Raw genomic sequence first — 72,089 nt, 5'->3', positions numbered from 1 at the left:
GGACAACATCGTTGATGCACTTCCGGATGAAGCACGTGACTCCATCGGTGAACTTGGAGATGTCTTCATCATGGAAGACGTTCCAGTCAACGTCATCGAAGCAGTCCTGCAGCATGGAGGTCAATTGGTCGGACCATCAGTGGATGGTTTTAACTATGGCCGCCTCTTGTTCCAGCTTCTGCCTGTATGTCGGCAAAAGCAGGATCGAAGAGTGATCTGATTTTCCAAAAGCTGGGCGAAGGAGAGCTTTGTAAGCATTGTGGAATGGAGTGTAACAGTGGTCAAGTGTGTTATCTCCACAGGTGCTCACCTGAATGTGCTGACAAAACTTCAGAGAGACTTTCGTCAGCGACGCTCGATTAAAGTCACCGGCAATGATGAAGCCAGCCTCTGGGTGTGCAGTCTCCAACCTGTAGATGGTCTCGTACAGTTCAGTATCAGCCTGCGGTGGAATGGGAGGAGTGTGTTGGTGATGGGCAGGTGTGAACGGTGGGAGGGGGGACCCAGTGGGAGGAGTGTGTTAGTGTGTTGGTGATGGGCAGGTGTGAACAGTGAGGGGAGGGGAGGTTCCCAGTGGGAGGAGTGTGTTGGTTGTGGGCAGGTGTGAACAGTGGGAGGAGTGTGTTGGTGATGGGCAGGTGTGAACGGTGGGAGGGGGGACCCAGTGGGAGGAGTGTGTTAGTGTGTTGGTGATGGGCAGGTGTGAACAGTGAGGGGAGGGGGGACCCAGTGGGAGGAGTGTGTTGGCTATGGGCAGGTGTGAACAGTGGGAGGGGGGACCCAGTGGGAGGAGTGTGTTGGTGATGGGCAGGTGTGAACAGTGGGGGGGGGGGACCCAGTGGGAGGAGTGTGTTGGCTGTGGGCAGGTGTGAACAGTGGGGGGGGGGACCCAGTGGGGGGAGTGCATTGGTGTGTTGATGATGGGCTGGTGTGAACAGTGAGGGGAGGGGGGACCCAGTGGGAGTAGTGTGTTGGTGTGTTGATGATGGGCAGGTGTGAACAGTGAGGGGAGGGGGGACCCAGTGGGAGGAGTGTGTTGGTGTGTTGGCTATGGGCAGGTGTGAACAGTGGGAGGGGGGACCCAGTGGGAGGGGTGTGTTGGTGATGGGCAGGTGTGAACAGTGGGGGGCAGTGGGAGGAGTGTGTTGGCGATGGGCAGGTGTGAACAGTGAGGGGAGGGGGGACCCAGTGGGAGGAGTGTGTTGGTGTGTTGATGATGGGCTGGTGTGAACAGTGAGGGGAGGGGGGACCCAGTGGGAGTAGTGTGTTGGTGTGTTGATGATGGGCAGGTGTGAACAGTGAGGGGAGGGGGGACCCAGTGGGAGGAGTGTGTTGGTGTGTTGGCTATGGGCAGGTGTGAACAATGGGAGGGGGGACCCAGTGGGAGGAGTGTGTTGGTGTGTTGGCTATGGGCAGGTGTGAACAGTGGGAGGGGGGACCCAGTGGGAGGGGTGTGTTGGTGATGGGCAGGTGTGAACAGTGGGGGGCAGTGGGAGGAGTGTGTTGGTGATGGGCAGGTGTGAACAGTGAGGGGAGGGGGGACCCAGTGGGAGGAGTGTGTTGGTGTGTTGGTGATGGGCAGGTGTGAACAGTGAGGGGAGGGGGGACCCCAGTGGGAGGAGTGTGTTGGCTGTGGGCAGGTGTGAACAGTGGGAGGGGGGACCCAGTGGGAGGAGTGTGTTGGCTGTGGGCAGGTGTGAACAGTGGGAGGGGGGACCCAGTGGGAGAAGTGTGTTGGTGTGTTGGTGATGGGCAGGTGTGAACAGTGAGGGGAGGGGGGACCCAGTGGGAGGAGTGTGTTGGCTGTGGGCAGGTGAAGTGGTTGGAGCAGAGGCTAAAAAGGACAATGGAGTGTTTTGGTTGACAGGGTATGAAGAAGGAAGTCAGTAGATGAGCAGGGCAGAGAAAAGGCAAAGAGGAGAAGCAGTCTACCTGAATTTAAAGAAATTATTGTGTCACAATTACACTGACCTCTCCCCCATGAACCTCCCTCCCCTTGCACCGGCCTCTCCCTCTCCTGTTCAGTGCTCATCCCTCGTGTTCCTTGCCCTCTGTCAGCCCACCCAGGATACAAGGGGCAAACCCCCAGAGTGGGGGTTGTGGGCTGAAGAGTGAGGCCAAAGGGGGTAAATCAGAATTTTGCTGACCAGAGGCAATTCACAGGCACCAGACCAGGGTTGAATGTAAGAGTCTATTAGCTTGTAACATCCCTGAACTTTGTACTCTGAATCTCCCTTCATTCATCACAGCTGTAGTCTGTGAACATGGTGTTAATGTCAGTTGAAATTCACATGAAAATTATTCCCATAAAGACTATAATAAACTATTGCAAAGTCACCACAACAGACTGATCTTGTCACTCTGAACTCGACAGGGTATAATAAGAGAATTATTTTGTGCTGGAGAACAAAATCATAATGATAGAGTGCTGAATTAATGCTCTTGTTTAATTATTGTCTGTGCACAATCTGTAAAAAAAACAGATCGAGTAATCAACTAGATGTTACCATAATGTAAAAAGAGTTAGACAGGGAGAAAAAAAGAGATTAAAATTGTTGTGGCAGGCATTAGCCTTGGGTTGCTAATGTCATCACAAGAAAGCAACATCCATCAGCAAGGACCCTTGCCATCCAGCCTATGCTCTTTTCTCACTGCTGCTGTCAGGAAGGAGGTAGAGGAGCCTCAGGTCCTATGCCGCCAGGTTCAGGCACAGTTATCACCCCTCAGCCCCAGGCTCCTGAACCAGTGGGGATAACATCACTCGTCTTAATGCTGAATAACTGACAGACTCACTTTCAAGGACTCTACATCTCATTGTCCTGCTGATGGGCCTCGGCCCGAAATGTCGACTGTACTCTTTTTCCATAGACACTGCTTGGCCTGCTGAGTTCCTCCGGCATTCTGTGTGTGCTGTTCCAGCATCTGCAGATTTTCTCTGTTTCTCAATATTGTTTGTTTGTTCATTTATTTATCTATCTATATATTTATTCATTAGTTTTTTAAAAATTTGCTGTTTGTCTTCTTGTGTACATTGTCCATCTTATGTGCAATTTTTCATTGATCCTGTTGTATTTCTTTGTATTCACAGTGAATGCCTGCAAGAAAATGAATTTCAGTGTGTATATGGTGACATATATGTACTTTGATAATAAATTTACTTTGGACTTTTAACAGTAAGTGTAAAACACAGGGAGGGTGCTGTACTTGGAATGAAGGGGTGAGAGACCCTAAAGACAGTCAGGTGAACCAAGTTTTACTTACAGTCAGCAACTGGCCACATCGAGGATTTAGCAGGTGAGAAGGGTGTTGGCAGGAGACATGCGGACCGGGGGACGGAGGAGGTCCATGCTCAAGTGAGGGTCGGGGGAGTTTCGCTCCAAACTCCGTTTCCAGGAGCAAAGAATAAAGATTAGTTTTATTTGTCACATGAGCATCGGAAGATCGAAACAGAGTGAAAGGCGTCGTCTAAGGCGCAAGCAGCACATTCCAGACATGCTGGTGGCAGCTCACGAGGGTTCAGAGCTGGGCTGATGGTATTCAACAGGGACTAGTGTGAAGGGATTCACTTTGGAAGGTCAAATTTCAAGACAGAAAACAGGGTTAATGCAGGATTCTTAGCAGTGTGGAGGAAAAGAAAGGCTGAAAGAGAAAAGATAGAGAGATGGAAGAAATGAAAGAAAGACAGAAGGAAGTTTTGATTTGACGTCCATTCTCGGAATAACTAGAAATTAGCTTTATTTGTCACATGTATATAGAAACATTGAAGCATGCTGTGAAATGTGTCATTTGCATCAGTAATTAACACAGTCCGAGCATGTGCTGGGGCCGCCTGTAAGGATTGCTTTGCGTCAGTGGACTGGGGTGTGTCCGGGCACTCATCTAGAGATCTGAATGAATACACCAGGGTGGTAATGGACTTTATTAAAACAGCTGTAAATGAATGTGTCCCCACAAAATCATTCAGCATCTTCTCCAATCAGAAGTCCTGGATGATCCATCAGATCTGAAATCTGCTGAGGGCCAGGTCAGAGGCGTTCAAGTCTGGAGGCCAAGAAGGTTACAAGAGGTCCATGTCCAATATCCGGAAAGTCATCTCACAGGTGAGGTGGAGATTCCTGACCAAACTTGAGTCAACGAAGGATGCTCGACAGCTGTGGCAGGGCGTGAATGCTCTCACCTCTTGTGAAGTTAAATCAAGTGTCATGGGAGACAGCAGGACTTCACCTGCAGATGAGCTCAATGCTTTCTGTGCTCACTTTGATCATCAGGACATGGAGGAATGATCATAAGCTCCCACAGCCCCTGATGTTCCTATGAAGGTCAGCAGCCTTCAGGAGGGTCAACTCACGAAAAGCATATCGAACGGACGGGATACCTGACTACGTGCCAAAGACCTGTGCTGATCAATGACAACTTTAACCTCTCGATTTGACCTTGTGTGGTACGCACCTGCTTCAAGAAGTCTTCAGTCACACCAGTGTCAAGAAGAGTGTGGTATATGGTAACCAGCCTCAGTGACTATCATGCAGTTGCACTTATACCTACAGTGAGGATGTGTGCTTAGAAATTGGTGATGAAACATATCGGCTCCTGCCTACAAGGTGACTTGGATTCACTCCAATTTATCAACCAGAGTAACAGGTCCACAGCAGTTACCATCTCATTGGCTCTTCACACAACCCTGAGACATCTGGACAGCAAAGATGCATACATCAGGATGCTCTTTATTGATTACAGCTCAGCATTCAATACCATAATCCCATCAAAACTAATCAAGAGCCTCCAAAACCTGGACCTCAATACCCCCTCATGCAATTGGAACCTGGATTTCCTCACTTGTAGAACCCAGTCAGTTCAGATTGGCAATAACATCTCCTCCACGATCTCCATCAGCACAGGCGCACGAGAAGGCTGTGTTCTTAGCCCCCTGCTCTACTTGCTTTACACTTACAACTGTGAGGCTAAGCACTGCTCCAATGTCATATTCAAGTTTGCTGATGACACCACTGTCATAGACTGAACCAACGGTGATGATGAATCAGCAGATAGGAGGGAGATTGAAAATCTGGCTGAGTGGCATTATTACAACAGTCTCTCACTCGATGTCAGCAAGACCAACGAGCTGATTGTAGACTTCAGGAGAAGGAAACCCAGGATTCATGAGTCAGTCCTCATAAGGGGATTAGAGATGGAGAGGGTTAGCTACTTTAAACTCCGAGGTGTTACTGTTTCAGAGGACTTGTCCTGGGCCCAGTATACAAATGCAATTGTGAAGAAAGCACAGCAGTTCCTCTATTTCCTTTGGTGTTTGAGAAGATTCAGCATGACATCTAAAACTTTGACAGACTTCTACAGATGTGTGGTGGAGAGTGTATTGATTGGCTGCTTCACAGCCTGGTATGGAAACACCAATACCCTTGAACAGAACATCCCATAAAAAGTAGTGGATATGGCCCAATCTATCACGGGTAAAGACCTCCCAACCACTGAGCACATCTACATGAGACAGTATCGCAGAAAGGCAGCATCCATCATCAGGGACCCCCACCACCTAGATCATGCTCTCATCTTGTTGCTGCCATCAGGAAGAAGGTACAGGAGCCTCAGGACTCGCACCATCAGGTTCAGGAACAGTTACTACCCCTCAACCTTCAGGCTCTTGAACAAAAGGGGATAACTTCACTCAACTTCACTTGCTCCATCATTGAAATGTTCCCACAACCAATGGACTCACTTTCAAGGACTCTTCATCTCTTGTTCTCAATATTTATTGGTTTTTATTTATATTTACATTTGTACAGTTTGTTGTCTTCTGGTTGAACACCCTAGTTGCTTGATATTTCACAGATCCTGATAGTTAGTATTCAAGAGATTTGTTGAGTATGCCCACGAGTAAATGAATTCCAGGGTAGCGTACAGAGACATTTACTTTGAACTTTGAACTTTGAAGTGCTGCCTTGCTTTTGGCGCAATTTATTAACCCTAATCTGTATGTCTGTGGATTGTAGGGGGGAAACTGGAGCACCCGAAAGAAAATTATGAGGTCCAGGGGAAAGCGTATGTACGGGGTCTTTCTTTTGTTACATTTAAAATGGCGATTTTTGTTATGTTAATCTGTGGAATGCGGCTTTGTTGTGTTTTAACGCTGCAGAGAGTTTGCGCTAGCAGTTTATTGTGGTTTAGAGGGTGATAAGAGGGTGCTATTAGCCAATGGGTGGTTATGTATCGTTTTGTTTTCGGATGCCATGCTGTATGATATGACTGTGGACTGAGTTTTGGCGGGGAGTCGGGAGGAGAGACGAGGAGGACGGCGGACGTGCGGAGAGGCTCCGGTCGATCACTTCGGGTGGTCCCGAGCCGTGGGTCGACGGAATTCGGGTGGTCGTCTGACGTCGAACTTGAGCTCCAACGGTAGCGCGCGAAGAACTTGGACTTTGAATAAGTGTTGGCGCCTTTTTTTCATTACTTTCCTCTCTGTATCAAATGTATATTAATGCCCTAGAATTAGTAATATCTATAAAGTGTATGTGTTAAAATTTACTGGGTGTGCTGGCTGATGATTGATGTTTGTGATTGATTCGGGCGACGATTGACCCTGAGGGGACTGCTGAAGCAGGTGCTGGGCGGGATTTCCCCTAGACATACACGAGCCAAAATAACGGAACGTTACACGTATAAGCTCCTTACAGACAGCAGCTGGAATTGAACCTCGATTAGTCGTGCTGTACAGTGTTACACTAACCACCCTAAAACCTAACACCTACCGACAAATAATGTATTATTTCTGGGATAATCAGTGCTAATATGAGATTAAATAGACATTTGGCAATGAATGACAGAGCAGAGGCAGAGGAAAGCAAGACAGCAACTTGTTGCGAAGTAACATTTCTTGTTGAAGGTGGAAGATAAATCACAGGACAGGACATGAAGGTGAAGAGGGGTTTGGATTGGTGAAGGACAATATTAATTACATAAACACTGTCAATAAGCATTCTCCAAAATTCATAAAGATCATATCCTATCCTAATCAGATCACAAGGAAAATGATGTTTAATAGTGGGATTTGAAGACTCCATAGGGATACCATCATCTTATGAGCGAGATAACATTTCTTAGCTGGAGTATGTTGTAGTTTTTTTTAAAAACCTGTCACGCAATGCTGACATTATAGAAGGTGATCTTCACTTCACTGAATTAACATCCTAAATGTCATTGAAATAAATTGGCATATCAAGAGATTTAACATTTGCCACATCGTAATGCTCTGCAAAAATATGACTGAAATTATCATCAAAAGGTCTGGCAATCAAGGTAGGATTGACTTAATGTGGAGTGTGAAGTGGTTGACTAGAGGGCTTCTCAAAGAGGAAATCTTTGCTGGGAGTAATCTGAGCCTGTTTATTGGTTCTTGGTCACCCTGGATCAGCTTTGAGAGGTAGTCAGGATGGGAGTGAATGGGGCTCCATCAATCAGTGACCACGCTGTTTGTCCCTTTAATCTCAACGCAGTGTTGTGCACCTAGACTAGAACAGATTGGGTTATCAAAACAGAATCAGATAAATAATCTGGGTTTAAATAGAATTTCTATGCCCTTATGATACCCAGCCAAAAATAAAAATGATCTTTGACATTTGCAATGTAGTTGTTCAGTTAAGAGTCTTCTAATAGAACACTGAACATTACAATTCAGCAACAACCCTTTGGCCCACAATGCTGTGCTGACCTTTTAACCTACTCCAAGATCAATCTATCCCTTCCCTCCCACATGTCCTTCCATTTTTATACTGTGTATGTGTAATCTGAGAGTCTCTTAGATGTCCCTAATATATCAGCCACCACCACCACCACAAAGTAAAATCCTACAACAGGCAGAAGTGAGGAGCTTAATACTTGCTCATGGTACTAACTTAGATACGGAAAGAAAATCACTAATCCATCTTCACGTAGAGCCTATGGTCCTTCATATCTTCTTGTGAAGTTAGCCTGGACTTGGATGATAATAAGGTTCCTCCAATAGTTTAATCTTCCCATGTTATTGGTACTGGTGTCCATTTTAGACAAGGTGATGAAAACAGTTGTAAGTTTCACAAGTACATCTGAAACTTTCCAAATTCTTTAATAGGAACAAAACATAAGCAGCAGCTGAACTAAATCTTAATCAAAAATATTCAACATGACATTAAGGTATTGAGTTCTTAGAAACTAGAACACCAAATACTTAATCTTAAACCTGACAATCAGATAAATAATTCAGAGAAGCCTTGGGATAAATTTGTAAAGCATTCTGGGATTTTCCATTGCAAGGTAAAAACTTCTGGTTCAATTTTTTTACCCACTGTTAATCAAACGAGTTGGTTGTTTGGCACTTAAATACGCGCAGAAGTGCTTGAGAGAGGTGAGATTAAAGAGATACATAGAAGAACAAAAGACTTCAAGGTTTGTATTGATGAGGATCAAGACCAAGTCTGTCATGATGAAAGTAAAGTCTAGACTTAAGATCAAGTTGGCCATTTGGCCCCTTAAACTTTCTTCTGCCATTGATCCTCATCTATAATCCCCAAATTCCTGATTGTTTCAGGATGCAAAACCATTCAACCTTGATGAAACATCTATACTTTATACTTTATTGTCGCCAAGCAATTGGTACTAAAACGTACAATCATCACAGTGATATTTGATTCTGCGCTTCCCACTCCCTGGATTACAAATATTAAATATTAAAAATAGTAAAAATTAGTAAATATTAAAATTTTAAATTATAAATCATAAATAGAAAATAGAAAAATGGAAAGTAAAAACCGAGAGGCGTGTCCAGATATTTGGAGGGTACGGCCCAGATCCGGGTCAGGATCCGTTCAGCAGTCTTATCACAGTTGGAAAGAAGCTGTTCCCAAATCTGGCCGTACGAGTCTTCAAGCTCCTGAGCCTTCTCCCAGAGGGAAGAGGGACGAAAAGTATATTGGCTGGGTGGGTCGTGTCCTTGATTATCCTGGCAGCACGGCTCCGACAGCGTGCGGTGTAAAGTGAGTCCACGGATGGAAGATTGGTTTGTGTGATGTGCTGCGCCGTGTTCATGATCTTCTGCAGCTTCTTTTGGTCTTGGACAGGACAACTTCCATACCAGGTTGTGATGCATCCTAGAAGAATGCTTTCTGTGGTGCATCTATAAAAATTAGTGAGGATTTTAGGGAACAGGCCAAGTTTCTTTAGTTTTCTCAGGAAGTAAAGGCGCTGGTGGGCCTTCTTGGCAGTGAACTCTGCTTGGTTGGACCAAGTCAGGTCATATGTGATATTGACCCCGAGGAACTTAAAGCTTTTGACCTGTTCCACTTGCGCACCACCGATGTAAATTGGGTCGTGTGGTCCGCTACGCCTTCTGAAGTCAACAACCAATTCCTTCATCTTGCTGACATTGAGGGATAGGTTATTGTCTTCGCACCATGCCACCAGGTTCTTAATTTCCTCTCTGTACTCAAACTCATCATCACCCGAGATACGGCCTACAATTGTTGTGTCATCAGCAAACTTATATATTGAGTTTGATGGAAACTTGGCTACACAATCATGGGTGTACAGTGAGTACAGCAGGGGGCTGAGTACACAGCCTTGTGGGGCACCGGTGCTCAGAGTGATTGTAGAGGAGAACTTGTCCCCTATTTTTACAGCCTGGGTTCTGTCTGTGAGGAAGTTGAAGATCCAGCTGCAGATCTGAGTGATAAGGTCCAGGTTCTGGAGCTTCGGAATCAGTTTATTTGGAATGAAGCTTTTAAAAGAAGTTCTAAGGAGGAATATAGGGCCAGAGAGGTGGCATCTGCCGTTGACCTGTTGCTCCGGTAGGTGAATTGCAAAGCGTCGAGGTTGACTGGTAGGCTGTATTTGATGTGTGCCATAACCAATCTTCAAAGCACTTCATAGCAATTGAAGTCAGAGCCACAGGTCGATAGTCATTCAGGCATGCCACCTTGCTCTTCTTCGGCACTGAGATTATCGTTGCCTTCTTAAAACACGAGGGGATCTTAGACTGAAGCAAGGAGCAGTTGAAGATGTCAGCAAACACCCCAGCTAGCTCGTTTGCACAGGCCCGGAGAACCCGTCCTGGGATGCCATCTGAGCCCATCGCCTTCCTTGGATTTATCTTCAGGAAGACCCTTCTAACGCCCTCCTCGGTGATGATGAGCAATCACCATTTTCTGGGGGAGAGAGCGCCAGGGAACACTAGCCTTGGAGCAAACAACGACAGAGTGAGAGAGTCAAAGAGTCATACAGCATGAAAACAGACCCTTCGGCCCAATTTGTCCATGTTGACCATCTAAGCTGGTCTCATCTGCTCATATTTGGCCGATATCCCTCTAAACCAGGGGTTTATGTCATGGGGCCTTATCAGTAACCGAGAGGTCCGCGGAACCCAGGTTGGGAAGCTCTGCTTTAAATCTTTCCTGTCCATGTACCTGTCCAAGTGTCTTTTAAATGTTGCTTTTGCAGTTGCCTCAACCATTTTGCCTGGCAGCTCAAATGCAACACCATCACCGTGAAGAATTTGCCCCTCAGGTCCATTTTAAACTTCTCCCTTCTCACCTTAAGCTGATGCCCTCTAATTTTACCCCGGAAAGGAGTGTGTACATTCACCCTCTCCATAACCGTCATAATTTTATACACAAGGCAACTGCTCAGGCTTCCATGCACCGAGAAGTAAAGTTCTAGCCTGGCTAAAGACTCCTAATCTCTGGAACCAACGGCTTCATCCTCATTTCAAACCCAAGTGGGCAATACCCTTTTCTTGCAGTTGGTTTCTTTTTAATTTGACAGAAAGAAAATGTAAGTTATCTGAAGGTTTAGAATCACAGAGCCAAAGAGTTATACAGTGCAGAAAAAGGCCCTTCTGCCCAACTGGTCCATGCTGACCAAGATGCTTACCTATGTTAACCCTATATGCTTGTGCTCGACCCATATCCCTCTAAACCAGGAGTTCCCAACCTGGGGTTCACGAACCCCTTGGTTAATGGTAGGGATCTGTGTCATAAAAAAGGTTTGGAACCCCTGCTCTAAACTTTTCCTCTTCATGTTAAAGAATCTTTAGCAGACTCCTGCTAATGGTTCTTTAAGAGAGTTTAAGGTAAAAGAACCCTTAGGGGAAAGTGATCATAATATTAGATTGGATTAGATTATTAGATTATGAGGACACGCAGTCCTCTTTTATTATCATTTAGTAATGCATGCATTAAGAAATGATACAATTTGTTTCTCCAGAATGATATCACAGAAACACAAGACAAACCAAGACTAAAAAAAACTGACAAAAAACACATAATTATAACATATAGTTACAACAGTGCAAAGCAATACTGTAATTTGATGAAGAACAGACCATAGGCACGGTAAAAAAAAGTCTCAAAGTCTCTCGAGAGTCCCATCATCTCACGCAGATGGTTGAGGGGAGAAACTCCCCCTGCCAGTGCCGCAAACTTGCCGATGCAGCATCCTGGAAGCACCCGACCACAGTCCAACTCTCAGTCCGTCCGAAAACTCCGAGCCTCCGACCAGCCCTCTACACCGAGCACCAAGCACCATCTCTGCTGAGCGCTTCGGCAACAGGCAATAGGCAAAGCCAAGGATTTGAGGCCTTCCCCTCCGGAGATTCTTGATCGCACAATAGCAGCGGGAGCGAAGCGGCCATTTCAGATGTTTCTCCAGATGTTCCTCCGTGCTTCTTCACAACTGTCTCCATCAAATCAGGATTGTGCACGGCCCCTATTTAACAAATACGATATCAATTTGGAGCAGCAGCGCGTGCTGCATCGCGCTGTCATCTTCTCCTCCCCTCCCCTTTAATATGATCGAATCCACCCTTGAGGAGAAGCTAAAGTCAGATGTATCAGCATTACTGTGGAGTAAAGGGAATTATGGAGGCATGAGAGAGGAGTTGGCCAGAATTGATTGGCAAGGATGATGGCAGAGCAGCAATGGCTGGAATTTCTGGAAGCAATTCAGAAGGTACAAGATATATACGTTCCAAAGAGGAAGAAGTATTCCAAAGGAAAGATGACACAAGAGTGGCTAACAAAGGAAGTTAAAGCAAACGTAAAAGCCAAAGAGAGGGCTTATAATAGAGCAAAAATTAATGGGAAGCCAGAAGATTGGGAACCTTTTAAAAACCAACAGAAAGCAACAAAAAAGTCATTAAGGTAGAAATGGAATATGAAAGTAAGCTAGAAATTTCTTCAGTTACTTGAAGAGAGTGAGAGTGGAAATTGGACCACTGGAATATGATGCTGGTCAGTTAGTAATAGGGGACAAGGAAATGGTGGACAAACTGAGTAAGCATTTTGCATCAGTCTTTGCTGTGGAAGACACCAGCAGAATGGTGGAAGTTCAGGTGTCAGAGGTCATGAAGTATAAAGTTACCATAACAGGAAAGAAGGTTTTTGGGAAACTGAAAGATCTGAAGGTAAATAAGTCACCTAGACCAGATGGTGTACACACCACAGTTCTGAAAGGGGTGGCTGAAGAGATTGTGGAGGTATTAGTAATGATCTTTCAAGAATTACTAGATTCTGGAATTGTTCCAGAAGACTGGAAAATTGCAAATGTCACTCCACTCTTCAAGAAGGGAGAGAGGCAGAAGAAAGAAGGAAACTGAAAGCCAGTTAGCCTGACCTCAGTGGTTGGGAAGATGTTGGAGTTGATTATTAAGGATGAAGTTTCAGATTACTTGGAGGCACATGATAAGGTAGGCTGTAGTTAGCATAGTTTCCTCAAGGGAAAATCTTGCCTGACAAATCTGTTGGAATTCTTTAAAGAAATAGCAAGAAGGATAGACAAAGTAGAATCGATTGATGTTGTGTACTTGGTTTTTCAGAAGGCCTTTGACAACGTGCCACAGATGAGGCTGCTTATCAAGCTACGACCCATGGTTTTACAGAAAAGATTCTAGCATGGATAAAGCAGTGGCTGACTGGGAGGTGGGAAAATAGAGTGGGAATAAAAAGATCCTCTTCTGGGTGGCTGTCAGTGACTAGTGGTGTTCCACAGGAGTCTGTATTGGGACGGAATTTTTTTTACCTTATATATCAATGACTTGGATGATGGAATTGATGGCTTTGTTGCAAAGTTTGTGGATGATACGAAGATTGGTGGAGGGGTATGTAGTTTTGAGTAAGTAGTGAAGCTATAGAAGGACTTAGATGGATTAGGAGAATGGACAAAGAAGTGACAGATGGAATACAGTGTTGGGAAGTGTCTGGTCATGCACTTTTGCAAAAGAAATGAATGAGTTGACTATATTCTAAATAAAGAGAAAATACAAAGAAAACATGTGCGAAGGGACTTGGGAGTCCTTGTGCAGAATTCTCAAAGTTAATTTGTAGGTTGGGTTTGTGGTAAGGAAGGCAAATGCAATGTTAGCATTCTTTTCAAGAGGACTAGAATATAAAAGCAAGGATGTAGTGTTGAGACTTTATAAAGCACTGGTGAGGTCTCACCTGGAGTATTGTGAGTAGTTTAGGGCCTCTTATTTTAGAAAGAATGTACTGAAACTGGAGAAAGTTCAAAGGAAGTTCACGAAAATGATTCCAGGATTGAATGGCTTGTCATATGAAGAGTGTTTGATGGCTCTGGGCCTGTATTCACTAGAATTAAAGAATTAGAGGTAACCTCATTGAAACCTATGAAATGGTGAAAGGCCTTGACAGAGTGGATGTTTCCTGTGGTGGAAGAATCTAAGACCTGAAACACAACCTCAGAATAGAGGGGTGTCCTTTTAGAACAGAGATGAGAAAGAATTTCTTAAGCCAGGGAGTGATGAATCTGTGGAATTCTTTGCCACAGGCAGCTGTGGAGGCCAAGTCTTTATGTGTATTTAAGGCAGAAGTTGATAGGTTCTTGATTAGTCAGAGTATGAAGGGATATGGGGAGAAGGTAGGAGATTGGGGCTAAGAGGAAAATTGGACCAGCCATGATGAAATGGTGGAGCAGACTCGATGGGCCAAATGGCCTAATTCTGCTCCTATATTTTATGGTCTCGTGTTGGCGCATGGCCAAGTGGTTAAGGTGTTCGTCTAGTGATCTGAAGGTCGCTAGTTCAAGCCTTGGCTGAGGCAACATGTTGTGACCTCGAGCAAGGCACCTAACCACACTTTGCTCTGTGACGACACCGTTGCCAAGCTGTATGGATCCTAATGCCTTTCCCTTGGACAACATCGGTGGTGTGGAAAGGCGAGACTTGCAGCATGGGCAACTGCCAGTCTTCCATACAACCTTGCCCAGGCCTGCACTCTGGAAACCTTCCAAAGCACAAATCCATGGTCTCATGAAACTAACGGATGCCTATAAATCTTATGGTCTAAATGTGATGGTACCTCAACCACTTCTATATGCACACCACCCTCTGTATGAAAATAAAATTCTTATAAATCTTTCCCTTCTCACCTTAAACCTATGCCTACTGGTTCTTGATTCCCCAACTTTGCAAGGAACAAAGACTGTGTGCATTCACCCTATGTAAGCCCCTCATGATTTTATAAATCTCTAAGATCACCCCCCAGTCCTCTGTGTTCTAAGGAGTAAAGTTGTAGTCCACCCCGGCCTTATAACTCAGGCCCTCATGTCCCAGCAGCATCTTTGTAAATTGTCTCTGAATCCTTTCCAGTTGGATGTTGCCTTTGTTATGACTGAGTGACCAAGCCTGTCAACGAACTGTGGTTTCATGAAGGAGATGCAGATATCACTAGTTACGAGAACAGTTAACAACTGTCCCCAGTCTCCATGCTATCCTCCAACTAGTAAAGTCAGACAAACCTAAAGAAAAATTATGTGCACATTTATCAATATTTTGTAGCGTACTAATTCTTAATTGAGGGCATCAAAGGTTATGGGGAGAAGGCAGGAGACTGGGGTGGAGAGAGATTATAAATCAGACATGATGGAATGGAGAGCAGGCTTGATGGGCCAATTGGCCTAATTCTGCTCTTTGCAACACACACAAAACGCTGGAGGAACTCAGCAGACCATGCGGCACCTATGGAAAATAGTACAGTCAATGTTTTGGATCTCAGCCGAAACCTCGACTCTTTATTCTTTTCTATAGGTGCAGCCTGACCTGTTGAGATCCTCCAGCATTTTGTGTGTGAGTTGCTTGGATTTTCAGCATCTGTAGATTTTCTCTTGTTTATAATTCTGCTCCTTACCATTTTATGGTCTTAATTCCATTGAAAAAGTAAGTTTGACCTGCCTGTCTTTGCAAGCAACATGACCTATTCATTATTCTGACACTGAGCTTTACAACACAAGGCATCACTGCGGGATGCCTCAGACTGATCTTCAATATTGCATAAAGCAATGCAAATCCATTCCTCCCATGATGGTAAAATGAGACTTCATTATTTGAGAGGAAATTATAATTAATAATGGAGGTTCCATAAGGATGTCATAGTCGGGGAGATGGTGGTGTTAAGCTCCCACTACTGATAAAATGGCGTGCATCTCATCTCAAGTAGTAATGAAGTCCATCTCCTGGGACTTCACAAGTGGCTTAGCTAGTAAGTCTGGTGGAACCGTTTCTATTGACAGAAGAAAGGGTAAAGTTAGGTTGCTGATGCCTTAAAACCAGCCACTTCGTCCAGTTGGGACTCATCAGCCGTTATTGGTAGCTCATCCAGGAGAACTGAAACTCCGATCACAGACCTCCATGTTCAACGCTGACTGGCAACTCCTGTGGTGCTTTTGATGCCAAACTGTATCGGTCTCTGCCGACCCTTGGGATTAATGTGGACAGGAGAAGCTTGCTACATGGACAGCAGCTTGCTCCCCATTTTGCCCTGGCTTGCGTATCACTTAGACAGCTGGGACGCCATATCCAACGTGGACCCTGACCAGCGGAGGGCATCAATGGTGAGCGATGGCTGCTGAGTTCTGCAAGTGATAGGTGTTTCTAACATTAATTAGTACATCTGATAGTCTTAAACTAGCTATTTTAATAAACAAATTGAGTGGGATACAGGCTGTGTGTAGGAAGTACGAGATGATGAAAGGCCAGGATTGTTCTGACTTTATCTGCAAACTCCTAGGACAGGTTGGTGCCTCCACTAGGGGGTGCTGGTGATGCAGCACACAATGTCAGAAGAAATTATTTCCAATTTCCCACTTTCTCTTCTTTTATTACTTCTCAGGGTATGTTCATCACTGGCGCAGCTGAGATTTATTGTCCACCCCCAATCTATTCTCCCCGAAGGAAATCAGTGCATAGTTTTAAGGTCAGAGGGGAAAGATTTAAAATTGACCTAAGGGGCAACTTCTTCCCGCAGAGGATGGTGCATACATCAGAATCAGGATCGAGGATCAAAGTTCAAAGTAAATTTATTATCAAAGTACATATATGTCACCATATACAACCCTGAGATTCATTTTCTTGCAGGCACACACAGTAAATCCAAAAAACACAACCGAATCAATGAAAGACTGCTCCCAACAGGATGGACAACCAACCACTGTGTAAAAGACAAAAACCTGTGCAAATACAAACAAATAATAAATTAATAAGCAGCAAATATTGGGAACATGAGGTGAAGAGCCCTTTAAAAGCGAGTCCAACGGTTTTGGAATCAGTTCAGTGTAGAGGTGAGTGAAATTATCCATGCCAGTCCAAGAACCTGGTGGTTGAGGGGTAGTAACTGTTCCTGAACCTGGTGGTGTGAGCCCTGAGGCTCCTGTACCCTTTTCCTGATGGTAGCAGTGAGAAGAGAGCATAGCCTGAGTGGTGGGGGTCATTGATGATGGGTACTTCTTTCCTGGGACAACGCTCCATGTAGATGTGCTCAATGTTGGGGAGGGCTTTACCCGTGATGGACTGGGCCGTATCCATTACTTTTTGTAAGATTTTCGATCCAAAGGCATTGGTGTTTCCATACCAGGCTGTGATTCAGCCAGTCAATATACTCTCCACCACACATCTACAGAAGCTTGACTAAGTTTTACATGTCCTGCCGATCCTTTACAAACTTCTAAGGAGATGGAGACACTGCCATGATTTTTTTTCATAATGGCACTTATGAGCTGGACCCAGGATGTCTTCTCTGAAATGATAATATCGAGTGCTTTAAAGTTGCTGACCCACTCCACCTCTGATCTCCTGATGACTGGCTGGTCGATCTGCGGCTTCCTTCTCCTGAGATCAATCATCAGCTCCTTGGTCTTGCTGACGATGAGGGAGAGGTTGTTGTTATGGCACCACTCAGCCAGACTTCCACTCTCCCTCCTATATGCTGGTTCATTGCCAGCTTTGGATTTGTCCAACGACAGTGGTGTTGTCAGCAAACTCAGATATGGCATCGGAGCTGTGCTTAGTCACACAGTCAGAGTCCGTTTACTGTCACTGATAAATGTCCTGAAACTTGTTGTTTTGTGGCAGCAGTACAGCAAAGGCACAAAAAATTGCTATAAGTTACAAAAATTAATAGTGCTAAAGAGAACGATGAGTTAGGGACCCAAAATATCAACTCTTTATTCTGCTCCATAGAAGCTGTGCGACCTGCTGAGGCCCTGTAGCATTTTGAGTGTGTTGTTCTTGGTTTCCAGCCTCTGCAGAATCTCTCGTGCTGAAAATGAGCTGGTGTTCATTGGCTCAGGGACCATTCAGTAATCTGATGGTGGAGGGGAGCAAGTTGTCTCTCAGCTGTGGAGAATGGGTCTTCAGGCTCTTGTACCTCCTCCCTGATGGTGGTAACAGGAAGAAGGTGTGGCGTGGATGGTGAAGGTCGTTAATAATGGAACGAGGCTGGTAAGAGTTAGTCAGTAGATTCGGTGCCAGGGACAAGGACGGCAGATTTCCTGCCCCTGAATTTCATTGGTTCCTTTGGCTTTTATGGTAATTACGATTATTATGATTATGAGGACACGCAGTCCCCTTTTATTGCCATTTAGTAATACATGCATTAAGAAATGACAAAATGTTTTTCCAGAATGATATCACAAAAACACATGACAATCCGACTTAAAAACTAACAAAAACTGCATAATTATAACATATAGTTACAACAGTGCAAAGCAATACCATAATGTGATAAGAACAGACCATGGCACAGTAAAAGTCTCAAAGTCTCTTGAAAGTCCCATCATCTCACGCAGACGGTAAGCCTCCAGCGCCGCCAACTTGCCGGTGCAGCATCCTGGAAGCATCCGACCGCAGTCCAACTCCGAGTCCGTCCGAAAAACTCTGAGCCTCTGACCCACCTCTTCGACACCGAGCACCGAGCACCATCTCTGCTGAGCGCTTCGACCCTGGCACTGGCAACAGGTGATATGCAAAGCTGAGGATTTGGGGCCTTCGTCTCCGGAGATTCTCGATTGCACAGCAGCAGAGGCAGCGAAGCAGGCATTTCAGAAGTTACCCTAGATGTTCCTCTGCGCTTCTCATGGCTGTCTCCATCAAATCCGGATTGTGCACGGACCCTAGTTACACATAATCGATATTCATTCGGAACGGCCGCGCACACTGTGTCGTGCTGCTATCTTCTCCTCCCTCCTTCAAAATGTTACCAAGACTATTTTAGAAACAATTCCAGCTTAATTTAATGACTTGAATTTAAATGCCATGACACAGCTAGCTGAGTTTTCCCTCACTGCTCAATCCTGACCTCCAGTGCGGTCTCCGTGGAATCTGCAAGTTCTCTGCATGACCGTGTGTGCTCACATCAAGTGTTCTAGTTTTCTCCCACATCCCAAGTCTGTTCAGACCACACAGAATATTATGAGCAGTACTGGGCCCCTTTTCTAAGATGTCCTGTCACTGGAGATAGTCTGGAGCAGCGGTCCCCAACCATCGGGCCGCAAAGCATGTGCTACCGGGCCGTGAGGAAACGATATGATTTGGCGATATGAAACAATATGAGTCAGCTGCACCTTTCCTCATTCCCTGTCACGCACTGTTGGAACTTGAACGCACGCGAGGTCATTACCTGCGCGTCATCCATGTCAGTGCGGGAAGAAGATCAACTCCTCGAGCTTGCAAATGACGGTGGGCTGAACAGTATGTTTGACATAACATCTCTGCCAGCATTTTGGATCAAAGTTAAGGCTGAATATCCTGAGACAGCCACGAAAACACTGAAAACGTTGCTTCCATTTCCAAAATAATTTCTCTGCGAAGGGGGCTTTTCTGCAATAAATGTAACAAAAACTAAATTGTGGAATAGACTGGACATAAGGAACCCCGTTTGGGTATCGCTGTCTCCCGTCACCCCTCAATGGGACCGTCTTGTTGCAGGGAAACAAGCCCAGGGCTCCCACTGATTCAGCGATATTGGTGTGTTGCAATGATTTTATATGTTCATACGGGGAAAATATGTGCTGTGTGTTTAATATTAAATTCATTAGATAAACCCTTTTAGAAACAAAATTGAAGTATTAGCCACTTATAAGTGACTTAGTTGAATAATCACCCATATTCCAGTTGTGATTAACACTCCCCCCCACCCCCCACCCCACCGGTCGGCCGGTCCGCAAGAATATTGTCAATATTAAACCGGTCTGGGTGCAAAAAAGGTTGGGGACCCCTGGTCTATAGGAGGTTCACAAAAATGCTTCTGGGAATGAAAGGGTTAACGTAAGAAGAGCGTTTGATGTCTCTGGGCCTGTCCTTGCTGGAGTTTTGAAGCATGAGGGGGATCTCACTGAACTCCATTGAATATTGAGTAATTGAGTGGATACGGAGAGGATGATGGGAGAGTCGAGGACCAGGAGGCACAGTCTCAGACTAGAAGGATGTCCTTTTAGACTGGATATGAGGAGGGATTTCTTTAGTCAGAGGGAGGTGAATCTGTGGAACAGTTGTCATGGACGGCTGTGGAGACCAACTCATGGAATTCACTTAAAATGGATTTTGATAGATTCTTTATTAATCAGGGTGTCAAAGGTTACGGGAAGAAGGCAGGAGAATGGGGTTGAGAGGAAGAATCAATCAGCCCTGATGGGATAGCAGAACAGATTCGATGGGCTGAGTGGTCTAGTTCTGATCATACGCCTTATGTTCTGATAGTAATCACAAAGCCCTCATGTGTTTCTAAAACTCACCCATTGATTGCTCTCATCCCATCATCTCTGCAGGATTCTTGGCTGGGACTTCACCAAAATAAACACACTTAATCAACTTAAAGGCCTTGAGCAGCTGCCTGCAACATAAAGGTTGACAAGCAAATACGATCAGGGATTGTGCATGAAACACTGGAGGCATCGTGGCTGTTTGATTAGCTGTAGGCAACTCTGACCTCTGAATCAGAAATTGTGGGTTCAAGTCTCACAGAGAGGCTGGAATGCAAAAATATGTGTTATATACTGGGTGGTCACAATATTTGGTACCCCTGTTCACCTGCTCATTAATGCAAATATCTAACCAGCCAATCATGTAGCTGTGACACAATGCATGAAAGCATGCAAACATGGCCAAGAGGTTCAGCTGTCGTTCAGACCAAACATCAGAATGGGGATGCAATGTGATCTAAGTGACTTTGACCCTGGCATGATTGTTGGTGCCAGACGGGGTAGTTTGAGTATCTGCTGATCTCCTGGGATTTTCATGCACAATAGTCTCTAGAGTTTAGAGTAGCCAGTGAGTGTATATTATAGAGGCAGATACTTTAGGGATACTTAACCCTTAGATAGGCACGTGGATGATAGAATAGTAATGGAGGACTATGTGGGAGGGAAGTGTTAAATTGATCTTGAAATAGATTAAAAGTTTGGCACTACATTGTGGGCCGAAGAGCTGTAATATTCTATACACTAGTACTCATGTTGTGACTGCTGTGAGAATGATAGAGTTGGTAGTGCTTGTTTCTGTCCTCACCCAGTGACTGCGTGTGTTACTGGTGCCCGACTGAACTGACCCTCAATCAGCCGTGACTGTGTTCAATGACAGGGTGGGCTTGATAGGCAAAGTGGTCCACTGCCTGTCTGTATTTCTCTGGACTTTTCCAGCTGAACAACATCCATGAAATTTATTCACAGAAATATCAAAATCCAAAAACATTGAGCTTAGGATCCCCAGCTATATTTCAGAGTAGGCAATTTGAAGCCCAAGGTTACCCCAATTCCTTGATTTTCCTTCCTTCCAGCCCTGGGGGTTTCTTGGCCTCTTCTTTGCCTGACCCTCAAATTTACCCAAAGTTTTCCAGAGACACAAGGGACTCTGGAGACACTGGAAATCTCGAGTGACACACATGAAGTGCTGGACAACCTCAGCCCATCAGGCAACATCTATAGTGGGAAGTAGGACCTTACAACCGTAAGACATAACATCAGAATTAGGCCATTTGGCCCATCAAGTCTGTTCTACCATTCCATCATGGCTGATTTGTTTTCCCTCTCAACCCCCTTCTTCTGCCTTCCCCCTATAACTTTTGACACCCTTACTAATCAAGAACTTATCATCCTCTGCTTTAAGTATACCCAATGATTCACCACTATCTGATGAAAAATATAGCATCAGAATTAGTCCATTCAGCCAATCGAGTTTGCTCTGCCATTCCAACATTGCTGATTTATTAACCCTCTCAACACCATTCTTCTCCCCACAATCGTTGATGGTCTTATTAATCAAGAACCTATCAACCTCTGCTTTAAAGAAACAGTCAATGTTTTGGGTTGAGAATAAGGAAAAGCGAAGGCTGGGGGTGGAGAAAGTGGACTTTCTGATAGATTGTCCATTGAGCTTCCTTGTTTCTGTCCTCACCCAGTGACTCTGAATGTTTCTCAAGATTACTGATGTCCGACTGAACAGAACCTCTATCAGCCATGACTGCATGTCAGGGTGGGTTTGATGGGTAAAATGCTCCAGTGCTTCTTCTAAGTTTCCCTGGAGATCAAACTGTCTCCTGTCTGGCAAAGAGCATTCAGAGTACAGTCAGAGCAACAGAGAATATACACTCAGTGGCATCTTTATTAGTACAGGAGTGGAACCCAGTTTGGTCTTCTGCTGCTGTAGCTCATCCACTTCAAGGTTTGACGTGTTGTGTGTTCAGAGATGCTCTTCTGCTCCCCACTGTTGTAATGTGTGGATATTTGAGTTACTGTCACCTCCCTGTCAGCTTGAACCAGTCTGGCCATTCTCCTCTGGCCTCTCTCATTAGTGAGGCATTTTCACCCACAGAACTACCACTACCCCACGGCCTCCTCTACTGTAAAGATGAAGCCACACTCAGGTTGGAGGAACAACACCTTATATTCCGTCTGGGTAGCCTCCAACCTGATGGCATGAACATTGACTTCTCAAACTTCCGCTAATGCCCCACCCCTTCGTATCCCATCCGTTATTTATTTATATACACACATTCTTTTTCTCTCTCTCCTTTTTCTCCCTCTGTCCCTCTCACTATACCCATTGCCCATCCTCTGGGCTTTCCCCCCCTCCCCCTTTTCTTTCTCCCTTGGCCTCCTGTCCCATGATCCTCTCGTATCCCTTTTGCCAATCACCTGTCCAGCTCTTGGCTCCATCCCTCCCCCTCCTGTCTTCTCCTATCATTTTGGATCTCCCCCTCCCCCTTCCACTTTCAAATCTCTTACTAGCTCTTCTTTCAGTTAGTCCTGACGAAGGGTCTTGGCCCGAAACATCGACTGTACCTCTTCCTATAGATGCTGCCTGGCCTGCTGCGTTCTCCAACAACTTTTATGTGTATTACTACCACTACTGGATGGTTTTCTCTTTACACCCTTTGTAAACTCTAGAGACTGTTGTGAGTGAAAATCCCAGGAGATCAGAAGTCTCTGAGATATTCAAGATTCCCATTTCTGGCCACCAACAATCATTCCACAGTCAAAGTCACGTAGATGGCATTCCTTCCCCATTCTGATGTTTGGTCTGAACAATAACCGAACCGCCTGACCACGTCTGCATACTTTTACGCATTGACTTGCTGCCACGTGATTGGCTGATTGGATATTTCCATTAACAAGCAGGTGCACAAGTGTACCTAATAAAGTGGCCACTGAGAGTTAATACAGAATGCTTTTTGGTGAAGAGAATGCTTCAGCTCGGAATGACAACTGTTTATTTTGTTCCATAGATGTTGCCTGACATGCTGAGTTCACCTACCATTTTGTGTATGTTGCTCAAGATGTCCGGAAATGGACTTTCAACCTGCAGCATCCTTGTTGAAGCCTATTGACTCACTTTCACAGGCATTCAAAGGTCTAGGTTTAATTCTTGGGAGGCGTCACATTGCTACTGGCCATCCAGAAGGTATTGTTGTTAATAAATGTTTTATTTGCCCAATTAATGGTCCAATTTAGTTCATCATGAATCGGCAGGCTCTCACTTTAGCCATGAGCTCCCTGCAAGGGATCTAATTAAATTCTGTATACAATATAAGATGTGGAATATTAATTGCATTACCTTGAGCAGCCGATGGCATTATCATTTTCAAACATACCTCCTGTATTTTGTAAGGGCCAATCAGTGTTTCCATTCTCCCCCTTAACTTGAAGTTACAGCCTGTTCCCAAGTTTGGTAAAACACAATTCATTCATTTGAAAAGATTTCCGAGGTATTCCATTTATAGAAGTCAAGCAAAATGGGCAATAACTTCAGGATGCTGAGTATTTGACCTTTTCTGTAAGGAGAGATTGGGATCACATTTCATACTGTCCAGTCATTTTGTGCTACTTGTGCATCTAATGAGGCTTGTAGGTTCACCAGTTACAACACCGCTCAATCCTCACACCATTTACCTTTGTTTCATAAGGCTTCAGGTTCTGCAGGGCCATTTATTGGTTTATTTGTTTGTTTGTTTGTTTATTTATTATTTAGAGATACAACACAGAACAGGCCCTTCCAGCCCTTCGAGCCACACCGCGAAGCAACCCATTGATTTAACCCTAGCCTAATCACGGGACAATTCACAAAGTCCAATTAGCCTACTAATCAGTATGCCTTAGGACTGTGGGAGGAAACCAGAGCGCCCAGAGGAAACCTACACATTCCATGGGAAGGGCATATAAACCTCCTACAGAGGACACTGGGATTGAGCTCCCAGCTTCAAATCACATCTCATATTTTCCAGTTATGTTGTAGCTTTTTTTTTAGATTAGGTTAGATTTTTTTTAGATTGTGAGGACATGCAGTCCTCTTTTATTGTTATTTAATAATGCATGCATTAAGAAATGATACAATATTCCTCCGGTGTGATATCACAGAAACACAGGACAGACCAAGACTGAAAAACTAACAAAACCACATAATTATAACATATAGTTACAACAGTGCAACAATACCATAACTTGATGAAGAACAGACCATGGTCACAGTAAAAAAGTTCAAAGTCTCTCAAAAGTCCCACATCTCACACAGACGGAAGAAGGAAGAAAAACTCTCCCTGCCATGCCCAACCACAGTCCGATTCTGAGTCGTCCAAAAACTTTGAGCCTCCGATCAGCCCTCCGACACCGAGTACCGAGCACCATCTCGGCCGAACGCTTCGACCTCAGCCTCGGTTGCCAGCAGCAGGCAAAGCCGGGGATTTGGGGCCTTCCCTCTGGAGATTCTCGATTGCACAGTAACAGCGGCAGCGAACCGGTCATTTCAGAAATTTCTCCAGATGTTCCTCTGCTTCTCACGTCTGTCTCCATCAAATCAGGATTGTGCATGGCATCCTACTTACAAATATGATATCATTTCACCGGAGAGCTGCACGCACTGCGTCGCGCCGCCATCTTCTCCTCCCACCTCTAATTGTGTGTCTAACGAGGTTTGTAGATTCACCAATTACAACATCGCTTGGAACATTTATTTTTTATTTCATAAACCTTCAGCCTCTGTAGGTGATTAACTTTAATGCCATTTGCTAATCATTTGTGATCATCTCTCTTTGCCCCTCTCCAACTTCTTAAGAAATTAATGATCCTTGTTAGTGTTTCTGTTTTATAATACATTTTATTTCCTTTGTTATTGGGATGTATTAGCTTTGGCTGCTTGACTTTCTCCTGCTAGAAATGTGTCTGCTTTGAATTCTGTTAATATCAACACTCTTCCGCAGACGGTACACTGAATGCCAAACAGATTCCACAGATGCTGGAAATCCAGAGTAACCCACACAAAATACTGGCGGAGTCCAGCAAGTCAGTCAGCATCTATGGAGGTGAATAACCAGTCGACGTTTCGGGCTGAGACCCTTCATACGCATTGGAAAGGAAGGGGGTAGAAAGTAGAAATTTGAAGTTAAGAAAGCGAATCACGCAGATTTTGTTATACAGCTTCTTCAGACTAAAGATCTACATCGACCCTTTATTCCCCTCCATAGATGTTGCCTGACCTGCTGATTTCCTCCAGCATTTTTGTGCGGTGAATGCTCATCGCTAGACAGGAGACGTTTTGATTAAGTAGGTTCGGTGGACAATGGACAATGAAAGTTTTTTTCTTCCACCACCGCCAACCTTCACCACTGCTGAAAGGTGTTCAGCTTTTCCTCGGTCAATATTAATTAATTTCGGCAGGAGGAGAAGACGGAAACGCGACGCAGTGCGCGCAGCCTCTCCGGTGAAATGATATTGTATTTGTTAAATAGGGTACTGTGCACAATTCTGATTTGATAGAGACAGCCGTGAGAAGCACAGAGGAACATCTGGAGAAACTTCTGAAATGCCCAGTTTGCTGCCGCTGCCTCTGTGCGATCGAGAATCTCCGGAGGGAAGACCCCAAAATCCCTGGCTTTGCCTGCTGCTGGCGACAGAGGCTGAGGTCGAATCATTTGGATAGAGATGGTACTCCATACTCGGTGTTGGAGGGCTGATCGGAGGCTCGAAGCTTTCGGACGACTCAGAGTCGGACTGTGGTCGGGCATGGCAGGGAGAGTTTTCTTCCTTCTCCCGTCTGTGTGAGATGTGGGACTTTCGAGAGACTTTGAACTTTTTTTACTGTGCTCATGGCCTGTTCTTCATCAAGTTACGGTTTTGCTTGCACTGTTGTAATTGTATGTTATAATTATGTGATTTTTGTCAGTTTTTCAGTCTTGGTCTGTCCTGTATTTCTGCAATACCACACTGGAGGAATATTGTATCATTTCTTAATTCATGCACTACTAAATGACAATAAAAGGGGACTGTGTTTCCTCATAATCTAATCTAATCTAATCTAATTCATTGGTTAATTAGTTTCTTGTTGTCATATGTACCAAGAAACAGTGGAAGCCTTTGTTTACATCCCATCCAGACAGATCATTCTAGACCTAAGTGTTTTGAGGGAATAGTGTTGTTGCTGAATAACTAGACCCTGACATCTCACACTTGTTCCTCAATCACACGTCATTTACTTGTGCACAAAGAGAACAGCACGGCCTCTCTCACCATTATTTGTTCGGAAAAATGCATTTTTACAGAGAAATTGACCAGTTGCATACAAGTATTGATCCAACAGAAACTGTGTACTTCTGAATCCCATCATTCACATATTTACCAATCACAATACATACAGTATTTCAGCTGTTGATAACCAATAAAATCTATGTGTTAAAGTGCTTGAGAATTAGTAAAATAACTGTCCAATAGTTCATGTTGCCCTGGAATCCTTCATTTGCATCCTTATCTTGGTATGTTCTGTAACCTTGGTTCCCAGGCTTGACCAGAAAGGCTGCACACGAGTTTGGCTTTCAAGCACCATGTTCAGCCTGGGTGACGGCACAATGTCTGCATGCTGACTCTATCAGGTTATCATCTTGACTATCGCCTTAGTCAATTTTCACATATAGAACAGCCATACAAGGCTGTAAAGTTTACACACCATTTTACAAAGACCGTACAAAGTGTCTGTGGTCTGTTCACTTTGCACACCATTTTACAAAGGTCGTACAAAGTGTCTGTGCTCCGTTCGGTTTGCACACCATTTTGCAAAGGCCATACAAAGGAGGTAACTAATAAAGTGGCCACTAAATGTACCTTTTAGTGAGAATCTGAATCCAGTTTATATCACTGATATTAGTCATGAGATTTGCTATTTTGTAATGGTACTAGAGTGGAAGATTATATAAAAATACTATAAATTACAGTAATACTTGAATAGTTTAAAAGGTGAATGACAGGTTTGTGTCCATGAGTTCAGAAATGTGATGGCAGAGGTGAAGAGAGCACTGCGTGTGGATCTTCACACTCCTAATCCTCCTCCTCAGCAGCAGCGCAGAGGGTCCTCAATGTGGATGGCACGTTCAAGAGGCACCGCCTATTGGGCCTGGCAAATCTATGAAATTCTTTGCCACAGGCAGCTGTGAAGGCCAAGTCTTTATGTATATTTAAGGCAGAGGTTGATAGATTCTTGACTGATTAGGGCATGAAGGGATACAGGGAGAAGGCAGGAGATTGGGGCTGAGAGGAAAAATGGATCAGCCATGATGAAATGGCGGAGTAGGCTCGATGGGCCAAATGGCCTAATTCTGCCCCTATGGCCCATGGTCTTATTTCACAAGTGCTTTACGGTGTCTTGAAGTCACGAAAGGCACTTAAAATGAATATTTTATACAGTGGATTCTAGTTAATCAGTTAACCAGGGAAGCCTCTTATTTGGGACAACACTTAAAGAACAAAATCCAATTGAGCAAATTGCTGGGATTCCCTTGGCTTATTTGGGACACTCTGCTGCTTAATTGGGACAGGCGAATGTTGCTGAATAGGATCTAGCAGCGTCAGTTGCATGCGCTTGTGTGCTGTTAGACATACACAGAGCTGAGAGTGATTCATTAACATTAACTGTGTGTGTGTGTTTTTTTTAAAGTGATTTTGTCACCGATATTTGGTGAGAAAGCAATAAGATAATTTGGAACTGTTTTGCCTACTGCTATTTCAAACATTCAGGCTTGGAGATGCCAAAAAACAGCTGGGAGTGAAAATGAAACAATTTCACTACTTTAACAAGTTAGGAATTAAAAAGAGTTTGAAGGTATTGACAATCATCTGACATGTTACAATGAATTTGACAAAGTTCTACAGTAGTGCAGTGGAAAGCGTATTGTCTGGCTGCGTTACGGCCTGGTGCCGGAACACCAATGCCTTTGATGAGAAAATCCCACGAGGGGTAGTGGGTTTGGCTCAGTACATCAAGGCTGAAGCCCACCCAGTCATTGAGCACATCCACATGAAGCACTATTAAAGGAGGACAGTATCCATCGTCAAAGATCCTCACCACCCAGGCCATTCTCTTTTCTCACTGCTGCTGTCTGGTGGACGGGACAGGAACCTCAGGACTCGCACCACCAAGTTCAAGAACAGTTACTCCCCCTCAACCATCAGGCTCTTGAACAAAAGGGGATAACTACACTCATCTATTGAGATGTTCCTACAACAAATGATTTCACTCGTTATTTATTGCTATTTATTTATATTTGCATTTGCACAGTTGGTTGTCTTCTTTGCTCTTGCTCTTTTATTGACCCTATTTACAATTACTGTTCTATAGATTTGCTGAGTACACACACAGGAAAACGACTCTCAGGGCCGACCTATATGTCCTCTGATAATAAAGTTTACTTTGAACTTTGAAATGAAGATTTGGAGGATGCAATTGTCAGAATCATTTTATGAAAGCAATCCATTATCTGTTCCAGATGTCTGCACTTCCAGGCTATGATGTATCCAGTCAGAACGTTCCCTGTTGGAAAATCTTTCCCCAATTTTATTTTTGCTACATCTGTACTAATATCAACAGTCAAGGTCTCTTTGATACCATTTTGGCATGAGGTGCCTCCCTGCACTATTGAAGCTGTGGCAGGGAAGTTGCTGATGTCATTGGAAAAGCAATATACCCTTCATTTGCTTTTGACGGCTTTCTGCAGAAATCCATCACTAGCTGCTTTTATTTGGAGTCATTACAGCTCTCAAACACATTCATGTTCACTGAGGGATTGGGATTGGTTTATCACTGTCATTTGTACCAAGATAGAGTGAAAAACTTGTCTTGCCTACTGTTCATACAGATCAAATCATTTACACAGCGCAGTGAGCTGGAATAAAGTAAAACAATAACAAAGTGTAAAAACTACCGAGTGCAGGTAAACGGTAAAGTGCGAGATCAAAATGAAGTAGATAGTGAGGCCCAGAGTCCATCTTATCGTACAAGAGGTCCTTTCAAGAGTTTGACAACATCAGGATGAAAGCTGTCCTTGAGCCTGGTGGGTTGTGATTTCAGGTTTTTGTGTCTTCTGCCTGATGGGAGAGGGGGAAGGGAGAATGTCTGGGGTGGGAGGGGTCTTTATGCTGGTTGCTTGACTGAGGCAGGACGGTGTAGACATCCATTAGTAAGCGGGACTTTGAACATAGAACATAGAAATCTACAGCACATAACAGGCCCTTTGGCCCACAATGTTGTGCTGACCATTTAACCTACTCTAGAAACTGCCAAGAATTTTCCTACCGCATTGCCCTCTATTTTTCTAAGCTCCATGTACCTATCTATGAGTCTCTTAAAAGACCCTATTGTATCCAAAGACATTAATTCCATCTGCCGGGACTGAAGTGATGGATCTTTCCTCATCTAACCTGCTGGGCATTCTTGCATTCTTCATGTGGTGAGTTACAAAGGTGAGCCGCTAATACAATCAAGTGTGACAAGACTGGTAAGCAGAAGGTTACATGCACAAAGTGCTGGAGAAACTCAGAAGGCCAAGCGGCATCTACGGAGGGGAATAAACAGTCAATGTTTCGGGCCGAGACCCTTCATTAGGACAGGAAAGGAAGGGGGAAGATACCAGAATAAGAAGGTGGGGGGAGGAAGAGTAGAAGCCGCCAGGTGTTAGGTGAGGCCAGGTGAGGGGGAAGGTACGTGAATGGGGAAGGTGGGAGGGGGGAATGCTGGTGATAGGTGGAAGAGGTAAAGTGCTGAAGAAGAAGGAATCTGATAGAAGGGCCATGGGATAAAGGAAGAATGAAGGAAGAGGGAGTATGGGGAGGGGGAAAATTACTGGAAGTTAGAAAAATCAATGTTCATGCAGTCAAGTTGGAGGCTACTCAGATGGAATATGAGGTGTTGCTCCTCCAACTGAGAAAAGGCTCATCATGGAGGTCGAGGAGGCCTTTAGACTGACATGTTGGAATGGGAATGGGAAGTAGAATTAAAATGGGTGGCCACCAGGAAATCCCATCAGTTGTGGCAGACAGAATAAAGGCGCTCATTGTTAACCTTGGTTGTTCTACGCAGGAGACTGAAATGGTGGTGCGACCCATCTATCTGAGGAAGTGCCTTTGGAATGAAGTGTTAAACCAGGGCAATGTTTACTCCCATGACTAGTAACAGTCCCCAGCCGCAATACTCTGCCAGTCATGGTGTGTTGTTGGAGTCTGATGATTTTAATCCAAGATTATTTCAGAAGTCAGGAAAGAGGCACAAAACATTTGTTTCATGATCATTGCATTAAGCTCTAATAGAACAAAGAGGATCGGAAACAGGGAGTAGCAAACATCTAGTAGCTAAGAACAGAAAGGATCTGAAAGAAAATATCTTAGTGTTCAGCTCTTCTTATACCATAGATAAGAAAAATTCTATTCAAATGTGTAGATAAGAGTTAACCGATTAGATAGCCCCTATGATATGATATCAGAGAACTTTGCAGAATCATATTGGACTATGACGACTGAGGGATACACTGAACATGTATACTATGACCTCTAGGCAACATAGTGAACAGTGACATGGGCATAAGTAATTCTATAAAATACAAGCAAGCACACCTTGTTAAACTGCACAAAAAATACTGTCTACTCCAACAGTCCGCCTGCACAATTTTATAACATTGGGCCTTTTAACTTGTGCAGATGGCTGGCACTTTAACACAGAAACCTTGGGTTAAACTTTAACTGATGTCTGGCCATTTCAGCGCTGGTCATTCACCAAAAACAGAGAAGTCAGTTTCACAAAACGAATTGGCTCCCTGGGCCAGGCCTATCATAGATTATGTGCCTGAGGATTAATGGCGCCATCTCCATGAAGTAAATTACATCCCACTAAATCGTCGTGTTGTTAGCAACAGCTGTTTGAACGTTATTGCTGGGCTGAGTGACAGGGCCATCTATCACGGCCATCGCAATCAGATCTCTTGCACTGGCAGATTTACTTTAATGTAGCAAGTGGAAAAATCCTGCAGATCGAAATCAGGAGTCATGTCTCAACGGAATGTCAAAACATCATTGATAGTGGACATTAGCTACCGATTGGACTATAATTCAGCCGGGTAGTTCAGAGGAGTCAGAAACAAATGAGGAAAAACTTTAGTGTTCATTGATATGGTCACAGTCAAAGCCATAAATTTCTTGCTGGTATTTATTTACCTACTTGTTTAATTTGGAAATGCAGCAAAGTACTTTGTTTGCCTCAGCATGTGTTTCCCATGCTTCTGGGACGATCTCATTCGCCCTAACCCGAATCATACATCATTTGAATGTTTGAGGGAACTGAAGCAGCTGGAAGAAGCCCACATGGCCACAGGGAGAACTCTCAAACTCTGTATAGACAGTGGTAGCAATTGCACCCACAGTAGCTGGCGTGGTCCTGGCTTTACGTAACTGCTGTGTTGCAGTACCACCCCCAAGGTATAAAGATTCGCTCTATTTGAAACATCGAAACATACATTGAGAGCTATGGCTTTGCATCAGCGACCAACACTGATCGAGGATGTGCTGGGGTGGGGGCAGCCCGCAAATGTCCAGCAGCAACAGAGTACGCCCACAACTCACTAATCCAGATCGGTACGTCTTTGGAACATGGGAGGAAACCGGAGCACCCAGAGGAAACCCACGTGATCAGGTGGAGATTGTGCAGACAGCGGCGGTGGCGGGAATTGAACTCCAGTCTTACAAATGGCACTGTAAAGCATTGTGCTAAATGCTACCCTAATGTGCCGTGCCATACTAGATTATAACTGAGCTTCATTAAGAAATAGAAGCTTATCCAACCCTTCAAACCTGCTCTATCATTCACTGGATCTATCTCTGTACTCCTTTCCCATAATATTCCCATATCCCTTGATCCCCTTGGTATTGAGTAATCTCTTGCTTCCTATTTTGAATGAAGTCAATGACTGGGTCTCCGCAGCCCTCCAGGAGAGAAAATGCCTGCAGTTCACCACCCCTTTAATGAAGACACGTTTCCTCATCTCAGCCCGAAATACACTCAGTTGTCACTTTATTAGCTCTGTTAATGTAAATATCTAATCAGTCAATCATGTGGCAGAAACTCAATGCACTCAATGCAATAAAGCATGCAAACATGGTCAAGAGGTTCAGTTGCTGCTCAGACCAAACATCAGAATGGGGAAGAAATGTGATCTAAGTGACTTTGACTGTGAAGTGATTGTTGGTGCCAGACAGGGTGGTTTGAGTATCTCAGAAACTGCTGGTCTCCTGGAATTTTCACGCACAGAGCCTAGAGTTTACAGAGAATGGTGCATAAAAACATCCAGTGAGCAGCAGTTCTGTGGGTGAAGGTGCCCCGTTAACGAGAGAGGTCAGACGAGACTGGATAGACTTTGAGCTGACAGGTAGGCAAGAGTAACTTAAATAGCCACACACTACAACAGTGGTGTGCAGAAGAGCATCTCTGAATGCACAACATGTTGAACCTTGAAGTGGATGGGCTACAGCAGCAGAAAACCACAAACATACACCCAGTGACCACTTTATTAGGTGGGTACAGGAAGTATCTAATAAAGTGGCACTGAGATTTTCAATCAGGTCCCAGACTCGTGTTGGACTGGGGTGTAAAAGTTTTATTTTTCTTGTGGTTTATCTTTCCTATGCTTCAGAATCAGAATCAGAATCAAGTTTAATATTGCTAACAAATGTTGTGAAATTTGTGTTTTCGTATGTATTTTTATAAAATCACCTCTATGAGTGATAATTGAGTGAATTTTCCAGTAGTTATGGTACAGTAACTTCTTTGTTTTTCTATAAACTGCTTAGTTTTCTGTAGCAGGTGTCATGCCACTCGAGTCTGGTGATTTTACAGGTTAATTGTTATCACTGGAATTTTTGTTATCTTTAGCCTGAGTATGAGACAAACACAACTGCTTTTTACTTTGTCTGTTCTTTGTTCTTATGGCTCCCCTTTCGTGTTTGTTTTCTGCTCCTATAACATTTAATGACATGGCCATTGGCAACAAGTTTTATGCTTTATTCTTGACTTCTGAAGGATCTTTGGATCACAGAAACATTAGGATTCAAGACCCGTGAGTCCTGAGAAATATCATCATACCTGCCGAGTCTGTTGCCTACCTTCTCCAAAGCTCGTGCACCTTTCCTGTTGTTCAGAGCCCAGAAATGGACACAATCCTCTAATTCTAGGTGTACCACAGTCATCAGGGCTTCCTTGATCCTGTTACTCTCTGCCCACAAAACAAAGTAAAACAACCAAATACACAAAAATGCACACAGCCAAGACTGTCAAACATCCAATTTATATAAAAAAAACAAACCGTGCCAACAATAAAAAAGAAAACAACAATACACAGAATAGGAACTGCAGGGTCGCTGAACAAGAGTCCACAGCCACGGAGCCAGTTTAACACTGAGATATAAGATTTTCTATAGTGCATCTATAAAACTTGATAAGTATCATTGGTGGCATGCTGTATTTCCTTAGCCTGCTGAGAAAATGAGGTGTTGTTGTGTGAAGGGCTGATCGGCCTACTGCCGCTCTTATTACTTACTAAAACAGGCCCAGCCTTTCCTCAATTTGGCATTGGGAGTGTTGAGTTCGATGACGTGGTCAAATCCCAGGAGCAGGATTTGAAGTGAGGACTATCATAATCATAGAAATGGTGCAACTCATTTTGCAATCCATACTCTGATAGAAGGTTGTCCTTGCCAAATAATATAGTCATGGAGTCATAGAACACAACAAAACAGAACCAGACCCTTAGGCCCATGCCTAGTCCCACTGACCTGTACCCAGATCATACCCCTACATACCTCTCCCATCCATGTACCTATCCAAACTCCTAAATGTTGAAATCGAACCTACATCCACTGCTTCCGCTGGCAACTTATTCCACACTCTCACCACCCTCTGAGTGAAGAAGTTCCCCTCGTGTTCCCCTGAAACATTTCACCTTTCACCCTTAACCCATGACCTCGAGTTCCAGTCTCACCCAATTTTAGTGTTGGGCTGGTTTATCACAGGAAAGGAGGCCTGTCTCCTGGGCAATTGTTGGCTTCTTCGAAGTCGCAATCTACAGTAATTATTACTTCTTGGTGTTTGTACAAGAGTAAATCACAGCAGCTTAATGTTCCTGGCTTCAAATTCAGAATTAGTGGAGGTGCCTTTAAATATTTATTGGTAAACAGTCACATGTAAAATATTGCAACCAAAGATGAAATTTTAATGGAAATCGTATAGTAATTTGAAGAAACTAAGAATCATGTAGGGAAATAAAAGATATTTACAGTCTGATTGAGTGAATCAGATGAGTGTAATAAATCTGAGTTACAGCTCATTAAAACGATTCTTGCCAGCACGTCCTCTCAGGAAGACCACGCTGCTTCTCACGCCATTAAAGGTACAAGCCTTTAACTATGTGTTGTTATCTCTGCTGACTCCTCCTGGGGTCAATGTCCCCAGAAGCTGATGATTGAGCAGAGGACTGGTAAAAGCAATACCACTGTCACTTAAAGAATGGGAAGTGTCTCTCTCAGATTGAGACAGATCTTACATAGAACATCAGACAGTAAATCACATTGTAGGCCCTTCGTCCCACAACGTTATGCCAGCTCAATCTGCTCTAAGATCAATAACTCTTCCATCCCACTTGGCCCTCTAATTTTCTATAATCCATCTGCCTTTCTTAGATTCTTTTAAATGCTCTTAATATATGTACCTCTACCGCCACCCTGGCAGGGCCTTCCACACACCTACCACTCTCTGCGGAAAACAACTACCTCTGTCAATCCCCTTATATTTTCTTCCAATCATCTTAAGATTATGCCTCGTATTGAGCATTGCCCCCTCCCCCCGAGGTAAGAGTCTCTGGCTGGTCGCTCTACGCCTGCCTCTTAGCATCTTATGCACCATAGATGGTTACAGTCCCTTTCCCAGGGTAAGGGACTTCAAAACTGAATGTCTAAGGTCTAAGGTGAGAAGGAAAAGGCTTAAGGGTGATCTGAGGGTCAAGTTTGTCACATAAAGGGCGGTGGGTACGTGGAGCGAACTGCAAGAAGAGGAAGTGGTAGAGGCAGGTATAATTACAGCATGCAAAAGACACTTAGACAGCTGGTGGTTGTCTTGTAAAGACATGGCCCAGAAGAAGAGGCAATGGCAAGCCACTTCTGCAGAAAAATTTACCAAGAACAGTCATGGTAAAAGACCATGATCGCCCGTGTCATACAACACAGCACATAATGAGTATTCTTTTTACCAGTCCTCCACTGGTTTGCTCGAGTATAGATCTGAACATTGCCCAACAATGCAGGAGACCTGTGCGGGAGAGTTGTTAAGGTGGAAAATCCATTGTACTGGCACAGTTGCACACTCTCGACATCAGAAGTCTGGGCCCAGTGTACGAACAAGCGTCACAGCTCGGGTTTACTTTGGTTGCAGAGGATGACCATGGCGTCCTCTGTGCCTCGTCATGCCCTTTGCTCTCCAGGGAGTGTTACAGTACCACATTTCTGGCCGTTGGATCTCACTGTAGATCTCATCTTCCCAGCCCGCCGGAGATGACCTTGCATGCTAGGACAGGCATGTCCCTGTCTCACCGCGTTGTGACGCCTGCCAGCTACGCTCACCTGGTTTAGCCTGTCTATCGAAATGATGTACTGGGGTGTGGCCGCCATTGCATGCAAACAGCTACTTGGAGCCGCAGGCGAGAGCTGAGTGTCCGGTGGGGACCAAAGGTGAGTGAGCTGTCCCAGAATGGACACGACAAGCCCCTTCACCAGAGGTGCTACCCCCTACCTGGACACACCATATACCCCAGGTACATCACCGTGAAATGTTCATAGTGATATGAGCTAAGTGCAGACCAGTATGATCAGCTCAGTTGGGGTGTCTTGGTCAACATGACTATTTGGGCTGAAAGGCCTGATTTTATGCTGTGTAACTCCCTGATCCTCTGTGAATCTATGATATTCCCAGCTCCCTAACATCCCCAGGACAGGATGCTCAGCCCAATCATGATCCACAGCAGCTACATTGATAACCTTCCATCCATCTTCAGAACAGAACTGCTGATATTTACTGATGATTTCACAATGTTCAGATCTATACTCGAGGACACCAGTGGAGGACTGGTAAAAAGAATATTCATTATCATCATTATGTGCTGTGTCGTATGACATGGGTGACCATGGTCTTTTACCATGATTCTTCTTGGCAAATTTTGCTACAGAAGTGGTTTGCCATTGCCTCTTCTTCTGGGCAGTGTCTTTACAAGATGGCTGAGCCCAGCCACTATCAATACTGTTCAGAGATTGTCTGCCTGGCATCAGTGGTTACATAACCAGGACTTGTGATAAGCACAACCTGCTCCCGTGGCTCTATGTGACCCTGATCAGGGGGCTAAGCAGGTGCTACCCCTTGTCCAAGGGTGACCTGCGGGCCAGCAGAGGGAAGGTGTGCCCTAAACCTTCTTTGGTAGAGACGTATCTCCACCCCACCACCCAAAGAATTTCAAAAAGAATACTACTTTAATTTAAAGAATGAAAAATGTCTCTCTCCAATTGAAATAGACCTTATATAGAACATACAACAGTACTGTACAGTACAACTGAAATAATCATATTTGTGTGTGCTTGCTCCCTATCACTATAAATTCAAGTTTTATTTAAGATTAGATTAGATTATGCTAATACTCAGTCCTCTTTTATCGTCATTTAGAAATGCATACATGCATTAAGAAATGATACAATGTTTCTCCGGAGTGATATCACAGAAAACAGGACAAACCCAAGACTAACACTGACAGAACCACATAATTATAACATATAGTTACAGCAGTGCAAAGCAATACCATAATTTGATGAAGAACAAACCATTGGCACGGTAAAAAATGTCTCAAAGTCCCCGAGTTGATTGACTTCCGAGTCCCCGATAGCGGCAGCAAAAGGGAGAAACTCCCTGCCATAAACCTCCAGGTACCGTCAACTTGCCGATACCTTGGAAGCAGCCGACCACAGCCGACACTGAGTCTGTCCGTCTGAAAACTTCGAGCCTCCGACCAGCCTCTCCGATACAGCCTCCCGGGTGCCATCCTCTGCCGAGTGCCTTCGACTTCACCCCGGCCGCTGAAACAAGCGAAGCCAAGGATTTTGGGGCCTTCTGCTCCGGAGATTCCGGTTACCACACAGCAGCAACGATAGCGAAGCGGGCATTTCAGAAGTTTTCCAGATGTTCTTCTGTACTGTCACGTCCGTCTCCATCAAATCAGAATTGTGCATGGTCTCCTACTTGACAAATTACAGATATCATCACTGAAGAGGCCGCGCGCGCTGCCGTCGTGCCGCCATCTTCTCCTCCTCCTTGTCATTGTCATTCAACCATACATGAATACCCATGAACACAGCCAAATGAAACAGCGTTACTCTGGGACCAAGGTACAAGACACAGGACCAACAGTCACACACAGCACATAAAAGAGATCAGTAAACATACAGTTACACAAAAAATATGATATAGCACAAGTTCTTGAGTCCATGAATGTTGTTGGCATGAGCAAGCCCACAGCCCTCTGAAGATGAACACAATCCTATTAATCTCTTTAGTCTTTAATCTTTAAACACTCTGGTCTTGACATTCAATGGCATTACCATCACAGAGTCACCATTGTCAATATCCTGGTGCCATCATTGATCAGAAACTCCAATGGACCAGCATCACAAAAACAATGGCTATGAGGATCCCCACCCTCCCACCACTACCGTTCCCTGCTCCTTCCTCACTGAGAAACCCTTCAAATCCAGTACAACATTTATGGAACACCTTAAGATTGGCCAATGATCTAGGATTGGGCTAGAGATCTGGTATTGGTCAGTGACCTAGAAACTGCCCAGTGCTGGAAAGGGCTAGTGATCTGGAATCAGGCCAGTGATCCAAGATTGAGCTAACAAGCTGGGATCAGGCTAGAGACCTGGAATTGAGCCAATGCTCTGGAATCAGGCCAGTGATCTGTATGTGAACACTTTGCAACAATAAAAGAAGCCGGCTGAATGCTTTAGTACAGCTGGTACAGGGGTAGATTGACAGTTTAAAGCATTTCAAACTGAGCAATCAGAACTTCATGTCAATTCAGTCAAGCATTGTGTTGAAAGCTTTTCCTCGCAGAGAGATGAGCAAATATTGTTCGAGGAATTCCTGCTGAATGCGATGCACTTAACTCACAATTCCAATTACCTGATCATTACAATTTGCAGCACTAAATACCCCTTTGTTTAATTTGCTCGGTTCAAATCATTAGGTAATTTCCTCTTGGTTTAGAAAACAGCACTGGGATAGAAGGCTGTGTCCCAGCTGCTATGGTGAAGACCTAGACCAGGGGATCCCCCCCTCGCCCCCGGGGTTCACGAACCCCTCGGTTAATGGTGGAGGCCCATGGCATAAAAAAGGTTGGAAATCCCTGGTCTAGAGTGACTTTCACAAGCCTGGATGCATCAAAATGTCCTGTTTACAATGGAATGTATCTTATTCTTGTTGCAAAGTGGCAAACATGAGGTCAACTTGTGCACTTAGTGGCCACTTTATTAGGTACAGGAGACACTTAATTAGATTAGATTAGATTCAACTTTATTGTCATTGTGCCGAGCACAGATACAAAGCCAATGAAATACATTGAGCATCTGACCAGAAATGCAAAGAATAGTGTTATTTACAAAATAACTGTGAATGAAAAAAGTGCTACAGCACACAAATATAAAAGTACTGAGACAGTACAATACAGATGCAATACTGCTTAGCACTGTGATGAGAGTTTCACTTAGTAAAGTGGCCACTGAGTGTATGTTTGAATGTTTTGATGTACATGTGACAAATATAGCTAATTTTTAATTAAACATCACAATTACCCGGCCTGATGAATGTAACTGAAAATGTTCCATACAGGTGCTGTCAACTAGCAATAAAACAGTGTAGATGTTAGAAAACATGGTGAATTGTCAGGAACAACGAGAAGAGTGACAGAAAGAGGAACTAGAATTCAAGCCTCAGCTTTCAGTTACTGTGATGGGTGACTTGTTCATCTGCAACTCTTGCTATGTTTTTGTAGATTGTAGGAATTGTACCGGTGTTTGGAAATCCATTGAAGTTTAGAAATATTTTGTAATTTGGAAATCTTTTATAAGTCAAAAACTTCCTGTGAATTTTAAGCCTATGTCAAGAACTATTTGTCTAAATTAAGCAAGTATTGCTGAAAATTTCAAAAAGAAAAGTTTAAAACTACATTGTTAGCTGGAAGTATCTCCTCCTTGGTCGGGAGGGGCTCCCACTACTCAACTAGTAAGTATTGACAGCTAATCCTCACCATGGCGACTGAACAGTGAAGTAAACTCGACCTGAAAGTGTAGGCTAATATAGTATAACCTTGTAGATATTTATATTGTATACTTAAAATCCTCAAAGTTCAAAGTACATTTACTATCAAATACATACTCTATATGCCACCATATACAACTCTGAGGTTCATTTTCTTGCAGGCATACTCAACAAATCCAATAACCATAATAGAATCAATGAAAGTCTGCACCAACTGGACAGACGACCAGTGTGCAAAAGGCAACAGACTGTGGAAAAACAAAAGAAAGAAAAAAAAACAATAAAAATAACCAATAAGCAAAAAATATCAAGAACGTGAGATGAAGAAACCTTGAAAGTTATCCCCTCTGGTTCATGACCCTGCTGGTTGAGGGGTAATAATTTTTCCTGGACCTGCTGGTGTGAGTCCTGAGGCTTCTGTACCTTCTTCCTGATGGTAACAGTGAGAAGAGAGCATGTCCTGGGTGGCGGGAATCCCTAATTATGGATGCTGCTTTCCTGCGACAACGCTCCATGTAGATGTGCTCAATGGTGGGGAGGGCTTTACCCGTGACGGACTGGGCTGTATCCACTACTTTTTGTAAGATTTTCCATTCAAGGGCATTGGTATTTCCATACCAGACTGTGATGCAGCCAATCAATATACTCTCCACCACACATCTATAGAAGCTTGTCAAAATGTTAAATGTCATGCCGAATTTTCACGAACTTCTAAGGAGGTAGAGATGATGCCATGCTTTTTTTTTGGTAATGACACTTATAAGCTGGGCCCAGAACAGATACTCTGAAATAATAACACAGAGGAAATTAAATTTGCTGACCTTCTTCTCCTCTGATCCACTGCCTTTTAATAGGAATTTCCATTCGAGGGCATTGGTATTTCCATACCAAGCTGTGATTCAGCCAATCTATACTCTGCACCACACACCTATAGAAGTTTGTGAAAGTTTTAGAAGTCGTGCCGAATCTTCACAAATTTCTCTTGTCTTAAGTTTAGGATCTCTCTTACATCTTCGCTTAAATTTAGAATTTGCAGACAATGGACCCAATGTCATGATAATCTAATTCAGTGTTAACTTCACACATTTCTGTGGACACAGGAGCTCAACAGAAATAAAACAAATGACAAACACATAAACCCTATTATTAAAATCGACCCGAGTGCCTTGTGAAAAGGAGATCAAAGTGTTGTAAAGTTATTAAGAATAGGAGGAGGAATGAGTCACTTGTTCCTTCGAGCCTATGCACAATTCAGTGAGATGTTGGCTGCTGGAAGACAAGTTAAAGTGCAGGTGCTGGAATCTGAAGTAACAACAAAAATGCTGGAAGAACTCTGTCGGTCAGGCTGTATCTGTGGGAAGAGAAACTGGTTAATATTTGAGGTCGGAGAGCCTTCAGCAGATCTGATACATTAGATAGTTCTGTCTTCCACGTATGCTGCCCAACTGGCTGTGTTCTTCCAACATTTCTGTTCTTGTTTCTGCTGTTGGATGATCCTCCATCTCATTTTCCTGCCTCATCCCCATATTCCTCGATGCTTGGAAATTAACAGAGTAGGCACACTAAAGGCACACCAGAGCCTTACGGTTCCTCAACCTGTACATTCAAATGAGTTCTCCACCCCAAAAGCATGCAGGTTTGTAGACTGATTGAGCACTGCATTTTGTGCATGTAAGTGGAAAAATATTTCAGAGTCTGGTGCTTACCTTTGGAATAAACTTTCTCTATTAAAAGCTGATATCAACAGTAGAGTCACTCATCCCAGAACGAATGCTGCCCAAATTAATTTTCTACTTTTTCTTATCTACTTTTCCCCCACTATCTCTCCCCCACCTGCTCTGTGTACACAGAGAGTGAGGCAAATGTTTTGCAGTGTCAAGTGCCTATGTGCTACATTAACTATAGAAACATAGAAACATAGAAAACCTACAGCACAATAACAGGCCCTTTGGCCCACAAAGCTGTGCCAAACATGTCCTTACCTTAGAACTATCTAGGCTTACGCATAGCCCTCTATTTTTCTAAGCTCCATGTATCCATCCAGCAGTCTCTTAAAAGACCCTATCATATCCGCCTCCACAACTGCCGTCGGCAGCCCATTCCACGCACTTACTACTGTCTGTGTAAAAAACTTACCCCTGACATCTCCTCTGTACCTACTTCCAAGCACCTTAAAACTGTACCCTCTTGTGTTAGCCATTTCAGCCTTGGGAAAAAACCCCTGACTATCCACACGGCCTACACCTCTCATTATCTTGTACACCTCTATCAGGTCACCTCTCATCCTCCGTCACTCCAAGGAGAAAAGGCTGAGTTCACTCAACCTATTCTCATAAGGCATGCTCCCTAATCCAGACAACATCCTTGTAAGTCTCTGTTACATACCCCATGGTTATCTTGTGACTGTCTTATGAGCATGATGTAATGGTTTTGTGGAGGTCACATGATGTAATTTTCCCACCAGTGTGAGGTCACATGATGACCTGTACTCAACAGGTATATAAAGGGAAACCCTGGTGACGCAGTTAGTTTCAGTTGAGTTGTTGTTTGCTTCATTAGTTATTCTGTTATGCTGCATATTTGTCATGACGCAGTTTCATTTTAAAACAGAGTTTTCCTCTCTATTTTAAGGTGCAAAGATTGGTGCTGGCAGTTTCGCCAATTGCTGCCAGGTTTGTGTGTTGCATCTATAATTTTCCCTTTTCAGTAGTATTGGAGAGTGAAGACATTATTAAAGGATGGGAATCTGAAGGATCGAATAAAGTTGGAGTCGTTTGGCAGTTTTATAAAGGATCGATCTTATTGAGGATTCGTTTCAGAAATGGTGACCTGTAATGATGCAAGAGCAGGGAAGTTTGAGCAGTGTCTACTCGCCAGCAAAAAGTCAATTCCTTTAAGCCGTTTTACTTCCTTCGTCGTGGATCCTTTGGAGAATCAGCAGTAACGTCACGTCTTCGAAGAAATCCATTTCCAGTGAAGTCCCTCCTTATTGACTGTGTGAATTGCTTGGACTTTTGAATTTACCACTTTAAGAACTGGTTTCGCATTTACCCTTTTAAGAACTGTTCCAGAGTTGCCGTATAGCAGTTAACTTCCGGTTAAGTTAGTCGCTTGAATACTTTTCGCTATTTGTTGAGCAAAGTTTAATAAATGTTTGTTTATTTTTATGAAACCTGCCTCAATTGATAATTCATTGTTGCCGATCATGAGACATCTCCTCTGCACCCTTTTTATGGTTTCCACGTCCTTCCTGCAGTGAGGCGACCAAAATTCAGCACAGTACTCCAAGTGGGGTCTGACCACGGTCCGATATAGCTGCAACATTACCTCTCAGCTCTTAAACTCAATCCCACGATTGATGAAGGCCAATGCACTGTATGCCTTCTTAATCACAGAGTCAACCTGCGTAGCAGCTTTGAGTGTCCTATGGACTCAGGCCCCAAGATCCCTCTGATCCTCCACACTTCCAAGAGTCTTACCATTAATACTATACTCTGCCATCATATTTAACAGACCAAAATGAACCACCTCACACTTATGCTTCCTCGCATAAGGTCCACGATTCGACTCCGTACAGCAGACTGCTCCAGACGTAGCATCTCCAAATTCTACAACGCAGCCCAAAGTCTGACCTCTTGCCACATAGCACGTCACTCAGGCTCCAGAATGTTGATCTTGCAATCTCGATTCTTTGTCTAATTTCTGTATCACATCTCCCATCCTCTGTGACCATCTGTCCCAAGTACACAAACCTCTTGACTTGCTCTATGCCTGAGCCGTTAATTTTGATACTGATTTTGGGGACTTCTTACTTCCGTGATACTACCATCATCTTCGTCTTTGCAGCATTTATTTTCATTCCAAATTGTTCTCCTTCAGCATTTATCTTATCTACTGTTCTGAGTAACTCGCCTTCAGTCTCGGCTAACGATACTGAATCATCTGCATACCTCAAGTTGTTCACCGTCACTTCACCAATTTGGACACCAGCTTCATCGTTCAACACCCTGAAGATTTGGGTTAGGAAGATTAGGATAATAAAGGGGAGATAATGCAGCCCTGGCGAACCCCTATTTGGATCTCAACTTCCGGTGAATTACCACCACTAGTTCTTATTACTGCCTTCTGATGTCAGTACAGACTATTAATCAGTTGAACATCTTTCCCATCCAGCCCCAGTGAGTTCAGGCAATTGACCAGCTGTTCATGATTGACTCGGTCAAAAACACGTGGTCAAACCTGAAGGACTGTATGCAAATGGAAGCTGAAGAATGTCTCCCCAAAAGAAGGCGTGTAGCTAAACAAGCCTGGATGATGAATCACATTCTGAAGCTCATGGAAGAGAGAAGGAAGCACAAGAAGGACACATCTAAGTACAAGGAATTGGACCAACAAATAAGAGCAGAATGTGCAAAAGCTAAAGAACAATGGTTTATCAAACGGTGTGAAAAGATAGAGAACATGGACATGTTGCATCATTCAAGGGATATGCACAGGGAGGTTGCAGAGATGACTAACAGGAACAAGAAACAATCAAGGATTGGCATTATTCAAGACAAGGACAGGAACATACTCTTTGAGAATGACAAGGTGGAAAGTAGATAGATGGAATACATTAGGGAATTGTACTACGATGCTAGAAATGATCAAGTGAGTGAGAAGAACACGGAAGGTCCGGAAATTTTGGTCGCGGAAGTAAGAGCAGCCATTGGAAAGTTTAAAACTGGTAAAGCTTGTGGTGTAGATGGTATTACAGCCGAAATGTTGAAATGCCTTGGTGACTCAGAGGTTGAGGAGATCACGAGGCTTTACAATACAATCTACTCAACAGGAAAGTGGCCAACAGATTTTGTGGTGTCAGAGTTTGTCATGATCCCAAAGAAAAGTAAGAGCACGAAATGCTCAGACTTCAGAACTATAAGTCCGTTAAGTCATGCCTCCAAGATCTTGTTATTAATACTTCTAAGCAGAATAAAATGGACAGTTCTTAATTGAATTAATGAGTGCCAGAGCAGATTTATACCAGGTAAGTGTACCTATGAAGGGATTTTCAATTTGCGAATGATTGTGGAATGAGGTCTAGGGGAAAAAAAAAGACATATAATTATATATATAATTTATATTCTGTCGATACTAATTACAATTTATAGTTTTTTATTATGTATTGCAATGCACTGCTGCCACAAAACAACATATTTCACAACATATGCCAGAGAAATTAAACACGATCTGATTCTGATTCACTGCGTAGATTCATAGAACATGGAACAATGCAGCACAGTCCAGTCTTTTCGGCCTACAGTGATGTTCCAGCCTTCTAACCTACTCTAAGATCAATCTAACCTTTCTCTCCTACGTAGCCTTGCATTTTTCTATCATCCACGTGCTTGTCTAAGACTTTCTTAAATGCCTGTAATATATTTGCCTTCACCACCAGCCCTGGCAGGGCAACCCATATACTCATCACTCTCCGTATAAAGAATTTACCTCTGATATTCATCCTAGTCTTTCATCCAATATCCTTAAAATTATACCTTCTTGTGTTAACCAATTCCACTGTAGAATAATGTCTTTGGCTATCCACTTGATTTATGCCTCTTATCGGTGAATGTTTCTTTACCTGTAAGACTATATGTGCTGTGGGCTGTGTGCTGTTGGTAATGCGGAGGATTGTTGTTTCGCTTGGCTGTATTCGTGTATGGTTGAACGATAATCAAACTTGAACTTGAACTTCTGTCAGTTCACCTCTCATCTTCCAAAGAGAAAAGCCCTGGCTTGCTCAGCCTCTCTTCATAAGACATGTTCTCTAGTCCAGGCAGCACCCTGACCAATCATCTCTGCACCCTGCCCAAAGCTTCAACGTCCTTCCTGCATACTCAGTAGACTGATGGACCAGTTTCTCTGACAGTCTGAAAAGAAGGCCATTCAGGACAGAGAAGAAACGATGCTTCTTTGCCCAGAGGAGGATGAATCTTTGGAACTCTCTGCCCTGCAGCATCAGTCATTGAAGGTTTTCTTGATACAGATTGGTAGAGTTTTCTTTCTTTTGCTGCATATTACAGAAAACAAAAAGTCTGGGTTTAGTACACTGTAGATGGTCGGGCATGATCTTATTGGTTGGTTTAGCAGATGAGAGGGGCTGAGTGGCATTCTTCTCGCAGCACTTTGTACCTTGACATGTTTTTAGCTGTACATGTGACAATGTCAAAGGAATTTAGTAATTTACTCCAGCCTCTGAAATGTGTTTTGTTAATATCCACTGAACCTTATTTCTGGGAAGCTACCAGAATCTGCTGCCTTGTAAAGATTGAAGCTGATGGAGTGATAGAATTCTGATTGAGAAAGCAATTCTTCCATAAAAAAACAACTTAAATTAGTTCCTCGAAGAAGTTAAAATCAATTTGAACAATTCGATCAAACTGAAAAAACCTGGAGGAAAAGGAAAGGTTTCTAATGATCCTGATGGCCTGTAGATGGTAACAGACAGCTAGGGGATAAGACAGATCAAACAGATTTTCTGTTTCTTTGAGATTTTGTTGAAAGAACCTCATGGGAGTTCAATATCTTTCCTTTTCTAAAGCTGCAAATCTTTTGTAAAATTGTTATACAAGTGAATTTCACGAAGCACGTTTGGAAACCAATATGCAGTCTGTGTGGAAGGACATCCACAGATACCAGGAAGTCAGAAATGAAAGAGGAAAATGGATAAAAATTGAATAAGATAAAGGATCAGTCTTTAATAATCCTCAAAACTCTGTTTTTGGTGGAGTTGTGGACAGTGCAGAGGGGTTATCAAAGGATAGAGCAGAGTCTTGATTTGTTGCAGACAAGGGAGGAGAGATGGTAGATGGAGTTTAATCCGAGCAAGTATGAGGGTTTGCTCTTTGGAAAGTTTAACGTAAGGGGAAAGTAAACTCAGTGGCTATTTCATTTTGTTTATGTTCAGTGCGATTCTTCACGGCCTCATGGACTTCTGTACACCAAGCCTTCTTGTTGGAAACTGCCTCTCTAAGACTCCCCAAGGTCATATGCATTGTCTGAGTAATATTATCTATCCATCATAGCCTCTGTCGTCCTCTCCTTCTTTTACTTTCTGTTTTACCTAACATGAGGGTCTTCTCCAAGAAATCCTGTCTTCTCACGATGTGGCCAAAATATTTGAGCTTTTGTCTCATAATCAAGCCTCATAGTGAGCAGTCTGGCTGTATTTCTTCAAGTATTGACTTGCTGGGTCTTCTTGCGGTCCAACAAACTCTTAACACTTTTCTCCAGCATCCAAGTTCAAAGGTGTCAATTATTTTGTATTCAGCCTTATGAATAGTCCAGCTGTCACAGCCATACATCACAACTGGAAATACCATAGACTTGACTAAACAGATCTTCATAGACAATGTTACATCTCCGTTCTTCAGTATTTTATCTAAATTTGCCATTGTTGCCCTCCTCAGAAGTAAGCACCATTTAATTGCGTGGCTGCAGTTGCCATCTGTAGAAACCTTTGAACTGAGGAAGACAAAATCCATCACTGCTTCCACTTCCTTTCCATTTATTACCACGGAGTTAATAGGGCTGGTCGACATAATCTTGTTTTTCTTAATACTGAGCAACAAGCCAATTTTTGCACTCTCTTCTTTCACTTTGATTAGAAGCTTCTGCCGATCCTCCTCACTTTCAGCCGTTAGGTACCACCTACTTCCAGTACGTAATAAAGTGGCCACTGAGTGTATGTCCATGGTCTCCTGCTGCTGTAGCCCGTCCACTTCACAGTTCAATGTGTCGCTCATTTCTCCTGCACACCACTGTTGTAACATATTGTGGTGAGTGTTTGGTCCATAATAACAGACGACAAAGCTCCTTAACTCAACAACTGTTTATTTATTGATCGACTGTTTTTTGTTTTATTTATTTATTTTTTTATTGTTTTATTGTGATAGACACAAAACAGACCAGGCACCATGACCCGGAGAGTGAACCCAACCAGTCTCACACCGACGGGAGAGGGGACCATCACACACCCCGGTTACAGTCAGGGTGACCCACAAATACACAGAAAAATAACTATATGACCCAAGCTAAAATGTAACAATAAATGAACTGGAACTTCCCACCATAATCCCATAAAATCATTTTAACACAAGAACAATAAACAGCACTGGTCATTAGAAGTGCAGGGGCAGGCTGTCGACTACGCTCCCATCCAGAACGTTATAGTTCATAGTTCATAGTCATACTTTATTGATCCCGGGGGAAATTGGTTTTCGTTACAGTTGTGCCATAAATAATAAATAGTAATAAAACCATAAATAGTTAAATAGTAATGTGTAAATTATGAAATAAGTCCAGGACCAGCCTATTGGCTCAGGGTGTCTGACCCTCCAAGGGAGGAGTTGTAAAGTTTGATGGCCACAGGCAGGAATGACTTCCTATGACGCTCTGTGTTGCATCTTGGTGGAATGAGTCTCTGGCTGAATGTACTCCTGTGCCCAACCAGTACATTATGTAGTGGATGGGAAACATTGACCAAGATGGCATGCAACTTGGACAGCATTCTCTTTTCAGACACCACCATCAGAGAGTCCAGTTCCATCCCCACAACATCACTGACCTTACGAATGAGATGGTTGGTTCTGTTGGTGCCTGCTACCCTCAGCTTGCTGCCCCAGCACACAATAGCAAACATGATCGCACTGGCCATCACAGACTCGTAGAACATCCTCAGCATCATCCGACAGATGTTAAAGGACCTCAGTCTCCTCAGGAAATAGAGACCGCTCTGTCCCTTCTTGTAGACAGCCTCACTGTTCTTAGACCAGTCCAGTTTATTGTCAATTCGTATCCCCAGGTATTTGTAATCCTCCACCATGTCCACACTGACCCCCTGGATGGAAACAGGGGTCACCGGTACGTTAGCTCTCCTCAGGTCTACCACCAGCTCCTTAGTCTTTTTCACATTAAGCTGCAGATAATTCTGCTCACACCATGTGACAAAGTTTCCCCACCGTAGCCCTGTACTCAGCCTCATCTCCCTTGCTGATGCATCCAACTATGGCAGAGTCATCCGAAAACTTCTGAAGATGACAAGACTCTGTGCAGTAGTTGAAGTCCGAGGTGTAAATGGTGAAGAGAAAGGGAGACAAGACAGTCCCCTGTGGAGCCCCAAGTGCTGCTGATCACTCTGTCGGACACACAGTGTTGCAAGCACACGTACTGTGGTCTGCCAGTCAGGTAATCAGGAATCCATGATACCAGGGAAGCATCCACCTGCATCGCTGTCAGCTTCTCCCCCAGCAGAGCAGGGCAGATGGTGTTGAACGCACTGGAGAAGTCAAAAAACATGACCCTCACAGTGCTCGCTGACTTGTCCAGGTGGGCATAGACACGGTTCAGCAGGTAGACGAAGGCATCCTCAACTCCTAGTCTGGGCTGGCAGGTGGACTGGAGGGGATCTAAGTGTGGCCTGACCATAGGCCGGAACAGCTCCAGAACAAATCTCTCCAGGGTCTTCATGATGTGGGAGGTCAATGCCACCGGTCTGTAGTCATTGAGGCCACTGGGGCGCGGTGTCTTTGGCACAGGGACGAGGCAGGACGTCTTCCACAGTACAGGAACCCTCCGGAGCCTCAGGCTCTGGTTGAATACATGGCAAAGTACTCCACATAGCTGAGGGGCACAGGCTTTGAGTTATGGTTATCTGAGTTACTGTCACCTTCCTGTCGGTTTGAACCAGTCTGGCCATTCTCCTCTGATCTCTCTCATTGACAAGATGTTTTCAACCACAGCACTGCCACTCACTGGATGATTTGCTTTTTGCATCATTCTCTGTAAACTTTAGAGACCGTAGTGCACGAAAATCCTAGGAGATCAGCAGTTTTTGAGATAATCAAACAACCCAGTCTGGCACCAGCAATCATTCCACCATCAAAGATACTTAGGTCACATTTCTTCCCCATTCTGATATTTGGTCTGAACAACAACTGAACCTCTTGACCATGTCTGCATGCTTTTATGCATTGAGTTGCTGCCACGTGATAGTTGCTGAGATATAAGCAGTGAGGCTCAGGACTGTTTTACTGGCTGTGATTTCAAGCATTCAGACTTAGCAGTACTAGAAATGGGGGGGGAGGGGCAATGGGGGAGTAAAAGTGAAACAATTCTATTACCTCAAGTTAGGAACTACGAAGAATTTTAAAGTATCAACAACCATCTTGAATGTTTTAATGAAAATGAAGATCTGGAGGATGCAATCATTGAAAGTAGTTAATTATCTGTACTAGGTATCTATTGATTTTGAATCACTTACAGTCAATCACTGAAAGTTTTCTGTCGATAACTTTTAGGAACTAATACACATTTTAATAGTACTGTATTGATAGTGTTCTCATTTGTTCTGTGTTTCATTTAAATGCATAATTTGTTACACAGTTAAATGGTAGTTTGTCTCTTTTTAATCCATTTTTTGATTGCTTCCTTGAAACTTTTGGCTAAGTGGACATGGACACATTATTGGTAGCCAAAAATTGATTTTCTTGTCTTATTCTTAGGGCGAAATGTTGCCCCAGTTTGTGTCTGCATTCTTTGTGGATTATGGGTGACCTTATTAAAATGTACAAAAATCCAAGGGGATTTAGCAGGATAGCTGTAGAGACATTTTCACCAGTGGGAGAGTCACAGAAAACGACATTAAGCGGCTGATCATTTACAACTGAGGTGCGTAGACAACTTTCCTCTCAGAGTTGTTAATCTCTGGAATTATCTGCCCTGAGATTAGTAGGGGCTGGATCATTAGATATATTTAAAGTGGAGGCAGATAAATGTTTAAAAGACGGAGAAATTGAGGATTGCCAGGAACTGGGGCTGAAGCTGAGATGAGACCAGCATGGATCAGTTGTGACCATACAGAACAACAGGGCAGGCTTGATAGGCCGAATGGCCTGATTTTTTTTCCCCTGTTTCCTTGTGTTCTGGTGCATTGAACAGTGCCCACATGATACCGACTGGCTGTAAAATGCTTTGAGCACAGTACGACTGTGACAGCTGATATATAAATCCATTTGTATTGTACGAGTAGTACTCCAGGCTCTATGTGGAACTGTCAATACAAGTTAGGCTCAGCTAATGGACCTCTGAAAAGTCAAAGAGGCACTGTAATTGTCTCTGGCCCGGCAGGTGATCATTTAATGTCTTCACCAGAGTCACAATGATGGCATGTTGTTGTTTCTGAGCAAAGAAATCTTGAGAGGATTTCTGGATTTTAGCTTTAGTAATGCGTTTAAATCAGAATCAGGTTTAATATCGTTGGCATATGTCATGTAGCAGTAGGCTCTCCATTGATCAGGGGCAACCATGGATGTTGCGTCCTAGCTGACTTGGCAAGCCAGGACAGTACAATATGGATACGATATTGTTGCCCATGTAGCAAGCTCCCCCTCTCCATGCATCTGATGACCCCAGCTCCGGATTTTACCTCAGCATTTACTCCTGAGATCTTCCCCATGAGTGGGCACAGCCACAAGATCAGCGGTGGTTTGAGATCCGAGTTTCCTTTCTCCCAGCTGAGTCCCAACCATGGCTGACAAGCCCCATCTGCCTGAAGTGACTGGTTTTAGGGCACCAGAACCTAGCCTTCTCACCTCCTCCTGTCGGTAGAAGTGGTTTCGCTGGGCTTAGCAGCTAAGCCGCACATGGAGGCCAGGAAATGGACTTGGCTGTCAGAGGTTATTTGAGACGCACGCCATTGGGAGCATTCAATAGGTAGTGGGAGCTTGTCCCCACTACTTCCACACTACACCACCCACCTCCCCCACCCCCGGCTATGATAATCTTAAATAAACTTGGCTTTGGCAATAGCAGTACAGTGCCATACATAAAAAACAACAAATTACAGTAATAAATGATAAATAAAATATTATATTCTATTTGATAATACAATGAATTCCAGTTAATTAGGTGGTCAGTTAATTGGCACAGCTACTTATTTGGAAATATATGGACACTGAAAGAACTAACAGGTCTAAGTGTGAGAGCTATCATTGACGCTGCGTGGTATCGTTCGATGTGGAAAGCCATGATCGCCCAAGCGTGTAACGCTCAAGGCACACGAAGGAGAAGACTTATTTGGAGCAACTCTTAAAGAACAAAACTAATTGAGACTTTGGACACCGTGCTGCTTCATTGAGTTGAGAGCGTAGTCGAACAGTCGTGTGCAATTGTAAGGCCATTAGACACTACACCATTCTTAGAGCGACCAGTTTTTAAGTAGCATCAGATGTGTGTTTTGTGTTAAAAAAGCTGCAATGTTTGTTACTGATTGTTGGTGAGAAGTAAGCAGTAAGACAATTCAGAACTCTTTTACACACTGTGTTTTCAAGCATTCAGGCTTGAAGATGCCAGAAAGGTCCAGGAGTGAAAATTGGACGATTTCACTATTTCGTGAGAAACTCCAAAAAAATTGAAGGTATTGGCTATCATCTTTGATGTTACAATGAAAATGAAGATTCAGAGGATGCAACCATTGGAAGCATTGTATGAAAGTAGTCCATTATTTGCACTACGAGTCTGTGCTGGTTTTGTTCATTTACAGTCAATCAAAGGATCACAGCAACGTACACTGGAGGAATTCCTCTGTTAATAACTATGAAGAACTAACACACAATTTTATAGTATGGTAGTAATATTGATTGTGTTGTAATTTATTCTGTATTTCATTTAAATACAGAATTTATTATTCAGTTAAACAGTAGTTTATCTTTTTTAATACTTTCTTAACTACTTCTATGAAACTGCCTAATTGGAGCAGCTGCTTAATAGGGCCAATTAATTTTCCTGAAGTGTCCCAATTAACAGGAATCCACTGTTTCTGTACCTCCTCCTTGATGAGAAGAGGGCATGACCTGGGTGATGAAGATGTCCTTGATGCTGGGGAGGCTGCTGCCTGTGGCTGAGTTTGCAACTTTCTGTAGCTTTTTCTGATCCTGTGCCGTGGCCCCACCGTACCAGGCAGTGATGCAATCTGTTAGCATGCTCTCCACGGTAGATCTGTAGAAATCTGTAAGCACTTGAGGGCCAGACAGGGCTTCTTGTAAATCAAATCCCTGAGAGTCTCTGTGACTGTATTACCTTTTAACTGACCAAAATAAATTGAAGGGAAATTAAAACACATGAACCGTGGAAGAAGCAATATAGTTTCTCTCTTGGTTTCCTGCATCCTGCTTTCTGTATGTTAAAGGTTGTCCCTCGAAACAAGATTTCATTTGCCCCACAGAAAGCATTCTGCACCTGTCCTTAATAGAAAATCGCAGGATATCAACTGTACAGAGAATGACACTTAATTGATAATGTTATAGGAAGTGGCTAAAGGCTTGAAATTGGAATGTATGGAAATGTAGCAAAATGGCATCTTAATCAATTCAGAGTTTTAGTCTGTTACAGTAGGACAATGGTAAATTCACCATGAACAGAATTCCGATAAAGGAACAAGGTAACAAGGTCTTGAGATAGAGGTCAATGCTCCAAAGAAGTATTGAGTCTAAAGCATTACCCTTTCAAAGGTCTGGAAAGGAAGAGGGCAGAAGCCAGAATAAGACGTTGGGAGGTGGGGTGTGTGTGGGGGTGAGGCGGAAGGGGAAGGGGAGCAAGCTGGTAGGTGATTGATGAACGGGAATTCAACTTCCCATCCCATTCCCATATGTCTGCCCAAAGTCTCCTCTGCTGTCATGATGAGATCAAAACTCAGGCTGGAGGAGCAATATATAGTTTGGGTTAGCCTGCAGCCTGATGGAATGAATAGCAATTTCGCTAATGTCCAAGAATTACTTCTACACTCTCCTTTGTCCATTTCCTATTCTGTGTTGCCTTCTCACCACTTTCCTTCCCCCCACAGTGCCCCTCTTTCCCTTCCTCCCATGGAAACCCTCCTCTCCTTTTTCAGCCCCTTACCTTTCCCATCTATCACCTTCCAGTTTCATTACCCCTCCCCACCCACCTGGCTCCAGCTTCATTATCGTTCCCTGCCCACCCACTTCCCCCACCCACCTAGCTTCACCTCTCACCTCCCAGCCTGCACTCATTTCCCTCCTACACCCCCAGCCTTCTTATTCTGCCTTCATCCTTCTTCTTTTCCAGTCCCGCTGAAGGGTCCCGGCTTGAAACGTTGACTGCTTATTCCTCTCCATAGGTGTAGCCTGACCTGGTGAGCTCCTCCAGCATTTTTGTGTGTTGCTCAAGATTTTCATCATCTGCAGAATCTCTTGTGTTTAATCTTTCAACGAACTAGAACTGTCCTGAAGGGCTGAATGGTCTCCTTCAGTGCTTCATCAGATAACCTGAGAAGACAATAAATAGCTTTAGTCTAAGGTGCAAGTATCGTCGCATATGAACCCACCTATTTCTCAGCATAATGTAGCTCCTGGCTAATTCTGACCTTGGAGGAAGGTCATGTGAAAATCAGATGAAACTGTAGATCTGAAAATGAAAACGGAAAATTCTGGAAACACTCGGAACATAGAACGTAGAATATCGAACAATACAGCACGGGAACAGGCCATTGGCCCACAGTGTTGTGCTGAACCAGCTAAAAAGCAAATCAAAAACACCTAAACACCAATCCCTTCTACCTACACCATGTCCGTATCCCTCCATCTTCCTTACATCCATTTACCAATCCTAAAGTCTCTTAAAAGCCTCTAATGTAGCTGTCCCACCACCATTCCAGGCAGCGCATTCCAGACATCCACCACTCTTTGAGTAAAAAAACTTACCCCTCACATCCCCTTTGAACCTACCCCCTCTCACCTTCAATGCATGCCCTCTGGTATTAGATATTTCAACCCTGGGAAACATCCTCTCTGTCCACTCTATCTATAATTCTCACAATTTTGTAAACCTGTATCAGATCTCCTCTCAGCCTCTAATGCTCCAGCCAAAACAACCCAAGTTTATTCAGCCTCTCGTGATAGCACATGCCCTCTAGACCTGACAGCATCCTGGTAAACCTCTTCTGTGGAGATAGAAACATGTGACACCTCAGGTCATAGACTCTTTGTCAGAACCGTTAATGTGATGGCTGATGATGAGGAAAGGTTGGCTGAAACGCTTCGTTTTTTTACTAACCCAGAATTGCCAAAGTCAGCTACTCAATTGCCTGAGCTGCCTGTGTTTTTTAGTCTTCTCTTTTCAACTCTTAGCTGATTTCTTTAAAGACAAAATTCATTGGTTTGAAACTGCAATAATCCCAGTGACTGAAGTTCCACTTATTTCAGAGCAGAGAATTCCAAGGATTCACACAACCCCTTTAAAAGAAAGAAATGCCATGGAGTCATACAGCAGAGAAACAGGCCATTTGGCCCATTGAATTTGCCTTCCTTTACACATGGGTCATTCTTCGTTTGTACCTAGTATTTTACCAGTCATGGAGAAGTACCACACAGAAAAAGGCCCTTCAGCCCATCTAATCCATGCCGAACCAGTAATCTGCATAGTCACATTGACTTGCACCTTGACTATACCCCTCCCATTCATTGTACTTGTCCAAATTTCTCTTAAAAGTTGAAATCGATCCCGCATCCACCACTTCCACTGGCAGCTCGTCCACACTCTCACCACTCTCTGAGTGAAGAAGTTTTCCCTCGTGTTCCCCTTAAACATTTCACCTTTCACGCTTAACTTATGATCTCGAGTTCTCATCTCTCCCAATCTCAGTGAACAAACCTGCTTGTATTTACCTGATATATACCCCTCATAATTTTGTATACCTCTATCAAATCTTCCCACATTCTGCTACGCTCCAGGGAATGAAGTTCTAACCTAATCAAACTTTCCCTATAACTCACATTCTTAAGTCCTGTCAAAATCCTCGTAAACTTTCTCTGCACTCTTTTGATCTTATTATTATCTTTCCTGCAGATAGATAACTGGAACTGCACACAATATTCCAAATTAGGCCTCACTAATGTCTCATACAAATTCAACATAACATTCCAACTTCTGTACTCAAGACTTTGATTTATGAAGGTCAATGTGCTAGAAACTTTCTTTACCACCCTATCTACCTGTGTTGCCACTTTTATTGAATTATGGACCCGTGTTCCTAGATGTCATGCTGAAGCACGTCTTTGGAACATCAACTGATGGTGTCTACCACCACACCAGATTGGACGGGAGGCTGTTCAGTCTGTCCCGGCTGAGGGCAAAAACCAAGGTTCGTGAAGTACTCATCAGGGACATGTTGTTTGCAGATGACGTGGCACTGGAAACACACTCTGAAGAGCAACTGCAACGCCTCATGGACAGCTTCTCAAGAGCCTGCCAGGACTTCAGCTTGACCATCAGCCTGAAGAAAACCAACATGTTGGGCCAAGGCATTGAGCACCCCCCTGCCATTACCATCAACAACTACGAGCTGGAGGTAGTTCACGAGTTTACATACCTTGGCTCCACCATCACGGACAGCCTCTCCCTAGACCCCGAGATCAACAGACGGATTGGACGAGCAGCTTCAACATTCACCAGGCTGACAAAGAGAGTCTGGGAGAACAGAAAGCTGATGACGCACACCAAAGTTGCAGTCTACAGGGCCTGTGTCCTCAGCACACTGCTTTACGGCAATGAGATCTGGAGCCTCTACTACAGACAAGAGCAGCGTCTCAATGCCTTCCACCTTCACAGCCTGAGACGCATCCTGGACATCACGTGGACTGACCGAGTTACCAACAATGAGGTCCGGGCCCGCATCCAGATACCCAGCCTCTTCAGCCTGCTCCAACAACGCCGTCTCCACTGGCTGGGCCACGTACACCGCATGTCAGATGGGAGGATCCCGAAACACCTGCTGTACGGGGAACTAGCCTCATCTTTGTTTCTAAAATGTTTGCAAGAGACACATGGAGTCACTGAAAATCAATGTCGAGAGATGGGAGGACATTGCAAGCAATTGCTCTCACTGGAGGTTGGAACTACGCAGAGGTCTAAAAAGAGGAGAAGAGAAGCTGAGGCTTGCTGCTGAAGAAAAGCGCACTCGTTGGAAAAACAGATCAAGATAACACTGGAGGACAGTGCCTTCAAGTGCAGTCGCTGCAGCCGAGACTGTCACTCCCGTGTGGGCCTCTACAGCCACAACAGACGCTGCTCTACTAACACAGACTAAAGCAAGATCTTCCAGGCGCAGATCCATGGTCTCGTGAGACTAACGAATGCCACCACATTCCTAGATCTCTTTGTCCTTCCGCACTCCTCAGTGCCTTATGTTGCATATTAAATATTTCAGTAATATTTGAGTAATGTTGTCAAAATGTTGTTTGATTACACATTCTTTGTCGTTTACAAAGTTCATTACAGGTTATATGAAAAGCAAGTGAATGGCATACGTCATATATGCACGTCTCACTAAAAGTAACTCTAAGAACGTACATACCACCCTCCTGCTCAGCATGTAATACCCACCCCGATATGCCTCACACATGTCCAATTTAATTCAATCTGCCATTTTTCAGCTCAGTTTTCCAGTTGGTGCCTATCCCACTGCAAGCTCTGATAGTCTTCCTCACTGTCCACTACACCCCCAATCTTGGCGTCATCCACAAACTTGCTGATCCGGTTAACCACATTATTATCCAGATTGTTGATATAGATGACAAACAACAACAGACCCAGCACCTATCCTTGTGGCATGCTGTTCGTCACAGGCTTTCAGTCAGAGAGGTAACTGTCTATTATCACCCACTGGCTTCCCCACAAAGCCAGTGTCTAATCCAATTTACTGCCTCATCTTGCATGTCAGCTGACTGAACCTTCCTGAGCTTGTCAAACACATTGCTAAAGTCCATGTAAACAACATTCACTGCCTTGCCTTCATCATCTTTCCCGGTAACTTCCTTGAAAAACACTAAAAGATTAGTTAGACATGACCTACCACGCATAAGTCCATGTTGACTATGCTTAATCAGTCCATGTCTATCCAAATACTCATATGTCCGGGCCCTGAAAATACCTTCCAATAACTTTCCTACTACTGATACCAGGCTCTCTGGCCTTTAATTTTTTGGTTTATTCTGAGAGTTTTGCTTAAACTGCAGAACAGCATTAGCTATCCTCTGATGCTCCAGTGCTTCAGCTGTGGTTGAGGGTGTTTCAAATGTCTCCGTGTGGAAGTCGTATGCTGATTTGTCTCATCAAGCTGCAACACCTCACACAAGTCTGCAGGAAACGTCATTTACACAGGAGATTGTGCAGATGCTGGAAACCCAATACAACATGCACCCAGTGCAGGAGGAACGCAACGAGTCAGCGAGAGAGTAGCTAACTCTATGGAGGGGAATAAACAGTTGTTTCAGGCTGAGAACCTTCATCAGGGCTGGAAAGGAAGGGGGAAGATTCCAGAATAAGAAGGTGCGGGAAGGGAAAGGAGGACAAGCTTCGAGGTAAATTCCATCTTCTGTTTATCAGCACATTTGTCTAGCTGGTCCAGATCACAGTGCAAGTCTGCTAGTCTTCCTCACCGTGAAAAAAGTATAAATATGTCCAGAAATAAAAGGCCCAGTCCTGATTCGTGTGATCATGTGAAATTCCCAGTCCCGATCCGTGTGATCATGTGAAATTCCCAGTGTCAATCCGTGTGATCATGTGAACGACCCAGTCCTGATCTGTGTGATCATGTGAAATTCCTAGTCCCAATCCGTGTGATCATGTGAAATTCCTAGTCCCGATCCATGTGATCATGTGGAGTCCCCAATCCTGATCTGTGTGATCATGTGAAATTCCTAGTGTCAATCCGTGTGATCATGTGAACGACCCAGTCCTGATCTGTGTGATCATGTGAAATTCCTAGTCCCGATCCGTGTGATCATGTGAAATTCCCAGTGTCAATCCGTGTGATCATGTGAAATTCCTAGTCCCGATCCGTGTGATCATGTGAAGTCCCCAATTCTGATCTGTGTGATCATGTGAAATTCCCAGTGTCAATCCGTGTGATCATGTGAACGACCCAGTCCTGATCTGTGTGATCATGTGAAATTCCTAGTCCCGATCCGTGTGATCATGTGAAATTCCTAGTCCCGATCTGTGTGATCATGTGAAATTCCCAGCTCCGATCCGTGTGAGCAATCAGTGGATACAGATCTCCAACCTGGGAAGCAACCCTGTACTCAGACTGTTTTCTCTGGAGTGATTGACTGAGGTGTTCAAGAGTCTCTTAGGTAAGCACGAGAATGTGCAGAGAATTAGGGATATGGATCTTGTGCTGGCAGAGCTTAATTAGATGTTTAATGATTTATTTGTTCAGCCCAAGCCAACTGGTGGCTTGGAGATATGTATCTCCCAAAGGAGGTGTAGGGCATTCCTTCCCTCTGCTCACTTGCAGGCCACCTTTGGGCAAGGTGTAGAGCCACAGCCATCTGCAGGTGAACACAATCCTGCTTGCCTTCAGCTGAGGACAGCATCAACTCCAGCAAGGATGCCGCATCACAGTGCCTCTGGGCACCATATCTGACACCATTCTCTTGGCTCCTACTGACCGGCACCTCTTGGGATGGAGGAAACCCAGATGGTCACAAGAGAAACATGCAGACTCCACATAGACAGCACCTGTCTCTGGGTTGAGCCTGGGTCATTGGAGTTGCGAGACAGTGACATTATCGGCTACATCATTGTGCAACCAAGTGATGCTTTAAGTCCAAGAGAGGTTCTTTCGCGTCCTCCACATATTCTCCACCTATCCAGAGTGATATACATTCACAATGCTGGAAGAACTCAACAGACAGGCAGCATCTGTGGCGAGGAATAAGCAGTCAACTTTCTGGGCCGAGTCTTTTCATCAGGAATAGAAAGGAAGGGTGAAGAAGCCGAATAATAAGGTGGGGGAGGAGAAGGAGTACAAACTGGCAGGTGATAGGTGAAGCCAGGTGACAGGGAAGTTGGGTGGGTGGGGCTGAAACTGGGAGGTGATAAGTAGAAAGGTCTGGGGCTGAAGAAGAAGGAAGCTGAGAGTGGACCGTCGGAGAAAGGGAAGGAGGAGGTGATGGACAGGAGAGAAGAAGAGAGGGTAACCATACTGAGGAATGGAAAAAGAGAAGGGGGAGGGTGGATAAATTACCGGAAATTAGAGAAATCAACGTTCTAATTTTTAAGCTTTATTTGTCACATGTACGTTGAAACATTCAGTGAAGTGTGTTATTTACATCAATAACCAACGCAGTCCGAGAATGTACTGAGGGAAGACTGCCATGCTTCAGGCACCAGCATAACATGGCCACAACTCACTAATCCTAACCCATACGTCTTTGGAATGTGGGAGGAAACCGGAGCACCCGGAGGAAACCCATGTGGTCACGGGGAGAGCATGCAATCAGTGGTGGGACTTGAACTTCAGCTGATGATCACTGGCGCCATAAGGCATCAAGCTAACAGCTACATCTCTGTGCCACTCTTTATGTTCTCTGTAGTTTAAGTTAACTTGGCTGCAGGTATAATTTGTGCATTTGTTTAAATTGTTGGCAGAGATTGTAAATGTGTGTGGAAAGAAGCCAGCAAGATTTAGCAGAGGCAGCAGCAGGAATGCCTGAGAAATTCTTGCTTTCTTATGGGGATATCTTCCTCATATTGTCACAACGTATCGAAAGAAACATGGTTTGGAAAACCAGCAAACATTTATGAGCTCTCCTGTTTACAAGGTAGAAGTCCATTAGTCTTCAAATGGTGCCACAACACCAGGCCAAGCTTTACAAGGCAACTGGGGCTGTGTTTCACTTAATAGTACAAAGACCATTAATAATGTATATGGATAATGCACCAGCAGTGACCTTTACACTGCATTACAAATGAGCTTTTATGTATTTTCAAGCCAAGCAGAAAGGTGTTTTCATTTTATGGGTAATCAATGCTTCGCTCCAGAAAGGAAAACAGCTCAAGTGGTGTATTTTGGACATCCGTGGTAGTGTGGTGGTTAGCAAAACGCTGTTACAGCTCGGGGCGTTGGAGTTCACAATTCAGTTCCCACGTCATCTGTAAGGAGTCTGTGGGCTGCGTGGGTTTCCTCCGGGTCCTCTGGTTTCCTCCCACAGTCCAATGTCATATCGGTTAGTAGGTTAATTGGACAGAGTTAAGATCAGGGGTTGCTGGGTGGAGCGGTTTGAGGGGCCAAAAGAGCTGTTCCATGTTGTATCTCTAAATGGAATAAAAATGAAGTTTCTCAGTTATTAGGATGTCGAATTAATGCTGATGGCTTAACCAAAGATGACAGAGTGGAACTGGAACCGGTCCTTCGGCCCATTACCGATTCTAGCTAGACTAGCTTTATTTGTCACATGTGAAATGCATTGTTTGCATCCACAGACAGAACGGTCCGAGGATGTGCTGGGGGCAGCCTGCAAGGATCTCCACGTATCCAGCGCCAACGTAACATGCTCGCAATTTACTAACCCTAACCCGTAGGTCTTTTTGGGATGGAGGAAACCCACGTGGTCATGGGGAAAACGCACAAACTCCAGGGATTGAGCCTGAGTCGAGATCACTGACACTGTAAAGCATGACGTTACAGCTACATTACTACGCCACTAATTCTGTGTCTGAGCCCACCATTGAAACGCACAGTGGCTTGCACATGCTCCATTCATGGTCAAAGTCAAAACTGAGTTTATTGTCATACACACAAATACAACCTTACTTGATGCAGCATCCCAGGCACAGAGTATAGATAGGCAGCAGTCACAAGAAAAACACAAATTATACATAAACTATAGATATTTTTTTCAAGAAACACAAATAGATTTTTTAATAACCAATGGTACGGTAAAGTGGTCAAAGGGGTCACAGTTTTATGATTCAAAGATAGTGAGGGTTTTGCTGGTTGGTTCAAGAACCAACTGATTGAAGGGAAGTAGTTGATATTGAACCTACTGGTGTGGGGCTTTAGGCTTCTGTACTTCAAAAGATCAAATTTTGATGTAAATTTATCAAAGTACATATCCGTCACCATAAAGTATGACTATGACTATATACAACCCTGAGATTCGTTTTCTTGCAGGAATACTCAGGAAAATCCAATAACCATGATAGAATCACTGGAAGACTGCACCAACATGGTGGGCAATCAGTGTGCAAAAGAGAACTGCGCAAATACAAAAGAAAGAAAATAAAATTAGTAATAATAATAAATAAGCAACAAATATTGAGAATGTGAGATGAAGAGATCTTGGAAGTGAGTCCACAGGTTGTGGCAAGTGAAGTTGAATGAAACTATCCCCTCTGGTTTAAGAGCCTGATGGTTGAGAGTTAATAACAGTACCTGAACCTGGTAGTGTGAGTCCTAAAGCTCCTGTACCTTCCTCCTGATGGTTGCTACAAGAAGATAGCTTAGCCTGGATAGGTGGGGAGCTTTGACGATGGATACTACCTTCTTGAGGCAGTGCCTCATATAGATAGCCTCAACATGGGAAGGTAAATACCCCTCCAGTCCCTGCCCATACTTGTAGATACCCTCAATGCAGGGAAGGTATATATTCCTCCATTCTCTGTCTGTACATGTAGATACCATCAACGCAGGGAAGGTGTATGCTCCTCCATTTCTTGTCCATATGTGATGCAAGGTTGGACAGCTGCAGATTCCATCAGTAAACAGAGACAGAGTGGGTGGCTCACAAAATGCTGAAGACAATCAGCAGGTCAGGCAGCATCTATGGATGGGGTATAAGCAGTCACCATTTTGTCCAAGTCTTTCCTGAGGAAGTGCCGTCCCAAAATATCAACTATTTATTCCCCTCCATCGATGCAGGCTGACCAGCTGAGTTCCTCCAGTATTTTGTGTGTGTTACTCTTGATTTCTGGCATCTTATGTTACAGACCGGTTTGTGGTGCACCGGGCGGCTCCCTGTCTGCTTGGGGTGACCCCGGGCTGTTGACTGTCTGCCACTTTATAATTCACCATCCCAGCTGTAATAACATTGTGCTATTGTGGAGAAAGCTACTGTTATAATACGTAGAATGTTTTCAATGTCATCCATACAGATCAGTTCACCAGCTGTGGTATTCTAAGACAAGCAGTAAGCGAGAGCAGAATGTAGTGTTAGCTGCAGAGAAACAGTGCAAGCAGAGGAGAGTCATAAGGAGTCAGATTGTGAGATCAGGAGTCCATCTTTCCATCTTATCACACTAGGCAACCAATTAATTGTCTGAAAGTACTGGGATAGTGGCTGTCCTTGAACCTGGTGGGACGTGCTTTCAGGCTTTTGTATCTTCTGCCTAGTGCGGGGGGCAAAGAGGAGAGAATATCGGGATGGATGGAGTTTTTGGTTAGATTGTCATATGATGCAGGTTACCTGTTTTCTGTGCACCCTAGAGGGTGATCTGGGCACCAGGCCACCACGAGCTGAGTTTTCTCTCCCACACTTCCCCATCAACCATCAGAAGGCAGTAGATCCTGACAGTAGATTCGCTTATATTTCTTGGATAATTGGTATAAATAAAGTATTTTTCTGAAATTAAACAAGATGGCTCTGGTACTCTTTGACTTGGTTTCCAGAGTAATGAGACATCTGCAAACAGATTTGTCAGGCAAGATTTCCCCTTGAGAAAACCATGCTGACTTTGGCCTATTTTATCTTGTCCCTCCAAGTACCCTGAAACCTCATCCTTAATAATCGACGCTAACACCTTCCCAATTACAAAAGTCAGGCTAACTGGCCTATAATTTCTGTTCTTTCACCCACCTCCATTCTTAAGTAGTGGAGTGACATTTACAATTTTCCAGTCCTCTGGAACTGTGCCAAAATCTATTGATTCTTGAAAGATCATTGCTAACGTCTCCACAATCTCCTCAGCCACCTCTTTCAGAACCCTGGGGCATAGTCCACCTGGTCCAGGTGACTTCAGACCTTTCAGCTTCCCAAGTACCTTCACCTTAGTAAAAGCAAATGCGCTCACTTCTGCCCCTGACACACTCAGACAACTAACATAATTCTAGTGTCTACCATGGTGAAGACTGATGCAAGATACTTATCCAGTTTGTCCGCCATTTCTTTGTCCTCCATTATTACCTCTCCAGTATTGTTTTCCAGTGCTCTGATATTTACTCTTTATATATCAGTAAAAATATTTTTGATATCCTCTTTGGTATTATTGGCCAGCTGACCTTCATATTTCACCTTGTTGATCCTTATGGCCTTTGTAGTTGCTTTCTGTTGGGTTATAAAAGCATCCCAATCCTCTATCTTCCCTCTAATTTTTTGTTCTGCAAGATGCCTTGCTTTTGCTTTTATGTTGGTTTTGACTTTCCTTGTCAGCCATACTTGTGTCATCCTGCCTTTAGAATGCTTCTGCATTCTCAGCCCTATCACAGTTTCCCATCCTCCAGCCAAATAATTTTAAATCCTCTCCAACAGTTCTAGCAAACTTGCCTGTAAGGATACTGGTCTCCCTTGGGTGCAGGTGTAACCTGTCATTTTTGCACAGGTCCCACGCAGTGGTGGGGATTGCCTGTACTGTAAAGCATTGTGCTAGCCACTATCTTTATGCCAGTAACTGTACCCACAACAGTTCTACATCTTCTGATCCTTTGTCACCGCTTTCTGAGGATCTGATTTCTTTTTTACCAACAGAGCCACCCGATCCTCTCTACCTACCTGCTTGTTCTTTAGTTACAATGTTAAGCTCCCAGCTGTGATCTTCTTTCAGCTATAACCCAGTGATGCCCATCTGACCTGCCAATCTGTAACTTCAGTGACAGATCATCGACCTTATTTTGTATACTGTTTCCCCCGGTACATCATCCCCCTCAATAGTATCCAAACTTATTATTGAGGGAAACACAACAGGGGTACAATATATACCGTAATAATAAATTTACTTTGAACTTTGAACTTTTAATAGGTCACAGGAAATAAATGGGAGAATGGGAGAATTAGCATGGCGATCAAAGGGCCAAATGGCCTGCTCCTGTGCTGTTGGAAAATTTGAGAGAAGTGATTGAGCAAGTAGGTGTGATGAGGCACTTGAGGGGTCTCTGGCAACGAGTTTCCTACTTGCTGCATCTATATCTCTTTAGACAGGACCGTAAGAGGCTGAGAAGGTTGTAGATTCTGCCAGCTTCATCGTGGGCACAGGCCTCCCCACCACCGAGGACATCTTGCAAAGATGGTGCCTCAAAAAGGTACTATCCATCACTCATACCCTGTCTGTACATGCCCTCCTCTCATTAGTTCCATCAGGGAGGAGCTACAGGGGCTTGAAGCCCTGCACTCAACATCTTAGGAACAGCTTCTTCTCCTCCACGATCAGATTTCTGAACATTCTATGAACCCATGAACACTACTTTGTAATTCTTCTTTAGCACTCTTTATCTATTTGTTTGTTTATTTATTTATTATTGGAACCTAAGCCGGAGGTTGATAGGTTCGTCATTATTGAGGCCATCAAAGGTTACTAGGAGAAGGAAGGAGTTTGGGGTAGGGAGGGGATAACAAATCAGCCACGATGGAATGCAGTGCAGATGTAATGGGCCAAGTGGTTTAAGTCTGCTCCTATGCCTTATGATCTTATGGTCTTCTAGTAATTTTTTGTGTCCTGCTCTGTACTGCTGCAGCAAAAAAAAACAATTCACAACATGTCAAAGATCATCATCATCATTATGTGCCATGTTGTTTGACACCATCATTATGTGCCAAGTGGTATGACATGGGCGATCATGCTCTATGATCATGATTATTCTCATCAAATTCTACACAAGTGATTTGCCATTGTTTCTTCTGAGCAGTGTCTTTACCAGACTAGTGAACCCATCCATTATCAATGCTGTTTAGAGACTGCCTGCCTTGTGTCAATGGTTGTATAACCACGACTTGTGAAATGCTCTGGCTGCTCATATGACCATCCACCACCTGCTTCCTTGGTTTCCTGTAACCCTGATCAGGGAGGGGGTGGTGGGGACTAAGCAGGTGCTCCACCTTGCCCAAAGGTGACCTGGCTTGCACTTCCCTTGGTAGAGACATACCTCCACCCCGCCTCTCACATGCCAATGCTAATAAATCCAGTTCTGATTCTGACTCCTCGCTATATCATCTGCAAACTTGGTTTTAGTTCACTCACTGGCTTCAGCATAATTCGAAACAGGCTGAAGTCCCTGTGAAACACGCTAACTAGTCTGCCAAACTGAAAATGACCCTTTAATGCTGACTGTGTCTGCTGTCAGCCACCCAGTTCTGCCATCCTTAGTAACACATTATCCCTGATATAATTTCTTATCAAGTGCCGTCATCTTTTCTGTGGTACCTCAGTAATTGCCTTCTGGAAATGATCAATATATCCTTCTTTACAGCTATTTATAAAACATTTTACTGTACAGAAACAACCTTTTGGCCCAGTTAGCCTACTGTGATGTTTTTGATTCACGTGGGACACTCAACTTCAACCCAATCTCATTTTTCTTTCCCTTTTCTCCTCATGCTCAACTTCTATCCAGGTATCTATGCGATAGCCATCTTAACATCAGCACGTTGAAGCCATTTCCACATTATAGCCCTGTCCTGAGTAAAGATATTCTCGTGCATTCATATTTGCATGTTCCCTTTGACCCTCACCAATTCTTATCGATGCAGCATAAAAAGCATCCTGCTTGGATGCATCGCAGGTTCAAAGGTTTATTTTATTGTCAAAGTATGCATGTACAATACAACTCTGATATTTGCTTCTCCAAACAGCCGTGAAATACAGAAAAAAAGGAAAGATATCAACCCCCGCCCTACACAAAAAAGGAAAAAGAAACAAGATTCTCAACTGCTCTGCACATGACTGGAAGAAACCACAGAGAGTTGAGGGTCCAGCTCAGTATGTCACAGGAACCAACCTCCCCACCATGGACTCTGTCTGCCTCAGTAAAGCAGTCAGCTTAATAAAAAATCCCAGCTCACCTCAGATGTTCTCTCTTCTTCCCTCTTCCAACTGGCAGAATGTACAACAACCTGTAAGCACATACCATCAGGATCAAGGACAGGCTCTACCTCACTGCTATAAGATTATTCAGGTAGATGGAGCTCATCAGCCTCGGAAGGCAGACCATCTAAGAGAGGGAAAACTCTGATCTCAAACCTCCGCTGCCTTGCGGCCATACCCACTCATGGGAAAGGCTTCGGGAGTAAACCCTGAGGACAAATCCAGAGCTGGAGTCCCAAGGCAGTCCGACGTTGCCTTCAACCTCGTTCTGGCAACTCCTGCGACGTGACTGGTGCCAAGCTGTATTGGCCCTTGCCCTTCCCTTGGACAACATTGGTGGCGTGGAGACTTGCTGCATGGGCAACTGCCGGTCTTCTATACAACCTTGCCCAGGCCTGAGCCCTGGAGAGACTGAAGCAAGAATTTCCAGGCACAGATCCATGGTCTCGCAAGACTAATGGATGCCATAAGGCTATTAAATAGTTCCCTAGCACAATAAGATGGACTCTTAACCTCACAATTCTTACCAATCACCTCTCACTCCAGAGAAAACAACCCTAAGTCTGTACAACCTCTCCTTCTACTTCAGGCCCTCTAATGCAGGCAGCATCCTGGAGACTCTCTTCTGCACCCTCCCCAAAGCCCCCCACACCCCTCTTGTAAAGGGGTGACCAGAATTGAATGCAATACTCTGGATGCGGCCTGACCAGGGTTTTATAAGGCTGCAGTGTAACTTTCTAACTCTTGAACTCAGTGCATTGACTACTAAAGACAAGCTTGCCATGTGCCTTCTTTACCACCGTATCGACCCGTGTGGCCACTTTCAGAAAGCTGCTCTCTCAGTGTCAGTAAGAACATGGAATTGATTTGTGGACCTCAGGAAGAGGAAGTCAAGAGAACACACATCATTCCTCATTGAAGGGCCAGTGGTGGAAAGAGTGAGCGGCTTCAAGTTCCTGGGCATCAACATCTCACAGGATCTATTCTGGGCTCCACACATCGATGCAGAGTTTGAGGAAATTTTGGAAGTTACCGAAGACTCCAGCAAATTTCTACAGATATACAGTGGAGAACATTCTGACTGGCTTTATCACTGTCTGGTATGGAGGCTGCAATGCACAGGACTGCAAGAGGCTGCAGAAGGATGTAGATTTCTAAACCGTTGAACACAACCTCTAATGAACATGATTTTTAATATATATCTCTTATAGTATGGTCCACTGTCTCTTCCTATCATATTCTTTCTTCTTCAGCCCTTTACTTTTCCCACCAATCACCTCCCAGCTTCTCACTTCACCTCCTCCCCCCACCACCCACCTACCCTCCCCTCACTTGGCTTCACCTACAGCCTGCCAGCTTCCACTCCTTTCCCTTCTACCACTTTCTTATTCTGGCTTCTTCTCCCTTCCTTTCCAGTCCAGATGAAGAGACCTGGCCTGAAATGTTGACTGTTTATTCATTTCCATAGATGCTGCCTGTCCTGCTGAGTTCCTCCAGAAATTTGTGTGTGTGTTTCCATGAACCACGATGATCTTTGAGTTCTTTGGAATCATCTCAGTCCTACCAAAACACCTTCAGATCTTTCTGAAGCCCACACTTGTGAAAGGATCTCCACCCTGTCTCCCTTTCTGAGTCTTTAGAACCTCTTCATATAAATGATTGTTGGCATTCATTTCAAGAGGTTCGGAGTATAAAACCAAGGATGTAACACTGAGGCTTTATAAGAAATTGGTCAGACCGCATTTGGTATATCGTGAGTAGTCTTAGGCCCCTTATCTTAAAAAGGATGTGCTGGCATTGGAGAGGGTTCAGAGGACTTTCACGAGAATGATCCTGGAAATGAAAGGGTTAATGCATGAGGAGCATTTGATGGCTCAGTGCCTGTACTTGCTGGAGTTGAGGAGATTGAAGGAGGATCTCATTTAAACTTGTCAAATATTGAGAGGCATAGATAAAGTAGACTTGCAGAGGATCTCTCCTAGGGCCGGAGGGAACAGCTTCAGAAAAGAGGGGCGTCCCTTTAGAACAGAGATGAGGTATTTGTGGAATTCACTGCCATGGATGGCTATGGAGGCCAAGTCATTGGGTATAGGTATAGGGTATAGCACGGAGCGACCACTCTCCGCTGAACACTCTCCGCTCCATTGAGATCGTTAAGAGCACCAAATTTCTTGGTGTTTACCTGCTGGATAGTCTCACCTGGTCCCTCAACACCAGCTCCATAGCCAAGAAAGCCCAGCAGCATCTCTACTTTCTGCGAAGGCTGAGGAAAGTCCATCTCCCACCCCCCAACTTCACCACATTCTACAGAGGATGTATCGAGAGCATCCTGAGCAGCTGCATCACTGCCTGGTTCAGAAATTGCACCATCTCAGATCGCAAGACCCTGCAGTGGATAGTGAGTTCAGCTGAGAAAATCATCGGGGTCTCTCTTCTCGCCATCACAGACATTTACACCACACGCTGCATCCGCAAAGTTAACAGTATTGTGAAGGACTCCACGCACCCCTCACACAAACTCTTCTCTCTCCTGCCATCTTGTAAAAGGTACCGAAGCATTCGGGCTCTCACGACCAGACTGTGCAACAGTTTCTTCGCCCAAACCATCAGACTCCTCAATACTCAGAGTCTAGACTGACATCTACATAATTTATTATTATATCGTAATTTGTCCTCTACTGTGCCTATTGTCTTGTTATTAACTATTGTACTGCCCTGCACTGTTTTGTGTACTTTATGTAGTCCTGTGCAGGTCTGTAGTCTAGTGCAGTTTTTATGTTGTTTTACATAGTCTAGTGCAGCCTTGTGATGTCTCACATAGACTAGTGTAGTTTTGTGTTGTTTCATGTAGCATCAGGGTCCTGGAGGAACGTTGTTTCGTTTTTACTGTGTACTGTACCAGCAGCTTATGGTCGAAATGACAATAAACTTGACTTGACTTGATGAGTGAGGATGTCAAAGGTTACAAGGAGAAGGCAGGGGAATAGGGTTGAGAGGGATAATAAATCAGCCATGATGGAATGGTAGAGCAGACTTGACGGGCCAAATGACCTAACTCTGCTCCTATGTCTTGTGCTCTTATGGTCTCCACCACTCTTCGCCTCTGAGTTCGTTTTATCAGCTGGCGCAGCTGAACGAAGGCTCAATATGGGGTTAAAGAATGCACACAGTCCTGCAGGCACACCCAAGCCAGGGCTCAACAGCGGGTTAACAAATGCAGACTAATTGCATCAGCTCCGACCTGTCACACAACGGCTGCGGCCTCAGCCTGTGGATGAAAAGCCGCCTGAATATTATTAAAAAAAACATAACTTTGTAATGTGAGAAAAATAGTCAATAAAACTGCCCCATCACATTCCGTATTCATTCCCAGAGTGCATTTGGTTGTCTGAATTTTGAAATTAGGTACCTGTGTTGGTAGGTCGAAGGAACTCATTTCATTTTTTTAATCTACACCTGCAGGAGAATAGATTTGAAATTAAGATTAGTGCATAGAAATTCCATCAATATTGTAATAGGAGCCTATGAATTCACACAGTGAATTCAAAGCAATCTGACAGTCCTTTAGAACTGAGAATACCATTCCTATACAGCCATCTGTGTCTACCTGAAGGTTTCTGCATTTGTGGCAGAGAATGTGTCGAAGAATCCACGATCCAAACGTTTGTCAAACCGTACAGTTTCCCTGAAGGTTGACGAGCAGGTTGTGTCAGTAGTAGGGAAGACAAAGGCAACCATTTCAACAGAACTAAAATATAAAAGTAGAGATGTACTGCCAAGGCTTTATAAGGCATTGGTCAGACCACATTTGTAACATAATGAGCAATTTTGTCCCCTATCGAAGGAAAGGTGTGCTGACCCTGGAGAGAGTCCAGAGAAGGTTTATGAGAATGATCCAGGGAACGAGAAGCGTTAACGTATGAAAAGTGTTTGATGTCTCTTGGCCTGTGATTGATAGACTCAGAAAGATAAGAGGATTGATCTCATTAAAACCTACCATATACTGAAAAGCCTGGATAGAGTGGATGTGGAGAGGATGGTTCCTGTAGGGAGGGAGTCTAGGACCAGAAGGCACAGGCTCAGAATAGAGGAATGTCCCATTAGAAGAGAGATCAGGATGAATTTCTTCAGCCCAGGGGATGGTGAATCTGTGGAATTTATTGCCACACTCGGCTGTGGAGGCCAAATCATTGAGTTCAAGTTCAAATTTATGTTTAATTGTCATTTAACCATACACATGAACACAGGCAAACAAAACAGTGTCCCTCTGAGGCCAAGGGGCAAAACACAAAACCAACTATCACACACAGCACACAGCTCATATTATTATGATAGAAGAAACACATAGTTACCAAAAATATAATATAAGTAGAACCTAATTCTCTGGGTGTCATGGCCTGGAGATTGATGATGTGTGAATATTGTCCTGGAGCCATGTTCTGCAAGAACAAACCCATAACAGTTCCTCATCTCGCTCAGTGCTGCTGCAGTCCAATGAAATCCGGCTTATAACCCACTGAGCAAACACTAGAGGGCAGTGCTGATGGGAGGAGCCAGCCCCCAACCCAGAGCAAAATCCAGTGGCACACAGCCAGCTCCAGTGCCCCCTTCGTCGGTGGCCACAACGGGTAACCCTGCGGCATGAATGAGGGTCTGGTCCGCAACATAACTGAGGCCATGTAGCTCTCCTGTCATTGGTCTTGCCAATGAGCCAGTGGTTCGGGCTCATGGTATTCAATGCTACCAATATCCAGAATCAGAATCAGGTTTATTATCACCGGCATGTGACGTGAAATGTTAGCTTAGCAGCAGCAGTTCAATGTAATACATAATACAGAAGATAAAACAAATAAATAAAATAATAATAATAATAAATAAATGAGTAAATCAATTACAGTATACGTATATCGAATAGATTAAAAAACATACAAAAAACAGAAATACTGTATAGTAAAAAAAGTGAGGTAGTGTCCAAAGGTTCAATGTCCATTTAGGAATCGGATGGCAGAGGGGAAGAAGCTGTTCCTGAATCGATGACTGTGTGCCTTCAGGCTTCTGTACCTCCTACCTGATGGTAACAGTGAGAAAAGGGCATGCCCTGGGTGCTGGAGGTCCTTAATAATGGATGCTGCCTTTCTGAGACCCCAATCCTTGAAGATGTCCTGGGTACTTTGTAGGCTAGTGCCCAAGATGGAGCTGACTAGATTTACAACCTTCTGCAGCTTCTTTCGGTCCTGTGCAGTAACCTACCCTCTCCCCTGCCGTACCAGACAGTGATGCAGCCTGTCAGAATGCCCTCCACAGTACATCTATAGAGTTTTTGAGTGTATTTGTTGACATGCCAAATCTCTTCAAACTCCTAATAAAGTATAGCCACTGTCTTGCATTCTTTATGACTACAATGATATGTTGGGACCAGGTTAGATCCTCAGAGATCTTGACACCCATGAACTTGAAACTGCTCACTCTCTCCACTTCTGATCCCTCTATGAGGATTGGTATGTGTTCCTTCGTCTTACCCTTCCTGGTCCCCAATCAGCTCTTTTGTCTTACTGACGTTGAATGCCAGGTTATTGCTGCGACACCGTTCCACTAGTTGGCATATCTCACTCCTGTACGCCCTCTCGTCACCACCTGAGATTCTACCAACAATGGTTGTATCGTCAGCAAATTTACAGATGGTATTTGAGCTATGCCTAGCCACACAGTC

The sequence above is a fragment of the Mobula birostris genome, chromosome 11 (assembly GCF_030028105.1).
Source record: "Mobula birostris isolate sMobBir1 chromosome 11, sMobBir1.hap1, whole genome shotgun sequence".
In the NCBI taxonomy this organism is placed as follows: Eukaryota; Metazoa; Chordata; class Chondrichthyes; order Myliobatiformes; family Myliobatidae; genus Mobula; species Mobula birostris.
This window is presented reverse-complemented; position numbering follows the sequence as displayed.